Source organism: Rhyacophila brunnea, unplaced genomic scaffold (genome assembly GCF_057557595.1).
Source record: "Rhyacophila brunnea isolate RB1 unplaced genomic scaffold, BYU_Rbru_1.0 scaffold_11, whole genome shotgun sequence".
NCBI classification, from domain to species: Eukaryota; Metazoa; Arthropoda; class Insecta; order Trichoptera; family Rhyacophilidae; genus Rhyacophila; species Rhyacophila brunnea.
In genome coordinates, this window is record NW_028232763.1 from 34664062 (window position 1) to 34726683 (window position 62622).

At 33.9% G+C, this 62622-nt stretch overlaps 5 protein-coding genes across 6 annotated transcripts in view; 4 read left to right on the plus strand and 1 right to left on the minus strand.

Moving 5' to 3' along the window:
* Positions 1 to 1024: 1024 nt before the first annotated feature.
* Positions 1025 to 3903, plus strand: Atg10 (Autophagy-related 10). The gene is made up of 2 exons (XM_085960349.1): positions 1025 to 1478; positions 2603 to 3903. The coding sequence occupies exons 1-2, from the start codon at positions 1117 to 1119 to the stop codon at positions 2826 to 2828; spliced, it is 588 nt and encodes a 195-aa protein (XP_085816475.1). The 5' UTR covers positions 1025 to 1116; the 3' UTR covers positions 2829 to 3903.
* Positions 3904 to 11098: 7195 nt separating this feature from the next.
* On the minus strand, positions 11099 to 22730 carry SpdS (Spermidine Synthase). 2 transcript variants are annotated; one of them, XM_085960346.1, is made up of 4 exons: positions 22556 to 22730; positions 16326 to 16537; positions 12552 to 12677; positions 11099 to 11789 (listed from the first exon to the last, which is right to left on the minus strand). In XM_085960346.1, exons 2-4 carry the CDS (start codon positions 16527 to 16529, stop codon positions 11250 to 11252), a joined length of 870 nt encoding a protein of 289 aa, XP_085816472.1. In that variant the 5' UTR covers positions 16530 to 16537; positions 22556 to 22730; the 3' UTR covers positions 11099 to 11249. The 2 variants fall into 2 exon arrangements, with proteins under 2 accessions (XP_085816472.1, XP_085816473.1); XM_085960347.1 differs by lacking the exon at positions 22556 to 22730 and adding an exon at positions 18425 to 18544.
* A 570-nt stretch (positions 22731 to 23300) lies between these two features.
* On the plus strand, positions 23301 to 31096 carry wap (DDB1 and CUL4 associated factor wap). The gene is made up of 9 exons (XM_085960312.1): positions 23301 to 23637; positions 25863 to 25965; positions 26309 to 26358; positions 26497 to 26582; positions 26728 to 26915; positions 27200 to 27262; positions 27388 to 27513; positions 28578 to 28759; positions 29514 to 31096. Exons 1-9 carry the CDS (start codon positions 23573 to 23575, stop codon positions 29710 to 29712), a joined length of 1062 nt encoding a protein of 353 aa, XP_085816438.1. The 5' UTR covers positions 23301 to 23572; the 3' UTR covers positions 29713 to 31096.
* Positions 31097 to 34724: 3628 nt separating this feature from the next.
* On the plus strand, positions 34725 to 41735 carry RnrL (Ribonucleoside diphosphate reductase large subunit). The gene is made up of 4 exons (XM_085960313.1): positions 34725 to 35004; positions 36686 to 36774; positions 38220 to 38397; positions 39505 to 41735. Exons 1-4 carry the CDS (start codon positions 34965 to 34967, stop codon positions 41589 to 41591), a joined length of 2394 nt encoding a protein of 797 aa, XP_085816439.1. The 5' UTR covers positions 34725 to 34964; the 3' UTR covers positions 41592 to 41735.
* A 13175-nt stretch (positions 41736 to 54910) lies between these two features.
* The window catches only part of Alg7 (Alg7 dolichyl-phosphate N-acetylglucosaminephosphotransferase), a 7849-nt gene continuing 137 nt past the window's right edge, over positions 54911 to 62622 (plus strand). Inside the window, exons 1-5 of the mRNA XM_085960314.1 lie at positions 54911 to 55234; positions 58310 to 58424; positions 59383 to 59596; positions 59715 to 59946; positions 61171 to 62622. The exon at positions 61171 to 62622 is cut by the window's right edge and continues 137 nt beyond it. Coding sequence (XP_085816440.1) covers positions 55080 to 55234; positions 58310 to 58424; positions 59383 to 59596; positions 59715 to 59946; positions 61171 to 61657 — 1203 coding nt within the window. The 5' untranslated portion in view covers positions 54911 to 55079 and the 3' untranslated portion in view covers positions 61658 to 62622. The remainder of the gene's footprint in view (positions 55235 to 58309; positions 58425 to 59382; positions 59597 to 59714; positions 59947 to 61170) is intronic.

The window sequence follows — 62622 nt, forward strand, 5'->3', positions numbered from 1 at the left end:
GCTGTCCTATTCGACAGCTCAATCGAGGGCATTCAAGAGACATCGACAGGTTTCATAACAACTCCTCTCGCGTTGGTTTGAAAATCAACGCGAAGAAAACCAACGTCTTGTGCAATAGCACCTTTCCTGATCCAGATTTCCCTCTAATATGAGTAGATAGGGGAAAATGTTTCTGCAAAAATGTAATTCTTTGTACGGCATCACGATAATTCCTCAATATATAAGCATTATATAACGAGTACCTATGTATTATGTATTTGATTCGCCCGCAATGTAACTATTTAACAGTGTCATTGCGAGATATAAATATTAACAGCATTATTTCAATTTATTTGTCGGACTCTGGAGACCTTACTAATTCGGAAGCCCAAAAGCTATAACCCTTTAAGGGGGACCACATCAAAAGTTGTAATTTCATATAGACATCTATTACCCGAATTACGAAGCATATACGTAAAATTATAATAGAATCTAATTTCAATTAACATTAACCTTCGAGGCATCTAAACTAGATGTCACTGTAATTATATATTAATGAAAAATTAACCTGTAAATTCGGCCCTGGACATAGTGTTGCCAATTTTTCACGGGCCGCAGTGGGTAAAAATGTTGGTAAATAATGATGATTATATTTATTAGACGAGACATACTATTATATTAGTTCAAATTTAATATCAGCGATGTACTCTAATCACTCTCTACTCTGCATTACGTACATGTGTATTATTTACATTATAGAACTTGGTAAATAAATGGCAACTTAGAATTTTGTCGTATTCAGGGAAATTTTGTGATGAAGTAGGTACCTACCTACTTGTTATTTTGGGCCGCAACGCCTGCAAAATATAATGCCGTTTTGGGCCGCGGTTTATCCATCACTATTATAAACTTATAATATTTATAGTGACGTGCTATATTTTTTGTTTTTGCATTTGATTATTCTTCGTAAAATTCATAAAGATCAGGCATTTTGTTACAAAAAAAGTTTGTAATTTTATTGTCTATGATAATGTAAACAAACATTATGTTGACATTGCTGTCACCGTGACAGCTTGTTAACACAAATTTGAAAACTTTATCACCGAACGCTAGATAAGTGTTTTTAGATTTTCTACAATGTCATTTTCTTTATCGTGGGAATCGTTTTTGTATAACGCTGATCGTTTACTTAAAATATCTAATACAATTGACGATGGCTGGAGTTTAGAAGGCAATCGAGAGGAACCTGGTGGGGCATATTTAAAAAAGACTGTGACTCAAATGAACACATCAAATAATATCAATTCGGAAAATGAGCTGTGTATAGAAAATTGCCATCTTAACAGTACAGAAATAATCAAGACTATTTTGCGATGGGAATACCATGTTTACTATAGCATCAGTTACTGCGTTCCTGTCTTCTGCTTCAACGTGTGGAATGAAAATGGCAGCCTCCTCCCACTGCGTGACGTTTGGACATATTGCAGTAAATTTTTCAAGTGCGTAAACAATTTAATTATTTATTTTTACTCATCTAAGTATATAAACGAAGATTGTTGATAGATTGACTTTGTCATAAAAAATATAAATTACCATATTCACTCGTAACTGGAGCATATGAACCTCTTGAATGCCCTCATAGTCCAGTGTGTAAGGCACTGGCTTTTCATCCGTGGGCTCCGGGTTGGATTCCCAGTATGGTCACAATACATTTGTGATTTTCTCAATGTCTGGATGTCTATTACTAACTACACTATTGTCATTGGGTCTCATGGTCTATTGTAGTGTTAAAAAGAATATTGTATTGCTTTCTTTCTCCTCTGACTATTAGTTATATTCGGTCAAAACCATCAAACTCCTCGCTAATGTGGTATATTTATAGCCATTCAACCAACCCATTGCACTGGACCCAACATGTATTGGAAAACAATATAACATCTAAAAAAGCTATTTTTTCACAAGATTTGAAAATGTCACATCCTTTATTGAACACACATAATTTGGAACACCACAAAAACATACATATTAGAATAATCTTGGAAAAAATAGTTTATTAAATTATTAGAATATGCATGTACTTACATTAAGACAAAAATTTGAAGAGATCTTGGCGTTGGCTAGGAATCAAGGTAAGACCTTGATTTAAACCACAAAAGCCCGTCACCAATATTAGCGAAATTTGTAAAGCATTTATGACTATTGGTAAATCTCGTTGTAATTAGGTAGGCGCTAGTGGCTAAATTGGTAAGTAGTACATTGACCGGAATCCAATGGTAGCAGGTTCAAGTCCTGTCTGGCGGCATATTTTTTTCTAATAGTTATGTTTCTGAGGTGTTCTTAAATTATGGTTCAATAAATATTTGTATAGATCCACCAGTTTAAGTTGTCCGCTGAGTTAGGGCGCCACATGCTAACATTAGACATAATCATTCAATACTTTTATACTGTAATGGTCATAGATCTAAATTTGAAAAGCGGATGATTTATGATGGCATATCTATAGTATTATTTTTAAATGTTTATTTTATTGTGTATGTCCAGTATAATAAAATATAAAGGTTTCATATTAGTTGTAGCAACTAAAAAAGTCATTCAGTTTCAAACTTGATGTGTTTCATTTCAGAACTCAAACACTGGAAGAAATGTACGCCACATTAACACAACAAGATCATCCTGTCCTGCTCCGACCATTCTTCACAATACATCCGTGTAAAACAAATGAATTCTTATTCTCTTCTAATAGCGATAAAGAAAACCCTGTGATAAAATTTATCACAAGTGTTGGACCCATGGTAAACCTCTCGTTAGATCTTACCTATGGCTTACCAATGAAAGAGATGGATTTTTAAATGGTTACATACAGTGAAACCCCGATTTTACACTTTTGAAGGAACTGACAAAAAAATATAACTCGCATCCATCCAGTGTTTCAAAACATTAGAGGGACGGTGGAGAATGATGTTGGAGGCGGCCAGGGTCCACACCGGCCTATTATGCTATTACCTTATATATTTATCTTGATTTATCTGTAACGCATGAGAGAAAACATAATATTATGTAAATATGTGGGAGAGAGCGAGATATGGAGAAGATACATTAAATGGGGTAAAGTGAAAGAAAAGATACACGTAAATACAAATTCTAAATTTGAAAAATAAATTGACATGAAAATAAAGGAATCATTATTATTTTGATTTAGTCGCGAAAGAAAACAATTGATAGGGAACACGATTTTGAAAATGATATATCGTCGCTAATTTTCTACAAACACGTATCTCAAATTTTCTCAGTTTTGAGTTGTTTGATGTAATGAATTTGAATATGCACATATTCCACTAACACGTATCTCAAAATATACTTTACAACATAATAGATTTAAGCAATAACAAAAACTCGTTTCACAATAAAAGACTTTTATAAATATTATAAACTCGTATCTTGAGTTACGTGTTCGTAAGTATACAGAATACTGAACTCCGACAGATAATTGTACTGAAGCTCTTTCTCGTATGTCAAGATACGTGTTTGCTGCAGTAATATTCACAGTAAAGTTGCAACGCATTCTCGTGTCTCCGACAATATGACTGATCGGTCGAAAGTATAGTGCGATAAATTGAAGAAACATAACATTTTTTTCATGAAAATATGTGTAACTATACTAAATGGATATTTCATAGAAGAAATTTTATTTCTAAATTAAAAACTGATAGAATAAAGTTGTTATTTGCCTCTCCTGAAAAGTTGTGATTTTTGAGATACGTGTTTGTAGAAAATTACAGACGATATCTCTGAAAATGTAAATTTCTATAAGAATATTATGCTTGATTCAAATTGAAGAGATTTCTGGAGTGGATAAATCAAATTGAAATTGTTCAAAATCAACAAAGTGACGTTTAAGTAATAAATTAGTATGTTATCCAATACATAATCAAAAAATAAAAACCTGGATGAGGATGAACCATCAGCTAAATGTCGCCGCTTACAAATGAGGCAATGGCGTTCTCGACAAAGTCAGGAGATTCTACAAAAACTCCGATTGATTCTGAACACCGGAACAAGTGAGAACCGGAACGGTGAGAGAAAACACATATAAACGTATGAAAGCGAGAGAGAGAGACATGGAGAAAACGTAAGCCACATCCAAGAATTGACAGGGACCACTGCCATCTGGTAATTTCATAGTTAATAATAATAAAACACCTGGACATTAATAAAATATAATTTATTGGTCATAAACCTAATATAAGATAGATTCGAATCCATTTATGTGTAATGTAAAGAAAAATATCAAAACCATGTAGACAATATTAAATTCAATAACAGGATTTAACAACCATATTATAACTAGCATTAGTACAACATACATACATCAAACATGAGCAGCGTTCACAATCCCAAATCCATATAATGCATGCATGGACGGTCTTCATTTACATTTAATAGAATCTATTTTGTACCACGATTCGACTCTGAATTTATAGATAATGCGACATTAAACGGATAATCAGCATTGAAGTTATCTTTTCTTAAATATGTATATATCACATTGGCGCAATGTCAATCAATTCAACGTAAAGCACAAAACCCACTGGAAACGGCGTGCATTTCGTGGATAGTGGTTCCAGTGGGCTTTGCACCTAATGATTTTATTTAAAGTTTGTATTAACAATTCGTCAGCCTGTTCTAACTTCACCTAAATAAAAATTACCACCAGTTATCACAAATGTGAGTAGTTTTGGTGGCCACAATTGCCGATCAGTAATGTGTCGGCTTTTAATGTCGTAGGTCCCGGGTCTGGCAAATTCACACATTATTTTTCAATGTGTGTTTGGATCCAGAATATTATGGACCTAATAGGTTGAACAAGTGGCTAACATCTATTTCTCGTAAATACAAATATCTGTTAATACAACCTCCACTCTGCGGAGGCCTATATATTATGATCCTCTTAGGATCGAACATGGTGATTTGATTTTTCATATTATGCTTTTGGTGAGTTTTGGAAGTTTTATAGATTATAATAATTATATTTTATGAAATTATACAATATAGAATAATATGTACATATTATTGTTTTTATTATATTTTGACAATATGTGGAACTGTAAACAGACACATACCTACATTAATTAAAACTGGGGTGAAGAGTAATTAATTGTCATTCACAACCCATTCTTTTTATATGTCGCTCTATCTATAAATACATAAATAACATGGTACAATTAATTATAGAATGATTGGACTTCTTTAATACAAAATTGTAACTATATGTTTCCTATAATATAATTCCTCTATGGAATACTATGTAGCCATATTAAGCACAGATGAAGTATCACCAGATATGAAAAGATTCTGTAGTCTTTAGAATTGTTTAAAAAACAACTCACTACACCAATTTATTTTGCCTTTTTTGTGATGGCAACCCATTTCTACTGCATCTGTGAGAGCATACCAGATATCATCACTAAAATCATCCCCTTCAAACAAACGAGGAACATTGGTCATAATATGCATTACATTCAGACTTAGTGAATCTTATAGTTGTATTCTCAAATTGTATCCTTGTATTGTATGTCATTCCTTGTTGAAGTCACAGAAAAAGAATTAGATTCCAATGAGCCAACAGATAGCAGTGATTCCGTTAGTGACAGTGAAAGCAGTTCTACACGATAATTCATAAATTCAAAAAAAAAATATAAAATGGTATTTTGGAATGAATTATTTCAATCTCTTTTGGGGAAATTCGCTTTGATATACGAGTGCTTTGGATAACAAACACATTCTGGAAGTAATTATGCTTGTAATCCAAGGTCTGACTTTACTGTGGTCTTACTCAGTTCCACCATGACTCCTTTATTCGCACGGAGGACAACAGAAGGGTTTTTACTATGTATGTATTATTTTCGAGAAGAATATGTTTTAAGAATTACACATCTGCAGTTTAGTGTTTTCAATTATGATTTTAACCGGTTCTATGCCTTCAGCGAGTTATCTCGCTCTATGAGGCCGTGATCGACAGGCCGCACACACAAATTTCACGAGATATCCCACCTGACTTTAAACTCAAATTACTAGCCACTGTCGATTGATTTGCATAATCTAAAAAATTAAACATAGTAAGTGCTTTGCTCTACATTCAACGTGTGTCGTTAAAAATCTGCGGCCTGTCGGATACTGCCATAGTAATATCGTGAGGCATAGAAAAGGTTAAGTCAAAACCATAGTGAGCTGATTTCTCCTACTTACCTACAATGTAGATATGATCTCTGTGCTTAATAAGGCAATCGATATATATCGATGACTGTTTCCGGAAGCATTTTACATGAAAAGATTTTACAAAATATGTAATATTCTTTATGAAAATATACTACTCTGATTTACGACAGTCTAGTTTTATTTCATCTATTCATAGCAATAATGTCTATCCGCAGTGACAAACAAACATATTATAATCACCACCATAATGAAGTAACCTACAATAAAACATTACAGAAACAATAATTATGTAACAGTTTACATAGAAATCTGTATATTTTTAATATCATTTTACAACTATTGGACAACACTATGTTCTAACTCAAAATTATTTCTGACAATAATTATATTACAAATTATAAAAACATATTATTTTGTATATTCCACAATTTGGGTCATTGGCTAGAATAATAACGTTATCAGGATAATGCTGTTAGTACTCGTTATGTCGAGTAATATACTAGTGTTGTCTTGTATTCCATCAAGTTAAGTATACTACCTATTTGAATAAAAGCGTCTTTTGATGCTGTCTATTGAAAGTTGGCAACCAAATTGCTGTACAGATCCCCAATACCTTAGACATTGACCCACTCACTTATCTTTTTCTACCTACGCTTCTGCTGCCCTTCGATTTTCCCTGATTAAATCATACTTCTCATTGCGGAAAATATTGCCGAATTATGCAAATTTTCTCCGCATGATAGTAGCTATAAATTCTCTCGATTTATTGGCTAATCTTAAAACCTATCCTTTGATAATGTTCAAAAAAGAAATAAATCATTCTACATATTTGTTATGAATCGTGGGTTTGATTAGTCAAAATGACTTCATTACATTTTTTGTTTTTCTACATATGATTATAATAATATTTACAATACACAACTGAAATGTTCAACAACCATTATCTTGGAATAAAGATTTTGAGAGAACGCTGTTATTCCAAACAGGGACTCGATTACAATTAAATTATGAAGGAATGACTTTTAATTGTTGGCCAAACGCTATTGTTAGGTTTCTTCATAGTTTTTTTTTTTCAATTATAAATCTCATAAGGTTATCTAGTATAAATACTACTATTAGAAAGAACTGCCACCATTATAAAATTAAAATCATTTTAACAGTCTTAACAAAACATTTAATAAAAAGGTACAGCAGCTTACACACAGATAGAGAAATACATACATATAATATAGTAAGAAGCTCAGTAGCAATGGAATCATTAATTACTCAACACTGACTCACATAAAACATCCTCTTTTATAATATAATTCACAACAAATAAAGCAATATCCATTACACAATATTGCAAACAACGATACACACATTGTATAGTGATCCAAAAACACAGTGAAATTATTACATCAAGTAGTTATACCTGTGTCAAATTATTAATACGTAAGTGATATATTATGAGGCAACTACTTCCATTTACTAATATATATTATGTACAATTGAAAATGGGTCGTAAATGATGTTTTTGTTATTCAAGCTTAATGATTGCTGTTAAAATAAGTTTCTTTCAATAAGATTCACCGTCAATTCCAACAAATATAAGCAAAATAATATTAGATAAGTCAGCTTTTGTTATTTTGTTTTGTTTTGATATTTTCAAAAATTTACATTTTTCTCAGTTAATTTGTACCGTTATTTTATTTCACATAGGTTCAAAACGGACTTCACTTTAATACTGTATACATAATGGATAACATAATCGGATACTTTGATTTAATTAGTATAAACCAGACCTGTAATATTGGATAAGTCGTTATACGAGCTAACAAAAAAGTGAGTTATCTATGAGGGAACTTTCAAATTGTGTGATTATAGTAGAAAAATTCTAGTAAATACTTGATTCAACAAATTCTCTCAATGTAACAGTACACATTACTCGATTATCTCTTGAGAATGACCTCTGCAACGCACGGTGTTATTTTCGATGAGTCTTTATGACATATAATATCATTACCATGTAGAAGTGTTTAAAAAATAGCAGACTTCAACAGTAGATGAACTGGACGACGCTATGCATTTACAGGTCCAACAATGTATTCGCAAAACTGAGATATGGAAATCTCGATTATCCGACCCAAACGGAATTGCGGGATGGTCGGATAACTGAGAACAACAGATAGTCAAGTGTAAATAATAAAGTGAAAACATGTTGTTTTATTACATTAAAACGTGCTAACTAAATCGAAATATATTTCCATTTCTTTAAACATTGCGATTGTAGGCTTTAAATTATTTTAATTTTTTGGCAATGCCCATAAGTTGTTCATAAAGGTCAAATAATCAAAGGTCAGATAATATAGATACTATTATTGTAATTGGATTCATAAAACATTCTCAAAAAATGATATGTTTGTATATTTAAATTATTTTTTTAAATTAATTTAAGAGATGTATATTATGTCATTCACAACTCATTGTTTGTAACATGGAACTTGGTCTGTTAATGCATAATGCAGCCCAATAGATTAGTTTCTTTCAAAAATAAAGGCGGTGTCACTTATTATAATACACATACACTTATACAATATAAAGAGGTATATAGAGTTTAAATGCATAATATTGTAATATTATATTATAATACACATTATTTTCTAAAAAAATAGATTACATAAATAGAATAAAGGCACATTTTTAAGAAAATCAAAATCAACTGATGTACATAATATTATGTAATTAATTTATTTTAAAGCCAATTCAACAGTGTCGATACGTAGTTAATTTCCACTGTCAATGATTATTTTAGTGATTCATAAATAATGATTTCATGATATATTTTTTGTAGGTAACTAATAAATATAACAATCGTCGGCTTGCTTGGAAAAATCACGAAAAACATTTTTGTAGAATACGAGTAAGATATATATCCAAATTTGTGGAGATATCACAAAACTTCTTAAAAAAATAAATACGTTAGGTAGTTATTTTAATTTTAGATATATGACTAAGATTTAAAACACTCTGTATTATTTATAGGAATACTAAAAAGGTTACTTAATTTATTTTCATATAAATATTAGTACATATCATGTTAGTGGCAATTCTTGCATGATTTATTGAATCAATGCTAATATATTAATTTAAAAATATATACAGATATATTATAATAATGAAAATAATATATTATGCATATAATTTGGAACAATCTCAGAAAATAATTTACATCGAATGAGACTTAAATCCGCCGCATTCAAAGTGGTGAGTTTCACTGATCTACCTATACAATGACTACTCAGTTACATACTTGAAGGTTGTTTCAAATTCAACCGTCTTCTGTAAATTTAATTCAAATAATTACAAGATAAAAAGAACTTTTTATACACCATGTTTTTAAATTTTCTGTTGAATCATATAAACTTGACAATTCTATGTATTAATAAATACTTTTTTTTGTACTTGATAGAAATATTGAATAAATATTATAGAATACTGAAATGTCATTTTGACATTTCATATTGATTTCCATAGTAACATTAAATATTAATAATTTAGTTGCTAGGACCCACTTAGCAACCAATAATAGTGATTAGTAAATATTACTTTTAACGAATTTTTTCCGAAACATACTAAACAAAATTAACTGAAAATGAATTCAATTCTGCTTAAAGATGGCCAAAGGTATGGGAAGTTAAATCTGTACCGGACAAACAAGAATACGAGCTAATAAAAACGTGGTAAAATGAACAATACTAACTTTCCAGATTTCTCTAAATTTGAATTCTTATCCTTACAGCGCGAACGCCACAGCTGTTATGTCCTGATTAAGGGGGCCATTAGATATAATTAGCATGTTATTTAAATGTGGTATATAAAAAGTAATTAAATGCATTTTTCATTCAATGAATACACAAGATTCCACATTTTCATTTTGCACCACTGCTTTAAATGTTCTTTATTACTGTCTGACAACAAGAAATCGGCGATAACAGAAACAAAAGTTTACTAATAATAATTTTAACATTACCCCTGATCGTTTTAGACATATTTTTATTATAAAATGCTTCAAATTACGTAAATTGATAGATCCGTACACCACGAGAGCATAAAATGAAATGATAAATTTGGGGGTGTTCCTCATTTGAAAACGGAAGTGCGATTAGCTGCACTGGAGGGGATTGTTAGTTCACAGTTTTAACACGTGGACAAGAAGTTCTTGTTTGATAATACCTTGTTATTTGAAGTTGTGATTTTTTGCAGCAAGCCGACGAAATTCTTCAACGATTCTTATCATTTTCGAATAGATAACACCCAATAATGTAAAAATTTCAAAACCATGATCTCTATAATAATAATAATAAATATTTACAAAACAGCTGATATAAGGAGAGGCACTTTTGAGATAAGAATATGTGTAAAGAAATTTTGAAAATTGCCATTACGACAAAGAATATTAAATTACCATTTATTGTACTAGGTACTATGTTAATCTTGTATCAAAGCATGTTTCGACTGGTACAGAGGTCAGTCCTGTTTGGTTGTAACATTGCAACATTATTTGTATTTGTCTATTTACACACTTTATCATGTATTCATATGAAAATAGTCCATTAATGATATCTTTCTAATATTGCTAGCTAATTAAATAATATGCTTCTAATACATAATCTCTAAGAAATTTAATGGAATAGTATATACGAGTTATTATTATTGACAATAGAAAATTTGTTTAGTCCATAAATATTCGTATTTATCTACACTGAACCCCCCTGGGGGTAAATAATTTCATCAATCAGAGAGTTGTTATGAGTCAATATAATAATATGTAACAATTTGAGCATATTTAAATGCAAATTCCTCAAACAAAATAATATGTAAGGTCAGTAGAAATTACCAATGATTTATATATTAGGTAGATGACTGTCAACTGTACCAAACAAACAATACTTTTACGATAAATTCCATAACAATTATATTTTGTAAAATAATATAAAAAATATTCAATATAATATTTATTTTGTACCTTTTTAGCTGATTTTAAGCATCGTTTAACGTTTTGCGAAGGCACCTTACGCTGAGTTGAGATGCTTTTTTGCAAACCTCGGTAGGGCGAAAGAAGCTCTGTGCACCTCCTTGCAGTAGTATCTGAGCTTCATTTTATCGAGAGTCTCCTCGCTGAACACAATGTTGGGATCCTCGAACGATTGATTGGCGTCCAACGAGCCGATGATAAAGCCTATTTGTCCGGTAGGATACGTCGGCACGGAGGCCAGAGCGTAAGTAGCCGTGGAGAACTGCCTCTTGCAGTGGTCCAGGGTACTCTTGACGTGGTCCAAATCCGTCCAAACGGTGCTACCTTGCGAGCAGACTATTCCGTTCTCCTTGAGCGCTTGTTTCATCAGGGAGAAGTAGTTCTCTTGGAAGAGACTGACGGCGGGTCCAACAGGGTCGCTGCTGTCGGTGATTATGACATCGAACTCGTTCTTGTGATTCTTCATGAATTCGAATCCGTCGCCCACGTGCAGCGTCAACTTTTCACTTTTGAATCCTTCCGCCATGAAGGGTAAATATTTCTTGGAGACATCGATGACTCGGTCATCAATTTCAACCTGAAAATCACAAAAATAAATCTACAATCTGACGAGTGACATTTCAAAAGCTAATACAAATTGATTAACAACGTGTATTAGCTGACCTTTTCATCCGAATCAACAAAAATCTTGGTTTATCCAAATTGGTGGGTTATGACATAATAATTATTGCTGTTTTTCAAACAAAAAAATATTTATATAAAAAACGGCAAGCAATTTGCGAGGGCAGCAAATGTGAAGCTGTCGGATCACATGGCTTTGTTAAGAATGTTGTTTTTTCAATGTGTGCTTCAGTGGAAGAAGAACCTAAATGATTGGAGAATTGTAAGCAACCTCTTAGGAATGAGCATGGTAATAATTTACTTTATATTTTTTTTATTATATTTAACTTTTTTCGAAATTACACTAGTCTCGATTATCTCGATTGGGTGTAGATTATAAATTAATCATCATCAGCCGGGATCGATCCACTGCTAGATGAAGATCTTCCCGAGTTACTTCCACTCTTCTCGATCCCTAGTTCTTCGCTGCCACATACATCCACCAAACTTTATGAGTTTGTCGATTCAACGGGTTGGTTTGGGGTGTCCCTGTGGTTGTTTACTGCTCCTTGGGTACCGCTGAATGACTGCCGAGCAACATGTCATTTTATCTGTGATTTTTGTTTATCAATACCCATTCTCCCGGGGGTAATGACCCCATGTACTGTATTGATCGATTACGATGTACAATAGATATGAAGAGAAAGATACGTTGGTAGATCGAAGGTTGAAATCATACCTGGTGGACTTCCTCGACTTGTGGATGCTTAACCACCTCTCTGGCAACGCCACCATCACCGCCTCCGACAATCAAAACCTTTTTGGGATTCTTGTGACAGCACAATGGCAGGAATGCAATCATCTCCTGTAATAGAAAAAAAAATGGATTAATTAAAGACAGTGTTTGTTACTTTAACTTTTTTATATTTGTAATTTAATTATAATCAATGATTTATAGACGGTGTCAGGATTGCTAAAAAAAAATATTCCAATCTTTCAAAGCCGATTTGAAATAAATTATCAAAAACAAAGTACAGTAAACCCCCGATTATCCGTGTACGAATTATCCGGTTTGTGGATTATCCGCACACGATACGATTTATACAACGATATAATAGCTCTTAGGAAAATTCGAACTGATATTAGAAAATCATTAAAAGATTCCTGCAAACAAACGAAAATCACAGATTTTCTTAATAAATTTCCGACCATGTCCGATCCTAATAGAATCATATGGGCCTCCACAGAGTGAAGGTTTGTATTAACAGATTTTGTTTTTTTTTTTACGAGAAATGGATGTCAGCCACTTGCTCAACCTATTAGGTCCATACTTCTGGTGATACACAAATTGAAAAACAATATGTGTGCTTGCCAGACCCAGGATTCGAACCTGGGACCCATGACGCCAAAGGCCAACACTTAAGGCCTATGGGTTCATTCGTAAGAATCAAATTTGACGTAAGCGCCTCAACAATTAGCCATAAGCTTCAGCGCATATCAAAGTAAAAAAAACAAAAATCGCTTCGCTCAGCGTCTCCGGGAGTAGATACGAAATCAGAGGTTTTAAAAGTGTTGAATTAATAATATTTTTTTTTCTAACATATTTTATAAACATTTTTGTGGTAGGTAGAATAAATTATAATAATAAAAATAGTAGACCTCCAAATAAGAACCTCATATTATTGATATGCTGAATTTGTGAAGTGACACCTTTTCTTGAACCTATCATATTGTAGGTTCAAATTCAGTCCAAATATTTTTCAAAAAAAAATCTAATACTTATGTATGTTTCTGAGGTGTTTCAAATTGGTATATTATTTATATATATCGGTGTGTATGAATACAAAAGTTATTCATTTTTTCATGAGCTAACATTACAAATTATAAGTTTAAAACATTCACAAGATGGCATAAAAGATGTCTGTTATTATTGCGTTTTTATTGAATTATAAAAACATGACTCATAAAAGAAAGCAATTCAATGAATATTTGTCGAGGCACAATTTTTTTTAAATTTAGTACGCAACAATCAAGATTTAAGAAACCATTATTATAATAACGTGTATTTGACGGCAGTACGTTTTGGTCGCCGCGGAGGATTTCGGAACATTAGTGTATATAAAATTAATAATTGGTTCTTTAATCAGTGTACAGGCTTAACGGTATGTAATGTATTAGAATAACTATTATAAATTATTATTTTTTTAATTTTTTTTCTTCTCTATTGATAGCATCTAATATAATTATTATATTGAGGGTTTCTTATATCCATCAACCGTGTTAGTCTAGGATCAACGAGTTCAGGCAATATACAATTCATATACATCTTGTCAGTTGTGATGTAAAGAGTAATATTGTTTTTATTATTCAATGAACTAGGTTCTTACCTCAATATATTTTTTACTTGTGTTAAATAATTACTAATAAATGCCTAAGGTGATTCCATTCAATTCAACTCGGCATTAAATATATTAAATTCTAATGGATTTAAGTTTTGTACTATTTCATTTGAGTCGTTTTATGCGATCCTGGTTTCGCCTTTCGACATCGTCAGGCACTATGCGCACTCATCAAATACACACTGACAATGAAAGCAGCTAATTTTCACTTAACAATAAATTAATACAATAAAGTAAGGTAAAAACTTTATCACCTACCTATTAAGTCAAAGATCACTATGAAAAATTTAACAAACAATTAATTATGAATAGTTGAATTGTGGCAGTATGAAAAAAAAGATTTTACCACAAACCATCTGAAAAATACATATATCATAAAACATATACGTGATTTTGTGCCCCAAAAGACTTTTTTTATTATTATTTTAACGATTAATAAAATTGTGACACATGTTTCAGTGGCCATTACGATGACAGCATTCGAAAACGTATTTTACTTTAAATTTTCGGTACTGTTCGGTTAAAGCGGATACTACGCATTTTGATAATGCCAATAAACATACTCCTGGATACGTACGTCCCTTTGAAAATAACAAAACATGGCCACCCAGGTACATAAAAACTGTATTAAGTACATGCAAAGTTTTTCAAATCGCTTAAAGCCTAACCAAGTAGGTACATATTTATCAAAACAATTAAAGTCCACCTATATTTTATCTAAACTGCTCAAGACCAAAATATTTTTTTTTTATAAATGGGTCACCGAACGAATACCTTCAGTACTTCCTTGTAGCCATCGTGGTTATTAGATTCAATTATCTTACAATATCTCACATGCTGCAACCATTTCAATTACAAGATAATAAATAATATAATAAATATAATAAAACTACATTTTTTTCAGTTTGACATTCAGTGGTACTATATGATGTTTGATATTTTAGTCAACACAAATTATAGCACCTGGCATGCGTCCTGTGTTCGGAATAGAACGATACAAATAATTGCGACTTGCCAATTTGATTGTTACTGCAAAGAGAGTAGAGGTTATTTTTCCATGAGTCAAATAATATTGCTTCGGACTAAGTTTTGGGAAAAAAAAAGACGTCCTTACCCGTTGAAATTCCAGATCGTACTAACGTTAGAAATAAGAAATTAGAAAAACTGTATGGATTAATCGATCAAATGGTCTCTTTTTGTTAATTTTGCAAAATAATTATATTTCTAAATTGTCTGAAAACAGGATAAATACATGAAAATGTACGACGTGTTTTGGTAATATAGCGTCACTAATTGTACCGAATTTATGGGGTTTTATTTATTTTTTTATTATAAATTATTATTTATAGTATTACGGAAATGTTATATTATAATAAAAAAATATTTTTATTGTGCAGTATATATTATTTTGTGAGAAAAAATCATTCAAAATTGGCTGATGTATACTCAAACTAAAATGGCTTTATAATCTTTATTTTTCTGAAATTAAAAAAAGTACGTGGGTTAATCAATGAAATGTATTGTTCTACCCATTTCTCTCATACAATATATACCTGCAAAACTATTATTAAGTTCAACATTCATTGTGGCGTGACAGTCGTTTTGACCAATTTCGAAAACAGGACTTACTATTTGTCATTTATTTTAAAAAGTAAAGCGATTCGAAAAATTTTAATGACACAGAACGTTTTAGTTGAATACTATTTATTAGATTTTAAATAAATAAAGAGTTTATTGTGTATCAATTCGTTTTAAATATGCTTATCATTTCCGTGATTCCGAGAAGACAGGAAAAAACGGGTCCAATAGCCTTAAGCCGCGCGCCCATCTAATTATTAATAATGTTAAAATAATTGTCTACTTTAGAAATCTATATTATGTAGTAGGTATTTTAAAAAGAAAAAAACTAGTTCGGATCGTCCGTTATTTTCGTTTAACTGTGCCGCCTCTCGCCACCGTTAGCCCGGATAATCGGGAGTCTACTGTATAAGTTCACCAACTGCTAAATATATTTCTTTATTATGTTTTAATAAGATTATTGATGGGTTTATCCCAATTCCTAATTATCCTAATCCCATTCAAGAAACAATATTTATTATACGCCATGTATTTACTTGATATGCAAATTCATCTTTTTGGGAGCACTGTATGATGCCGTCCAAAATCAAAACCTTGCCGTAGCTCTTGGTGCTAACGACCAGGATATCTTGGAACTGTGATCGTTCTGAGTGCAAGACTTCCTCCACCTCGAGAGACATCGCCTGGCCGGGCCACAACTCGGACACCTCGCTAAACCAACCATTCTTGATTAGGTCCATTTCAAACGCTGAAAATAAAAACAAAAGAAATTATAAATATACAATGACAATCCGGCCTATCGATCCAAATTATTCAGATCTCAAAATATAATATAAACCAGTTGAAGAAAACCCTTCATAAATATTAAATGTAATATTGATGTGATGAATTCTGGTTAATTTCAATGACCAGCAAGAAGCTCTGGAGTTGAGATCTCATTGCAAGGGATAACGGATGGGTGGTAAATCATAACATTATGTCATTTTGCACATGTGATCAGTGTCTTGCCGATAGACTCAACCTACAAGGCAGTGACGAAGGGTGGAGGTAGGCTGTTAAGATCAGCCATAAATAGTGCACACTAAACTTTGTCAGTCATACGTACTTGTTTTCATTGAAATAAGACTACAATTTGCAGGCAGTGTTGGTTAGTTTTAAAAATTCATTTAAACCCTGCAAAACCAAGCCATAATATTAAATAATAGTCAAATAATACTCGTCCATCTATAAAAAATTTAAAATTATGCAAATAAATCATACATAACTGGATATTTTATAGATAGATTAATATTTTTTATCTATTATAGTTTGGATTAGGCAGGGCTTAATGAATAATTTGAAAAAAATGAACCAATAATATTTGTATGTAATATGTATTCTTAATCCAAAGAAAACAAATAAGTATGAAAGAATAAGTTTACACAATTTTGTTGTATCGCCCAACGTATACCAAAACTATTATGGTTTGGTTTAGGCAGGGTTTGGTTGATTTTTAAAAACTAACCAATACCATCTGTAAATAATTGTAGTCTTAGTTCAATAAAAACAAATACGTATGACATAAACGCATAAAGTATGTAAAGTTAAATGTGCACCATTTATGGCGGATCTTAACAGCCCACATCCACCCTTCACTACTGCTACAAGGACTCTAACATTATAACGAAACACAAGATACACTATAATTTAAACTAGAAGGCGGGAGGCTAGGAGTATAGCTAAATATTTCCCAACGCCACCCAACAATAAAAACAACATATTATAATACAAAACAACATATTAAAATAGTATATTCTATGTTCAAAGTTTCACCGTTATATCTTTAAAAACAAAAAAGTACAATTGAAAAATGTTATTTTTTTTGTCAAACAAAATCTTTGCGCGCCTGTCTCTTAGCATTATGACTTTGTGGACTGTCTCCCTTGACATCTACGGCGACGATATTTAGGTCAAATTGTCCCATTCATAATAATTCAACGACTTAAAAGACGGATGCATTATCGAAATGGTGAAAACGGCTTATTAATTAAATTAAATTAGATGCAAGTATCGTACACTTGTTTTCTGATTATTTTTTTAATATTAGAAGTACACATACTGATTAATTAAAAAATGATAATTTTGAATTTAAAAGTTATTATTTCTATCGATATTTGAATGCTTTATAATGATAAATTTTAAATTATATAATATAAAATCTGATTGCTGATGAATAGCTGATTTTAAGAGCATACTTCAGTGAAACGGCAAATAATTTTCAACAGTAGATGCGATGAAATTTCTCACTAGTCGCCAATCGGAGACCGACCGTCGATTTGTTTTATCATGGCGTCGGATGAAAATGTTCTTAAATCGTGTAAAGATGACTAAAAAACTTTATGTATGTACATAAAAAAGAAAACATGTCAATGAATATACTAATTTTATTAGTAATATAACAATAAACATAAAATTAATTGGACACATGTTGGATTTTTATGACAAATTATATTTCGTTCGGCACACGTCATTTGCACAATCCGCGCATCGCCTAGCCACGATCTTTTTAGACCATGCCTCAGCTGAAGTATAGCCTTAAGAGAAAACAAAATTTTAAGACATAAAACATTAACAATATTTCCTACATTCAACTTACCTAAATTTACGACAATATCAATTTAATATAACATAAATTTCAACATCTAACTTTACTTATCGCCTTGAAAATGTAATATTTTCTGGACAATTTAAATGAAACACAAGACATAAATCAAAACAATATAATGATAAAGAACGAGATAAGTCCTCTTTCATATCAGTGAAGTAGATTGTGGTTATTTGGAAATAAATAATAATTCATTACAAATATATTTTTCAGTAATGTGGTTATCACCATGTGTAATATTCTCATACTACCCTGATGTTTTGAGCTGTTTTTTGAGCAGTGTCTCTCAACCTTTTTACTAAAGCGACACACTTGACCCTCTGCCAAATTTCTATGATACGCCAAGCTTCTACATTATAATAATTAATCGGCAGAAATGATGTTTCAAATAAACAAAGTGAGACTCACACTGGTCGACTGGGACATGGTACGATTGCAACGAACCAATCACTGACGACACTCGAAATGTGAGAGTGGTCAGTATACTTGTCTTGTGGGTTAAGTGAACACATTGATTGCCAAGAAGTTTTATATAAAATGATTAGTAAAAAGTATATCCATAAATACTTGTAACCACAGGATTCACGCCAATGTGCTTTAACAAATAAGCTACTGACGTCCTACATAATTACGATGAAGTTAACTAGTAGTTTTTACAAATGCTGATCAAATTGTGTAAATGTTGACTATCGATTTTTGTGTTTCAAATCAAGTTATCAATTAAGTGCCCTAATTACTAACTGACGCTCGAATCACCCAAATTTTAATTTTCTTTAAATTTAAATATTTGCATTTGCTTTGCACGATGGCCGCTCGGCTTAAGCGTCGGCCGATGAGTCGTGGGTCCCAGGTTCGAATCCTGGGTCTTACAAGTACACATTTGTGATGTGTGTTTATCTTATTATCTGATCAAACTGCCACGCTGGGCCGCCCTAGAGCCCTGTCAACCCCTCCCAAGGCCTGAACAAAAACGATGCATAAGTGCGAGTGAGAAAGTATTCAGCACCCTTATAATCTATGCGACACGCGCTAGAGTAAGATAAAAGGTTTACAGATGTGTGAGATGATTTTCTGTGGTGTCGCCGCCAAATCTTAGTTTGTTGCTTAACTAAGAGTCGATAACCTGCGAGCGCATGTTGCTAAAATTGATATTTTTTTTGTTAAACATAAAGTCAGTGGTAAATATTTTTAATTAATTAAGTAGAAAAGATGGTTCTGTGTGTTGTATTAAAATGTGGTAGCCGTACTAATAAGCAAGAAGATGGTATTACGTTTCATAGGTAGTTGATACATGTTCGTGATAATTTATTTGTACATTATTATATATTTTAATATCAGTGGCCTAGTGTTTCTTTAAAATAACTTAAATTATGGATATCTTTACCTAATGGTTGCATTTTGACTGCTTAAAAATACTATATAACGTAAAAAAATAGAAAATTATATTTTAATTCTGAGCGTCTAGTGCCAGCACTTTGGGCGAGTACTAGCAAAATTGTCTATGGTCTCAAACATTTGTGTACGAATGCGTTCGTTTGCCCACAAACCAAACGCACGGCACGCAGCTTCATTTAGCAATGCAACGGGTGGCGTCTAGATGTATCTATAGTCTAAGGCCCCTCCCTTGTGGGGCCATGATTGTAACAGTTTACCTTCACCCTTTACCACTGACCAATACGTATCAGCCAGGTCCGCTTCAAGAGTAAATCCGGCACTGAATAGACTCATTATCAAATTCAACCCATTAATACTTTGGACGCGGAAGACGCACACGGTGCGTAATGACCAGGCGGCCGATCGATGTAATTAACGTGCATTTTAAAGGGGGCAATTAAAATCTCATTATCTATTCAGCAGCGAAAGCGTTAATATTAATGATGCATGTTTTGAAAGTCAGATAATGTGGAAAATTTGTAACAGCTACCACTGTTGGATAGTAATTAAAATGTATGAATACTTGACTATCTTATCTTTCAGAAAATTATCTGTGAGTAGACAACATATTATAGAACAAATTCTACAAATAATGTTTGTAAAGCTAATGACCAATTAATTATAAGATCCACAAGAACAGACTGTTCATAATTATAATATCACTTAGAGTTGACATAGGCACAACATAAAAAAATGCAAGAAGCCTTCTGATAAGATAACTACAGTCGAACCCCGTGAATTTTACGTGCCCAGAATTCATGTTTTTCCGCTATTTGCGTGTAGTTTCAGCAATCCCATTTAATTTTCGATTGAATGTTTTTACTTTCTGCAATTTACATCTAAAATATTCAAAACTTAATTTAAATTAAAAATACAATTTATTTCAAACCGATCATAGTGAACACCAACCCCCTCGCAAATTACCCCTCAACATTCACAAGTATTGCTATCACACATTTTTCAGTAGGATGTCGCTTTTAGGGCATTAGAATGAAGAGGGAAGGTGTAATTAGATGTCTATGACTTGAAACAGTTTTATTTAAAAAAAAATACTGTTCCGTTCTCTCACTGGGGTTATTCCAGGGCATGTCCGGAAATTTGTACGTATGCAGTTCGCCGTATCAAACATCACCATGAAATGTTGTATTAGAAATATATGGTTGTATATTAACGGCCCACATGCCCAACGAAGGTCAAAATGGAGATTTTATGGTATTTTCAAAGCATTAGCCTGAACATTCCTTAAACGTTGTAGATAATCTATTTAAGTAATTTTGAAGCCTTATTATCCTTTATATTTATTTTAAACATTTGACGACTGCATAAAGTATTTTTATTACATAAAATAGTATTCTTTTAAACCTCTCGATCAAATGTTTTAGAATATAGTCATATTTCAGTACATCCATGTGCTTAGAGAAAGTTTGTTAAGATTTTTTAGATTTATTAATTTTTAAACGCATTTATAAAACCATTAGTAAAATTTATGTTGACATTATTATAGTGAAATATTTACGATAAAAAATTATATTTATAATCTCTGTGATCCCAAATTTGACAAGAATTGGGCATTTTATTATTCAAAAAGTGGGCAAGATTACCACATTTGAAGATAATTTTAAAGATACTGATTATAAGCTATATTTTTGACCATTCAAATGTGATAAAACATCCTACGAATAATTATTGTTTTATAATAATTATTGACCTAAGAATAAGGTAGTATTTTTTTTAAATATGCTATTTCTATTGTCGTTTCCCAGTGGTTAGGCTACAACATATGGCCGTAGCCATAAATTAACAAACTATAAATGAAGTAGGGAGTAAGATCATGTTAACGCTCGTGTTTGCACATGAAATGAAGAAAAAGGTACTGCGTAGGATATATGCCCCCATACTAAGATAATGGCGTACACGACATAACCTGAAGTTTTACTACCTCTTCCAAGAAGAATGTTACATTCATTAAATTTGCTAGACTCCGATAATACAGTCATGTAGCAAGAATGGATAGTGCCCACCGCCAAGGGGCATCCTGAATAGTAGATCACACAGTCAAAAGACAGCTGGCAGGTTCAAAGTTCAGTGGCTGAATAGTGTCAACAAGGATGTTAGAGCGGCTGGTGAAGATACCTGGAGGACATTGGCCCAGAAATATGGAGAAAATTCTTGGAGGTTAAGCCCTGGGTTGTTAAGCCACAGATGATTGTATGATCGAGAGAGACTTGCGTGTGCTGGGAGTAAATAATTATAGAAGGAGAAAGGAATATTGAACAGAATAGATGCGTCTGCTTGAGATGGCAAAGATTCACCCCAGGTTGCAGTGTCAATTGCAATCTAATTATATATTATAATATTCGTATCAACGAACGTTAATAATTATAAAGGCAGTCTGTGATTTCAACTATGTTAGAAGAACTTAACAATTATTTCAATTGGCTATTAAAAATGGATAATGGTACATAATTTTATTAATTACCTATATCCATTAGCTATTGTTATGAATGAAACTGGTAAATAATAACACTGCCTAATATAACATATTGCATTAAATAAAACAAGGTACTTCATACGTGTAAGGTGGTAAATGGTAATACACGGTGCAATAATTACTACGCAATGATCAAAAAAGCTGCCTTGATAAGGTAGGTACGAAGTTAATTTTATTATTCAAAGACAGAGACTTACTTGCGATTTTGAGGGCAGCTGGAACTTTCAAAATGATCTGATGGATCAACACTCGACCGTGATAATGAACAGTCGGCAAATGAAATGAACCCTCAACTCATTGTCAAGTTCAAAGATTGCTGATCATGCTCATTTAAATGCCCCACCACGTTGACAGTTGACAAGCCAGTTGTTTATTTTTAATTTGTCTATTGTGCTAACTACCTGTAGACAACAAAATATAAATTAATTTATGTACTCACGTTCAATGATTTTACGTAAAACTAAAGGTACCATGTAAAGTCTAAAAAGTATAGCAGTAAAATATTCCTAACTATTCAAATCAAACGGCTCTAAAAAAAGAGTCCAATAAATAATTTTATTTTTATTTCAATAAACTTACGTACTTTTTAAACAAAAAAAATGATTACCACATAATATTTTTATCTTTAGAAATATTATTATGTTTATTTTATAGAAGAATTTAGATAAACGCTCTTTCAGTTTATTAAGTTGAGGCGCTAATGATTGGTTGTACATAAAACTGTGCAACATAAAACATTTGATGGGCTGTTAATAGGTAGATACATTTAATTTATACAATTAATAAAATTCTTTTATAAGAAATTATTTATACTGTGATAATAAATATAATTAAATTCCAATTTAGCCTGAAATGCAGTTATTTTGAAGAAAAATTGCCTTTTTGCAGTCATAGTAAACCATAGATTAATAGAAAGATAGTGTTTTTCGGAACGCACCGAGCATTGATTTCATGTTGTTGCTTTTTGACAATCGGCATATTTTATTTGTTCTGTCACTATTTATGGGATTTACGGATAGAAACTTAAATTCATGTTAATTTTTCATAATAGTGATAATACTTATATTATTTATGGATTACTTAAAGGATAAGATTATTGGAAATGCATGGCCGCGTCCATATTCAAGAGGTTTCTTCTGATTTTTTCCATTTCCAGCATGCATCTTCGATTGATACATTATTAGGCAGGTAATATTTGCAAAAGGGAATTTATCATGTCTGTCTCCCACGGAGGATCTGGGAGCTCTAGCACCAGTGGAAAAAGGAAAGAAATATACAAGTAAGTGACTACTTTCATTCCAAACACATAACATTCCTTACATAGCAAAACATATAAGAATAGTTGCCCATCATTGATTTGCATTGATCATATGGTTAAATCACATGGAAATGTATGCATAATGGTTCCATAGTATTTTCACAAATATTTTGTTACAAATATCAACGAAGACATAGCGTATAATCGTATAGCAGCAGGTTGTGAATGACTGAAGAAATAGAATTTCACTGACAAAAACGTAAACATAATAGTATACACATTATCGTTTTAGCTTAAAATATTATCACTTAGCATAATTATATTATTGATGAATATTTGTTTTTACATTGCTAGAACAATGAGATTTTGAAATCAATTGTCCCCTTCTCGTCTGTGTTTTTTAGTTTTTCTAGATGACCAATTTGAGGAGCAAACATTCAAAAAGTGATTTGTCACACATTTTGAAAAATGCCGTTTATTGTCAATTCTGATAGTCCATATTTAAATCTATGAAAGGAAACCAGAATCAGTGTTCAAAGAACCTTTTATCCTATAAAAAAAATATAATGCCTTGATTTTCATTCAAATAGTGTTTTGCCCACAAGTTTCATGCAAATCGTGTTTTGTCCAAATTTCAAATCAAAAATGAACCACTTCCGCGAATTTTGGATTATACAAAATACCAGGTTTAAAATTCTTTCCTTAAACAGTTTTATAATAAAAAAAAACCATTTTGAGTACAATATGTTTTTCTTGATTATCTCAGCTCAACATCTATGTGACAAATCACGTTTTGAATGTTTGCTCCTCATTTTATAGCCAATATCAAATCCGATAAATACACTGCAACATTGTTGACAAAGCCAGCATTGCCAGCAGCGTTTTTTGCCATAACTAATTCAAAAAACACTGTTTTTATATGGTAAAAAAACGCTAGAAACCTTCACCCATTCGCTGCATCCAACACAACTGGTGAATTGCCCATCAGATGGCCATTAGATATAATTAGCATGTTATATAAATGTGATAATATCTGAATTACCTGAACATTATTCCGCCGCTGAAAAGAATTTTTTGGCAGAGAGGTAAAAAAATAAAGGTCCAAGTCGGTTATGGGGAAGCCAGGTGGGAAACGCGCTAATTGTCATAGCCGATTTTGGCAAAATTCATGAATTAAAGAATGAAAACCTAACCTAATGTGACACCCCCGTATGGTCCCCATTTGGGGATGTCTTTGTGTATCTTGAGAGGCCCGAATCGGTATCGAAGCCAACAAATAATAATGGCTGATTGCGAAAATAATTAAATAATAATAACAGAGCCGAGCCGGCAATGCCGTAGAGTAGATTATAATATAACCGTTGAAGATTTGCAACGTCGCTTTTTTTTCGACGACGGCTTTCGTTGGAAAAAATCACAAGATGGCGCTCAGAACGCTGCAAGCAGCTAAATCGCCAACACGCCGATTTCGTCCTCCGCAAAATTAAATTATAAAAATGTAACGATTATAATATTAACGTAAATAAACTCGCCGCTTCTAGTCACAATTCCGGTGTCTTAATTATCCACCTTCCATCCCGAATCCAGACGAAAAAACCATAACAAAACACAAAGTGACAGTTGAAATTCACATACAAAATGGAGGGAAGTGATACTAACCTAAACTAACCCAACCTAATAAATAATCCAGTATATCGGCTATTTTCAAAATGTATTTGCCGCTGGCTTCCCCATAACCAACTTGTACCAAAATAAAACTCAATCCTCATTTTGAACGGAATTTTAAACGGAATTCATGTATTTTACCGAAATCGGCTATGAAAATTGCCTGGCTTCCCATAGACAGTCTTGTACCAAACTAGCATTTTTTCCTGCCATTTAGTTTATTTTTCAACAACATCTGGCAAATTTTCGTCATGGACAGTATAGCAATTTGTTGAAACACTACAACAGGCTATGAGGGCCAATGACAGTAATATAGTAGTAGTAGTAGAAGTGAAACAATCAAACACCTGGGCTTTGAGAAAATCACATAATTACCTCACCTTGAATCTAACTCAGAGCCCATAGATGAAAGGCCAGTGCTTTACGCACTCGACTACGAAGGCCAATAAAACCTCAATTACCTAGAAAATAATTGTAATGAAAGTAAAGTACTCCGGATAATGATAAAATGTGAAATTTGTTGTTTTAATTTTTAATCTGTAACGAAATACCCTATACACTAATGTGTGTGAATTCTTCAGGTATTTAGCACCATGGCCTTTGTACTCCATGAATTGGTCGGTGCGACCAGACAAGCGATTCCGACTGGCTCTCGGCAGCTTTGTTGAAGAATATAACAATAAGGTAATCATTCTCACATTACTATTGCGCAAATATTATCAATATTCTGAAGAAAAACCTTCCTATATGCGGATGGAACTTTTGTATGAAAATGAAGAAACTACTAATGCGACTGGACGACAGGATAACTGGGTGATGGACATCTGAGCGCCGCCGCTACTAATAAATGAAATACGTGAAGAAATCCACATAATATTATGTTTACATATGATAAACCTATAATAAAGCAAGTTTTATGTTTTTTGCTAAGATTCATGTCAATAATCTACTTTTGACATCCCTATTTTGTAATGTAGTGATATTACACAATAATCCGCAAATTAATAATCCTGTTGTTTCATTTCAGGTCCAAATTGTTTCACTCGATGAAGACACCAGTGAATTCAGTGCTAAAAGGTATCTTATTTTCTATATTTATTTATTTTAGACCATGTCCGATCCCAATAAGATCATATGGGCCTCCACAGAGTAGAGGTTTTGTATCAAATGATGTCATTTTAAATGTCATAAAACTAATTACTCTTTTATTCTTAGCACATTCGACCATCCATATCCGACCACAAAAATTATGTGGATTCCTGACAGCAAAGGGATATTGCCAGACCTTCTTGCCACAAGCGGTAAGAACTTGTTACGAATCATCTTTTTCAGTGTCAACAAATAAACTGACAATGCACAACTTAATAATACATAATTAATACAAGGCTTATATCAGAGACAGGGGGGATTTTTCTTTATTTTGAAAACTGTACTTTACTATATTAGGAGACTATCTGAGGGTGTGGCGGGCGGGCGAGCCGGACACCAGATTGGAGTGCGTTCTCAACAACAACAAGAATTCCGATTTCTGTGCACCCCTCACATCGTTCGATTGGAATGAAGTCGACCCCAATTTGATTGGTACGTCAAGTATTGACACGACATGTACCATCTGGGGACTGGAAACAGGACAGGTATACATGCAATACATACTCCTAACTATTCATTTTTAAGTATTGTAGTCCCTAAGGTGCAAATATTGATTGGACAAATAAACTAAATGTAAAAAAGCATTTTCTCGGTATATTCACTGAAATATATCTATCTTTCGAAAGAATCATATTTTGTTTTATTCATAAAATGATCGTTTTGAAAGATAGTGTCTCGAAACTCTGCATTTTTTTTGTGTTTCACTCAAGTTTTCTTTTAGGTCAAATTGAATGATATTGTATGGTAATGTTTCTTTGTTTATTTACAGCTTATTGGAAGAGTCAATCTGGTCACAGGTCATGTCAAAACCCAACTCATCGCTCATGACAAGGTAACACAACACGACTTACCTAATTCTATTAAGGTCTTAGTTTTCAAACATCTAAATTTAACAAACGACCCAACAAATTATAAATATCAATTATTTTCGATTGAACTATTTTATTTCCATTACAGGAAGTCTACGATATTGCCTTCTCACGTGCGGGCGGGGGCCGCGATATGTTTGCGTCGGTGGGAGCCGACGGTTCCGTTCGTATGTTCGACTTGCGTCATTTAGAACACTCCACCATCATTTATGAGGTTTGTAATGGGCTCTGCTTGCGAAGTATTCTGGAAAATAATTAATGATTATCGTTTTACTTGAGTCAGATGATTGAATAGTTTTACTATCAGACCTACATGGAGGACACGCAGTAATAAAATTTTAAGTAACTGGACAAAACAGAACATGACTAAACAGAACATGACAAAACATAAAGCATGACAAAACAGAACAACGTTATATAGGAATAAAAACATTTGAAGAAAAGTACTGATTAAGGTGATTCATAATGTTTAATGGATGTATAATAATATATTAAAGTCTGAACTCTATCATAACATTAGGGAAGTTAATGCATTTGTCATTAATAAAAACGTTATTTATTATCTCTCCATTTAAAATAATAACAATTGAAATTTGAAAATATGCCTGGGTATCTACCAAAATTAGATCCAGATCAAATGACGAAACACTTGATGCTTTGGTATTACTTCAGACATATTCAGAATAATGGGTTAATGACTTAAATCTTTAATTTTTTATATTGTATTTATTGTCAACAAAATAGGTTATTTTTTATTTTAATTGAACTTGTATTTGTTATCTTTTCATAAATAAATAAAACTGTTTTACTTTTACATTATTATTTATATTACAATATTATTTACTCCATGAAACCTATGTATTTCCAAGATTGAACATACACAATATTAACATAAATGTCTTAAGTAGTATAAATAATTATACTAGATTTATTTTTGACCGATTTTCAACATTATTTCTATATATAAAAATTAAATATATACTACTGAAAAAAATACCAATCCCGGGATCGTCAAATTGAAATCCCAGGATCCAGATTTTGGCTCGGGATTGGATTCCCTAACGGGGACTGCTTGTTCGATGCAGGTATGGTACAGCCATAATATAATGTTTGAATTCACTGTTTTTTGTTTTATTAAGTGAAATATTTTAAAATTCCGACTGTAAAAAAATATGTCAGATAATCAAAGACCTACTATCTTGTTTTTAACCATTTTTCAATTCGCGAACGTCCCATTTTGTCTACGAATCTACAAATTCTTTGTTTCTTTTTACTTAGGACCCTGCGCACACTCCTCTACTGCGATTAGCGTGGAACAAGCAGGATCCAAACTATCTGGCCACCGTCGCTATGGATGCCTGCGAAGTAATCATCCTGGATGTAAGGGTGCCGTGCACCCCCGTCGCTCGCCTCAACAATCACAGGGCTTGTGTCAATGGTATCGCATGGGCACCTCACAGGTTAAAATATTTCATATTGGACTTTGTAACATAGATCCATTCTAAAGATATATCACACATTGTAAAAAAGGTTTGATAGTTTAGATGGGTAACATATTGAACGGGAAGGGGGCCAGGTGAGACAACCTGATACAACAGGACCGTATTGCGATAGCGATTTTTTCTTGCTCTCGGGAAGAAATCGCACCGTGTTTAAACCAAGGCATCTGCAAATTTTTCAATTTCGAGATTAAATGCAAAACAACTGCAAAAGTCGTGAACTTGATAATGTAAAAGTGAAGTAACTGAAAGGTCATGCAATATAATGTAGACATAAACCAAATATGGTTTTTTTTTAGAAACTTTATTTGTCCTAACAAAACGAAGACTTCAAACCCTAATATATCCAAAATATATCTTTTGCAGATGCGTTGGTTTTACACTCACGGTGCGAAATGGTTCTGTGTTAATAAATAACTTGACATAGTTTATTGATCAAACTCATGGTGTATTTATGTATGTAGTATTGCAGCCTAACCATGTATGTGTATCGTTCGACTCTCGTGTAAATTTCAACAATAACAAAACAGAAATCAGCAGTTTAATTAATTCAATACCTTTGAAAACATCAAAGACAAGCCATAATATACATGACATACTTTGGCTATTGTTTCTTAGATGGTACAAGTACTATGTCACAAAGCCACAGGTTTTATTGTTCAGTTTTTGTAATCGTGTTTCTAGTGTACTGAAATCATTTTTCTGTCACATATAGCTCCTGTCACATCTGCACCGCAGGGGACGACCACCAGGCGCTGATTTGGGACATCCAGCAGATGCCTCGGGCCATTGAGGACCCCATCCTGGCGTACACGGCGGCTGAGGGAGAAGTGAACCAGATCCAGTGGGGCGCTACGCAGCCCGACTGGATAGCCATCTGCTACAATAAGCACACTGAGATACTAAGAGTCTAATAAAGAGATGGCGAACCTTATCGGCGTCTGACACTGCACCGGAAGAGGGATATAACCCATTAGCAGCGCTGCAAATACGGCCTCACGAAACATTGCCGCCTTGAATATTGATTTATATATAACACAAAATGGGTCTATATCAAAACAAATTAATCACTTCTTGAAAATCTACATAAATTGATTTTCTTTCATAATATTGTCTCGGTTTCGCTGTGCACTATTTTATTTCTCTATTTAAAAGCTGGTCTGACGATAACGTTTAAATGACAAATCACTATGGCCGAATGTTGAACCCATATCTACAGATAAACAACTCATATTTAATCCTTTGAACTCTAAGCTCCTCAATTTACTACTATAGTGTACCATGGTTTTCTGAATTAACCTTCTTGTTTTTGACATGTCAACTCTGTTACTAAGTCAAATTGTTTTCAGATGAAGAAAATGGTGATATATGGAATCCGTAAAATTAAATGATAATTATTTTAATACGTATGCAGCGGCTTGATAAAATGGTGTCACACATAAAAAAATTGAGTGAGAGCATGACACCAGTATTCCATTCCTCGTAACTTACAAGCCGTTACACTAGTCTGCACGGCAATAGCGGTAAATGGCGGACGGATCATACCTATTTTCCGGCCTGTAGAGTTCAAAGCATTAAATATAATATTATGTATACCCAATGAGGATCGCGTTTAAACACTGCTAGAAAGACAAAGTCTTAATATGTAATATCCTAATGCTTTGACATGCTGTGTATTACATATTATTATATAGATGGCAGTTGTATTTGGGATATTACCGTATATACTATGGTATTATTGAGCAGACATATCAAACCCATTCATTCATGGGAATAAATTAGAAACGTTGCTTAAACCACTAAAAGACAAATGGCGATTCCCTGATGACATTCATTAAGTATTACATATACAATTATATAATTCTTCAAATTGATTACTCATTTGTTTCACATCTCGTACTATTAATATAAAACCAAACAATATTGCTTTTATGCCACAAGCAATCGCAATATTTATTAATCTATTAAACCAATTTGAAAGTAGATCAACTTTATTGTCCACATAGTTATCGAAATTACTTAAATCATTATTGCTGTCACCAGCTTTTTTGTTACTTCACTGTAAACAAATTATTGATACATACATACAACAATATTTATGACTTATATTCAAAAAACAAATATCTTTGTACATAATAATATTATACAGACAATATTTTTTCATATTCATTTCTTCTCTAATAATTTATTTGTTTTTTTTTTTATTGTTCTACCGTTATGAATAATATGTAATTTTCTATTTATGTTGAGTTTATAATGGATATTTTCTATGTACGGAACGAGAAGGGATATTAATCTAAAATCATTAATTCTCAGGAAAGTCAAAACGTGACTGAGTTTTGAACTACTCTTGTGTGGAATTTTGTAATTCGAAGACGTTGATTTGACTCGTCTGTTTTCTCATATATGCATAATACCCCGTTTACACATGCATGGATTTACTGCTGACAGTACGTATTATCGCGGACATAACAAGAAAATGTATGTGTAGACATGTATTATCCTTCAGTTTCAAGATTGCATGTATGAATCAAAAAAGTTAGGAAACTTCTGAATTTTCATGCGACAGTTGAGAATTTTTCGATCTGCGCCTGCGCAGTAGAACGATAGTGGCGAACCTGCCGGCAAAAAAACAAACTACAAACGAATTTTGAGGTTAACCGATATTTACTAATATTACCATGAAATGACAACATCGCCTCTCTAGGAGAATGAGACATGACAGACTCGAAGAGAATGGCAGTCAGGACTTTTATGTGTAAACAGTTCAGTTATTGTCATGATATTTTAAAATACACTATTGCTGCTAGTAAATCCATGCACGTCTACAGGCGCTATTACAGTTAATTTAACATAATGTATATAATTAATTTTTAAGATTCATCTCCCTTTTCCTTTTGCACGCCGATTTCTTATTATATGTATATTATGTCTTCGATTTTTAATGATTTTTTTTATATTTCCAATTTTTGGATGTCAATTATCATTATTTTGTTTTTTACTGTATTCTATTTCTTTATTTCACAAATAATGTAAAATTTTATACAAAGTTATTTTCTTTCAACCGTGGAATTTGTTATATTTGTATGCATGATAATAAAATACCATGTCAAATGTACAAACATGGTCCTTGTGTTTTTGACTGTTTTTATCTTTTACAGTTACATCTGTACTATCCCTTTGTTATATTCGACCCAAAATATTGGTACAGTTCAATATTTCCCCCCTGTGTTTGATAAACGTTTATACCGTGTTTGATTTGTGTAAAAAGTGAATATTGCCCGATTTGTACATGCAATGGAGTTAATACATATCTCTGTCTTTGTCAGTGGTTCGCCTCAGTGGAAGAAGAGAAAATGGACTCTATAAACCTTTATCTTATTAATAAATAAATAAATAATAGTGTGATAATGTTTTTTGTGTGTGTGTGTTTGTGAATATTTAAGTTAAATCGAATTCGTGAGAAAACAAGACATTTTTCTCTAATTAATGGATTAAGTAGAGATATCAGAAATGACAAGTCATTAATTGTAAGTGTTAGTGAATATTAAACCGTCTCAAATAATGCCATAGAGTTAAGCAGTGTTTTATGATGTACTATGGATACTTGTCTTGTTTATAAAATTATTTTTGCAGCCAGGCAAGATACATTGTTGAATGAAGGTCAGTTACTTTCAATCCTGTCGATCCTTAACTTTCCATACAGGGACACCGCATCATTATGCGCAATGTGCGGCGACTAGAGGTGAGTTGGAAATACTGTCACCAGTTTGTGTACTCAAGTATCGGATGAAATTACCCATACTCAGTACATGTGGCCCAATAAACTTGTTCCAAAAAACTTTGTTATTTTAAAATTTTATAATAAATGGGACATTTCCTAAAGCCCAGCTTCGTGTATTTTTAGCGATTCTATTGAAGCCGATATTTCAAATACTAATATGGAGTTAAGTTTTAGTTCCAGTTGAGTATGAAACGTATTTTTTTATACCGGTAGTAAGTATACTTAAGTCTTCAAAATCGACTAGTTTTCCCACCTCTAGCGGCGACTGTAAGCCGTCTCTTGAATTATATATCTATATAAATTATATATGATGCCAGTCCGAATTTATTGAAGTGCATGACGTTGATGATTGCTAATTTATGTAAGAAAGGTATTTTGAATGTGGAACCTAATCAAATTTAAACCTTTTTTTTATTAGTACACTATTTCTAATGAAGTGCGGCACCCTCATGGCAACCATGCTTCCATATTGTGTGGAAGTTAACTGCGTCTTGCATTACTATATGACAATTTTATCCAGTCCAGTTTTGCTCACTGGGTGACATGTTCAAATATCTTCCACATACTGGTCTCTTCGCTTTCTTATTCCTTGGTTTCTTTTGTAGTCTTTCATATCATGCTGTGCTATTCGTGATTTCTGGTTTTCTTTTTGATTAGAAGTCGATGACAACTCACATTTGAAACTATAGTTTCGGCACAGCGGTCGATTTTGAAAATACCACATCAGCGTCTTAATGCCCTCCTCCATGCCAGTTTGGTTTCACAAACAATTTTGTCGCACTTATTGTTCGAGTTAGGTGTAGTTGTTCCACTCAATTTAACTTTGGATCAGTATCGCTTTTGGATCTGTAAAACTGTTAATCATTAGACTTGTCCTGGACACTTATGGCATGAAATATTTTTGTTCTAATATATTCACTAATCCAAACAATTGATGACTATAGTTTTCCCCTTGTATCCCGATGACGTAATGTAAATCTCATCAGTCCCATCCAGTCGGAAACATTTTGTAGTACATACTATGTGCAATCTTATAGACCGAATAAAATGAATCATTTTGTGTATGCACACAACTAAAATATAAGACTAGATTTATAAGGATTTTTGTATTGTTTTACTACAAGTATGTAATTTTATAAAGAAAAAATGTCACAAATTTTAGCTGTAGGAATAAAATGTATTTAAATCCATGAATTGTTATTATCTCTTTTCCTTCTACATAATACTTGAACAATCTGCATATTACTATTATGGGATTCTAAAAATGAAAATAAAAATATGATAGTATATTTATACACATACACCAGTTATTGGTTCCAAACTCTGGACCTCTGGACTGGCGACCAGGTTATTCATTCTGTGAACTCGATCAAAAAATATTAAAAGTTTCCAGATTCGGTACCTACTGTACACAGCAACACCAAAGTGTAATTTAATAAACGGTGACATTGTCAATACGTGGCTTTGTGACATACTTATACCTTCTATCATTGACAAGCTACATATTTTAATTAAATTGGGATACAAATTTTGTATGGCCGTTATTTGATATTATAATATCACAGATAAGTGTGAAAATATGACAAGAAACACAGTAATCATGCATGCATGTGAAACATGAATCCCCAGTAAGAAAGATCCAGAAACAGTGTGACAAAGGTGGGCATAAATAAACGAAATAATATAATTCATAAAAGCGAATGCAATGTAATAGAGTTTTCTAAAATTTATAAATAATGGCGGGAAGATGCATTGCTTGTTGCAAATCTAATCACTGGACAAATCTAGCCATCCAGAGCAACTAGTATATTAGTCTATGATCCAGAGGTACCCAAGAGATAAAAACACTTGGATGAAAATATAATATAGGTTCTTCAGAAGTCCTCAACACACTGGGATGGGGACTTCTTCAGAGAAAAAAATAATATGAGAATTACAAAGTAAAAACTACTTATTATCCACCTTCCGAAAATTCAAGCTTTGCGGGATAAATTATTAACCTAAGAGATTGGACGAGGATCTTTTTGATAATATTAACGAAAGATTATTAATTATTTTAAAAAGTATTTTTTTTTGGTATGTGAACACTTTAATATGACTTTAATTTTCAACTGGCATAAAAATGAAAGATTGAACGACCGCATATTAAAAAAAGAGTACAATTTTAAGCGGGAAATTATTGCGTGCCAGCAGCTGAGGGAACAAGATTAGCAAATCGTTTCAATTTGACCGACTCATTTGGTTCATTTCTGTTCATTTTTAAATAACGAAATACATCAAAGCGAGAGCTTTGGTGTTTGTTTTATGGTAATATCTCTCATATAGTGTAAAACATAAAACTACGCCAGATATATTCACCGGGGCATTTGCATAACCTGCAAGATGGTCGGAAAAGTCATTAAACTTTTCGTTATAAAACGCCGTAAGTATGCAATAACACTTCCTTTCCTAACTAATTGTATTTTTTTTTCAATTGTGACATTTTTGGATGATTTTAGAATACGTTGCTTACTCGTGCACCTGCCATTTTCCTAGCCAACTGCATCGACATTTCTAGCGATTTTCAGTTATAGGATGTTCGCCGGTATTATTTAATTTGTAACGAATCCATCACATTTTCTAGATTTTTAATGGCTTTCGACATATTTCCGCATGATGGTTATTGAAACAAATCGATTTCATTGTTTTGTCTTCTATGGATACAGTCGTAAATTAAAACAATACGTAGTAGGTACTATGTATGTATTTGCTTGTTTATAATGTATCGATGTTATTATTTTAGATTTTTATCTGTAGTATAAGTAGATAATAGTTACCTTTTAGATAACCTTTGCATGATGAAATGCAGCCATATGAAATGTTTGCATTGTGTTATCGTCTTTGTTATGGCATACAATAAATTATGAACATTTTACTGACAATTTGTCTTAAGCCTCAATTACATTGAGCTTCTTTACGAGCTGTTTATTGGCGAATTTACAATCTGCCTGTAAAGTCGCCCAGTGTAATCATCGAATAAGCTAATAAGCAGGTTGTAATCGCAGTAGCTGAATCGCCCGCTTTTAAATTCGCCAATAAACAGCTCGTAAAGAAGCTCAATGTAATTGAGGCTTTAGCAACTGAAAACAGAATATGTGTTATTTCGCCTGTACGCATGGATTTGCTGGCACTAATAGTGTGTAAATTAAACTATCGCGATAATAACTGTTCACATGTAAACATCCTGACTGTCCCGCCAATTTTATTCTTCAAGCGTAAGAGAGACGCGTTGTCTCTGTATGATACTATTTCACTGGTTTTGATAAACCCGAACAGATATCTAGCAACTTGCACAATAATACATGTTTACACATGCATTTTCTTGTTATGGCCTCGATAATGAATACTAAATGCATGTGTAAACAAGGTATTAGGTATAAAATTTACACCAGCCTGCACCTCTATTTTCTAACAGTGGACACCTTTGTAAAAGATGGCCAAACATTACTATAAAACATTGATGTTATACCTACCTATATTTACATAATACGATATCTGGACAGAAAAAAATGGTACATTTTCCAGAAAACATTAGAAGTAATAGACATCTAATTAAAATCTATAAGCATCACCCTCATTACAATGTATGCAGAGTTAGTTTTTTTTGTTGCTTTCATATTCATTATCATCTTATGAAAGAATAAAATTTTAACATTTTTTGTCATGCATTATTTCCATATAATACGACAATACGTCAACGTTTTGTAGGGGGGGATGAAGCCTCCTGTCTGGTGGTCGATGGAGGGTTCGGCTGCTGAAAGTGGCCAGGGAGGCATGGCTCCACTAGTAATTAATTGTATAGTGATTTGAAGATAGTTTATAGTACATAGATTACCAGAAAAATATGAAAGTCACTTAAAGGCAGCACTTGCTGGAGTATGTTAACGTCTCCCATTTCACATGTCCGTTTTGTAATTTACCCCACTGGGTCTTAAAACATTTTGTCAGCCAGGTTGGAACTCACCGGTCCAAGCACATGACACTTTGTATAGGTATCTGAACCAACAGCCTGTACACTTGACAGCGGGTCGCTCATTGGTTTTGTGTTTTTTAATCTTACACAGGTGGTCGCAAGGAGGAAGTCCACATTGACAAGATAACTTCGAGGATCCAGAAACTATGCTACGGCCTGAACATGGACTTTGTAGACCCAGTAAGTCGGCATCGTGTTATTGTACTTTTGAATTTTTATTTGTTTATTGAATTATCGGGTGTGGAATAGTTATGGAATGATTTGGGAAAGATACGGATTCAGTTGTAGATGGTTACAGTCGTATTCTATCTGAAATCGGCATAAAAATTTGCAGTTGTAATTTTATTTTTGAAAATGAGTAGAGTTTGGTAAAATGGCAACTGATTGTTCCCCGCAGAATCATTGCATCGTCCTAAACGTGTATTACAGTGAACGTAAAAACAACAGGAAAATTCAATTCAACAAAAATATTAACTTACAAAAATATTCCATAGTAGCCAAAAACAGTTGTCGTTTTGACGCATTCACATGGCTATGTCCAAAGTGTGTAAAAACGAAAGAGAGAAAAATTGTATTCATTGAATTTTAGTTGTAAGTGTTATTTATTAAACTTTGACCATATCGACACCTCCTATGTATAACAGTGGCGAAGGGTGGAGGTAGGCTGTTAAGATCCGCCATAAATAGTGCACATTAAACTTTTTCAGACATACATATTTGTTTTCATTGAAATAAGACTACAATTTACAGATAGTGTAGGTTAGATTTTAAAATTCAATTAAACCCTGAGAAACCAAGCCATAATAGATATTAGTCAAAAAATACATGTCTATCTATAAAATATCTAAAATTATGCAATTAAATCATACATAACTTTGAGTATTTTATAGATATAATAATATTTTTTATTTATTATAGTTTGGTTTACGCAGGGCTTAATGAATTAAAAAAATGAACCAAAAATATGTGTAATAATATGTAGTTTTAATCCAACGAAAACAAATAACTATGAATGAAAAATTGTGCACAATTTTGTCGTATTGCCCAAATTAGACCAAATCTATTATGGTTTCGTTTAGGCAGGGTTTAATTGATTTTTAAAAACTAACTAACACCATCTGTAAATTGTAGTCTTAGTTCAATAACAACAAATACATATGACTAACAAAGTTTAGTGTGCACTATTTATAGCGAATCTTAACAGCCTACCTCCACCCTTCGCCACTGATGTATAAGTCCATAACTGCAAAATGGTACTTTTCAGTAGTACAATTTTAATGACACCACAACGTTCATTTTTAATGCTGAAATCGTAATCATTTAAGTAGTTGATTGATATATTATTATATTGATTGAATTTTTGTTTTTTTTTCAATTACCATTTTTGTATTACCTTTAAAATTATTTAATAAAAGTCAAAATAGCCAAAAATGTAGTTACGGCCTTTTACGAAAGAGGTGCCGATATTAAACATAAGAGAGCCAAAAATAAGGATTTCGTGAAATTGTCGAATAATTTAATTAATTACTTGATATAATAGACGAGGAAAGAAATAGATAGCAACATACTGAGAGGTTGTTGATAATACATGAACACATATTAATGAAATGTTTATGTTTGCACAGGTGAGCATCACTCTTAAAGTAATCAACGGCATCTATTCGGGAGTGACAACAGTGGAGCTGGACAACCTGGCAGCAGAGACCGCCGCCACCATGACCACTGACCACGCCGATTACGCCATCTTGGCTGCGCGCCTCGTCGTCTCCAACTTACACAAAGAGACCAAGAAACAATTCTCAGGTTAAACCCAATTCATTTTATTCTCAGTCTGTTCACCATAGCTTTATTGACTTTCTTGATTTGACAATAGGATAGACTATTATAATATAAATGGAGTAGAAACTTGATTATTTGGATTAAATGGTTGTAATATAAGATTTGGAATCGAATGCAAGAGTCAGCTGTTGGAGATTTATGTGATATTTAATTTATTGCTGACTTGATTATGGATAATGAAATGCGCAAAGAAATATCAATACGTTACGATTTGAACAAACGATGGTAGCCGAGCAAGTCTAATATTATAAAGTATATACTAGTAATAAATCGAGGTTTATGTTTGTTGCAAAAACTCATGTTCATGGCGTGCTTTCACATTCCAATATTGTGCAATAACGCTTAGAAATTGGTTGATATTCCAGAAATTGCGAGATGTAAATGAAATCAACAGACTGTTGATTGGCACAATACATTGCACAAACCTGTAATATATCGATCGACTGGTAAATATCGTCAATCAAACATTACTTATTAAATATAAGATTTGGTCATTACATCGTAGTTTCGTGTAATATATTGTGTCAATCAACGGTTTGTTGACGAGTATTTTGTATTTGCATATTGTGCAATATCGATGTGGTTCAGTACAATATTGAAATGTGAAAGCACACCAATGACGTAAGTCTTCAAGGAAACAATCTTTGAAGATATTCCTTTATTTTAACCTTATTTATCATAATTGAACATATTATTGTAGATCGGCTTATGTCATACAAACGGCCGATTGAAGCAAAAGATTCACAACGCCTAATTATTTGTATCTTTGTCTCAATCGTATGAAGTTTACGAGTCCTTAATTTCTTTTTGTCCATATCAACATTGCAGTTTCTCAGTCATCTTTATAAATTTATAAGGGTGAAATATAAACAAATAAGGTGGCAAACGCACAATGCATCGGCATGCTGCGTCCTAACACAAGACTAAACTTGTTTACTTATTTGAGAAGGTGACAGGGAGTGGAGGAGAGATGAGCGGCTGGATGGAAGCATTTTTGCATTATCAACGATGTCTAAATATTTTGTCTCAATCGCGATAATTAATATGATATGTCATCTTTCACAATTGCAGAAGTCATGGATGATCTTTATAACATCGTCAACCCTTTCACCAAGAAGAAGTCACCAATGATATCCGATTTTCATCACAAAATCATCATGGAGAACGCTGATAGGCTGGACTCAAGCATCATCTACGACAGGGACTTTAATTACAATTACTTCGGTTTTAAAACATTGGAACGGTCATACTTGCTAAAGATCGATGGCAAAGTGGTGGAAAGACCCCAGCACATGCTGATGCGTGTCTCTGTCGGAATTCACGGAGAGAATATTGATTCAGCCATTGAAACTTACAACTTGCTCTCGGAGAAATACTTCACCCACGCCAGCCCCACTCTCTTCTCCGCCGCTACTCCCCGACCTCAACTGTCTTCCTGCTTTCTTCTGGCGATGCGCGATGACAGCATCGAAGGAATTTACGATACCCTCAAACAATGCTCGCTCGTATCTAAATCTGCCGGAGGCATCGGTCTGCACGTTCACTGCATCAGAGCCAAAGGAACCTACATCGCCGGAACAAATGGAATATCAAACGGACTTGTCCCAATGCTCAGAGTGTACAATAACACCGCTCGGTATGTCGATCAAGGTGGCAATAAACGTCCTGGAGCTTTCGCCATTTACGTCGAACCGTGGCACGCTGATATCTTCGACTTCTTAGACTTGAAGAAGAACACTGGAAAAGAAGAAGTCCGCGCCCGAGATCTGTTCTACGCTCTTTGGATTCCTGATCTGTTTATGAAGCGCGTCGAAAAAAATGAAGAGTGGAGTCTCATGTGTCCCCACGATTCTCCTGGACTGCACGAATGCTGGGGGGAGGAATTTGAAAAGCTCTACACTTCTTACGAAGCAGAAGGCAGATTCAAACGTAAAGTCCACGCGCAAACTCTTTGGATGGCAATCATTGAATCTCAAGTCGAAACCGGCACCCCTTACATGCTTTACAAAGACGCCTGCAATAGAAAAAGCAATCAACAAAACCTCGGAACGATCAAATGCAGCAATCTTTGTACGGAGATTGTGGAATACACATCGCCCGATGAAGTAGCAGTGTGCAATTTGGCTTCCATTGCCCTCAATATGTATGTCAAAGATGATAAAACTTACGACTTCCAAAAATTAAAAGCAGTCACCAAGACCGTTACGAGGAATCTGAATAAGATTATTGATGTCAACTTTTATCCCATTCCTGAAGCGAAGAAATCCAACTTCCGTCATCGCCCGATCGGTATCGGCGTTCAAGGACTTGCCGATGCGTTTATCCTGATGAGACTTCCATTTGAATCTGAAAAAGCACAATTACTCAATCAGCAGATATTTGAAACTCTCTACTATGCGTCTCTCGAAGCGAGTTGCGAACTGGCCGAAGAAGAAGGGCCTTACGAAACATATGAAGGATGCCCTGTCAGCAAAGGTATTCTACAGTACGACATGTGGAATAAAACCCCGACTGATCTGTGGGATTGGGCAGCGTTGAAAGCCAAAATAGCCAAGCACGGAATTAGAAATTCGCTTCTTCTCGCGCCCATGCCGACCGCGTCCACGGCTCAAATTTTAGGAAACAATGAATCGTTTGAACCGTTCACTTCAAATATTTACGCACGGCGTGTTCTCTCCGGCGAATTTCAAGTCGTCAACCATCACTTGCTTCGAGACCTCACAGAAGCTGACCTCTGGGATGACGACATGAAGAATTTAATAATTGCCAATAACGGATCCATTCAGCATTTAGAAAGAATACCAAAGAACATCAGAGATCTGTACAAGACCGTCTGGGAGATTTCTAATAAGGTCTTAATCCAAATGGCGGCCGACCGCGGAGCGTTCATCGATCAGAGTCAATCGTTTAATATTCATGTCGCGGAACCCAACTACGGTAAACTGACATCCATTCATTTCTACGGATGGAAAATAGGACTGAAGACCGGTATGTACTATTTGAGGACTAAGCCCGCTGCCAACGCTATTCAATTTACCGTCGACAAAGCGAAGGCTAAAGAGCAGATGACCAATGGGCACAACAAAGAAGAAGAGAAAATGGCTGCCATCGTTTGTTCCTTGGAGAATAAAGACGACTGTCTAAGTTGCGGCTCATAATTTAAATTTACATATTAGTCGTATGTGTGCTGCCAAATTTTACCATCAATTAATTATAAATAATTTTTCAATATATTGTGTGAAATTTAGTTGTAATAATAATAATTATAATATATTTACATAATAAATTGGCAAATATTAAAAGTTAAATAACGACTCGTGAAAATGATTCTCACTGTATGAAGTATTAATAATTTGATTGAAATATAGATAATATAAATAATCTGATGGCTTTACCTCCAATTATGTCATTTAGGTTTTCGAAGAAAGTTTTTTAAGCTAATAAGTAATAATCATAACATCTATTTATAAGCAAAGTAAACATAATTTTTTCCCATTGTAACTTTAAGGTTTTTTTTTTATAAATATTATTTTTATTTACTGATCCATACAAATAATTGGTCTATGATAAAACTTAATATTTTTCTATATGTAAGTAGTGTAATAATAAATTAATGTAATTTTATATAATTATACTGAATAAATATTTTTGTAATATGAGACTTTTTTTCTATTTTACTGAATGAAGCCTAGTCCAAATCAAGAGCATCTGCATCTGTACATGAACAATGTTTTCCATCCGCATCCGAAAAAAAAATATATGGGCATTTGTATCTGAACATATTGTCACCTCCGAAAGGGGGGGGGGTAGGTATTTGCGCTGGACCCCCCTGATGATGAATGTCAATCGTCAAGTCACGGTGGTATCGTCTGCTTCTTTCGGGGACATGTTTGTGTTGATTGACAACGCGGAAGTACAGGCGAAAACAGGGCGTTTATTGTTCGGAATATAAGTACAGCGTACAAAATATTTAACAAAAAAATATTTAAAAAAAAAATAATTAAATTTAAAATGGCAGTGACGCCGGGAGCGCGGCGCCACAGCCGACGTCCGCAGAGACCAAAACCCGAATGACCCTAATAGGGGCTGGTAGGGCAGAGTAGGTAGTAATAATACCCAACAAACAATTCACAATTATTCTATCTCTGAAAAATGACAAAAACAGCCTCTGGCATATGTACCTGGCTTGTAAGTAGGTACCTCAGGTCTCATATTTCAGACCTTTTCTAGGTACATGCTTTGGAAAGGGGCTGTGAATTTCTTGGAATTATTACTACCTTCTGCATTTCTTTGCTTGTTAGCTACATATTTTGAAATATTTGAACTAGGTACAAATACATATTTTTTCAAAGTAATCTCAAAACAGATATTCTAGGTGCTAGGTACATTGTATGGCTGGGAACTTTGCTTCCAATATTGGTCAAAATTGGATGAAATAATGTAGGTAATAATATTAAAAAAATGATATTAATAATTATTACTATTTGCTTACGGGCTAGAAATTTGCCTCGCAGTCGATCTGTTCATGTTTGCATGAATCAGCCCAATGATGATTCAGGCCTCATGGCCTTGGATCCTCTGAGGATGCCATGGTTTAGGCGGTATCAATATTACTTTGATACAATTGTGGGGATTTTCAATTTCTCGCTGATTGTGATGACGACGTATAGGCCAAAATACAGAAGTCAAATATTGAGTGAATGAAAGAAGGCAATAAGTCTTAAAAATTGGGAAATGAGAAAAGGGATGAGTCGAATCAACATCTCTGAATTACTAAATACCACAGACACATTGGAGTTCCCATACAAAATGATCTAATCAATCTTAGCTCTCTTCAAAAGTAGCTATTTTAGACTTTACGCTATCTTCCTTTTGTACACAACTATATGAGAATGTGCAGACTTCAATTATCAGAGTTTTTTACTAGGATTATAGGCATTCAAGGATGGAGATAATGGAAACTAAATCAGAGAACCCACAGCTTCTTAAAAATACCATTATAGTTACCAAATTTTACCCAGGGTTGAATTTAAGATATGACAGCCCCAAAAAACCCAACTTTATTTAAAAGAATATTCATAATTTTGTTTGCTGAATCGCAAAAACAAGGGTGTCTCCTGATCATAGCCCCCATAAGGGGAGGGGCTGACAGGGCTCTAGCCTAGGGGCCCGGTGTGGCATTTCGACCACATAATTGAGATAAACACATCGTACATTTGCTCTTATAGTAAAAAAGACGCCTGCGGCGCTATTTTACTTTGGGATTATTACCATTTTAAAATAGGTATAATTATGGTTGTGCGATGCAATTTTTGGTTATTGTGTGATGATACTCGATAACTCCATAATTAGATGTGTTAAAAATAGGTAAGTACACTGAATTTTTATTGACCTCCAACACCACTATGGAGCGTCAGACTGCCTTAGTAATAGGTAGGGGGGGCCGCCAAAGATCCTAGCCTTGGGGCCTGTTTCAGGATGTGAGGGCCATGCTTCTCATATAAGGTGAATCGGGGTAAGTGTAGCTACTAAGATACCTCAGTATCTACTACAAATTGGATGATGCCATCTATGGAATGGTGATAGCAAAGTCACTAATTTATAAAAATAATCAGAAATGGTGTCGATACCATGTTTTTCGAGGTGACTACATGGATTATTCTCCAGACGACATTTTGAAGTCGACGAGTGAGATGGTAGCTGTTACTAAACAATTTTTTAAAACACGGAAATCTGCACATTATGGTTGTAAAATTTTGTGGGTATATGTGTTTTGATACCCTGCTTCACGTGGTGTTATCGTTTTACTCAGTGGCGCACCCAGGATTTAATATTGGGGGGGGCCCAAAGAGGAGAATGTAAATTAGTCCCATAGGCTCTTTTTCTTCTTCACAGCCTAATTTCTCGTTTATCGGGCTTTTGTCTATTGCACTCACTGTACCTACACCATGGTCCCCACATCCTGAAACGGGCCCTCTGGCTAGGATATTTGGCGGGCCCCCTACCTACCGCTAAGATTAAAGGCACTGTGGAACACTGTGTGCTTAGTTCAAATTAAGGGTACTTATACAGTGAATTATTCGCGATATTTAATACATCTACTTTAATAATGGAGCTGTCGAGTATCGACACATAATAATCAAAAAATATATTGCACAATTGTATAAGTAATTGAAAGTGTTCGACTTTTTTACTATTAAAGCTAATTTATGATGTGTGCTTATCTCACTTATCTGGTCAACCCGACTAGCCGGGCCCCCAGGCTAGAGCCCTGTCAGCCCTCCCCAGCAATGACCTACACCACTCCGGAATTCGGGTGGACACCGAGAATTTTTTGACAGTTCCATTAGGGATTGGGTTTCTAAAAAAACCTGACATTAGTGTATCGAAATTGTTGTGTTAGAAATTAAGATCTAAGAAATTTTTCTAAAAAGGGTGCCGGAGAATTATTACAAATCATTTTTTTGCCGTGTTTTTATTTGTCTAAGCCCAAAGGTATAGCTTATTGGCTTTCAATTTCAATGTTTAAAATCATCCTGATAATTTTCATGTTTGGGTGGTGCCTTCTACAATTTTCACCTATTTATTACTACGCTTAAAATAATATTCATATCGCATATTTTGAAAAAAATGTATCAGGCTCGCATAGAAACCTGCAGGTAGATTGTTTTAAAAAAAATGGTAATGTCTTCTAGAATTTACACCTAGCTTAAGGGGGGACATGCTCGTCGAAGGTCAAAATTGAGTTTTTATTGTATTTTAAAACCATGATCCTGGACACTCCTTAAACGTTGTAGATGATCTATTTATATAATTTTGAAGCCTTATTATCCTTTATAGTTATTTTAAACATTTGATGACTGCATGAAGTATTTTTGTTACATAAAATAGTATTCTTTTAAACCTCTCGCTCTAATGTTTTAGAATATAGTCATATTTCGGTACATAACTGTGCAGTGGTGTTAAGATTTTTTACATTTATTAATTTTTAAACGCATTTATAAAACCATTAGCATAATTTATTACGAGATAATTTTTGTAAAATATTCACGATAAAAAATTATATTGATAATCTCTGTGATCCCAAATTTGACAAGAATTAGGCATTTTATTATTCAAAAAATCGGCAATATTAACACATTTGAAGATGATTCTAAAGATATTTATTATAAGCTATGTCTTTGACCATTCAAGTGTGATAAACATCTTATGAATAATGATTGCTTTATAATAATTATTGACCTAAGAATAAGGTAGTGTTTTTTTGAAATACGCCATTTCTTTTGTCATTCCCCAGTGGTTAAGCTACAACATACGGCCGTAGCCATAAATCGACAAATTATAATTGAAGTAGGGAGTAAAATGATATTGACGCGCGTGTTTGAACATGTACCGTTTAAAAAAAAATTAAAAAAAATTCGGTTAGGTACATGTTCAAACACGCGCGTTAACATAATTTTACTCCCTACTTTAATTATAGTTTGTCATTTTATGGCTACGGCCGTATGTTGTAGCTTAACCACTGGGAATGACAAAAGAAATGGCGTATTTCAAAAAAACACTACCTTATTCTTAGGTCAATAATTATTATAAAGCAGTCATTATTCATAAGATTTTTATGACACTTGAATGGTCAAAGACATAGTTTATAATAAATATCTTTAGAATCATCTTCAAATGTGTTAATCTTGCCGATTTTTTGAATAATAAAATAAATGCCTAATTCTTGTCAAATTTGGGATCACAGAGATTATCAAAATAATTTTTTATCGTGAATATTTTACAAAAATTATCTCGTAATAAATTATACTAATGGTTTTATAAATGCGTTTAAAAATTAATAAATGTAAAAAATTTTAACACCACTGCACAGTTATGTACCGAAATATGACTATATTCTAAAACATTAGAGCGAGAGGTTTAAAAGAATACTATTTTATGTATCAAAAATACTTCATGCAGTCATCAAATGTTTAAAATAACTATAAAGGATAATAAGGCTTCAAAATTATATAAATAGATTATCTACAACGTTTAAGGAGTGTCCAGGATCATGGTTTGAAAATACAATAAAAACTCAATTTTGACCTTCGACGAGCATGTCCCCCCTTAAAATAATATTCATATCGCATGTTTTAAAAAAATGTATTAGGCTCGCATAAGATCCTGCAGGTAGATTGTTTATGAAGAAATGGCAATGTCTTCTAAAATTTTCACCTATCTTAAAATAATATTCATATCGCATATTTTGAAAAAAATGTATCAGGCTCGCATAGAACCCTGCAGGTAGATTGTTTTAAAAAAATAACAATTTCTTCTAGAATTTTCACCTAGCTTAAAATAATATACATATCGCATTTAAAAAAAAAATGTATTAGGCTCGCATAAGATCCTGCAGGTAGATTGTTTATGAAGAAATGACAATGCCTTCTACAATTTTCACCTATTTATTACTACGCTAAAAATAATATTGATATTCCATATTTTTTAAAAATGTATTAGGCTTTCATAATATAGATAAGGTAGATTGTTTGTGGACAAAATATAAAATCATCATAATGTTCTATTTTTCAAATATTATCGATGCACTGGAAAAAATGTATTAGGCACTCATAAACTTATGTAGGTATATATTGCTTTATAATCAATTAAAGACAATTCGTTTTTGATTATTGTTTAATAGTTACCATGGTAATTTCTTTTAGAATTTTCGCATTCTTACTAAATTCAAATAATGAATAAAGATATTTTCATACTAGGCGAATGTATTAGGTTCTTATAAAATCCCTGTATAGTGTAGGTAGTAGATGATGGTTTATGAAATACAAAAGTAGGTGTCATGATACTATTTACTTTAGAGGCCATCCATGGACTAAAATCGTATGCGGTATAAATCCGTGTGCCATACTAAGCTTATGATTTTTGTTCATGAGAATATATTTTCACTAAATTTGTAAGTGTATGGTATAAACGGATACGATCAGATGCTTATAATATAGTCTAATATGAAAATATATTTCCAAGAACAGAAACGGTAAGCTTAGTATGGCACATGGTTCCAAACCGCATACGGTTTCAGTCCATGGATGGCCTATTAGTCTACATTCTTATAAAAGCACTGAAAAATGTCTAGGCACTCATACAACCCAGGCGATGCTTTTTTTTGAAGTTATACTTATATTGGCGCGTTTAGGAAAACAGATCAGAGTGTATTTTTCGCGTGTGATCGACCAGCCGCGATGCAACACATAATTTTTATAATCATTTATATTGCATTCTGGTTGCGTAATACTTTGAAATATTTATCGCTGTCTTAGGCGGAATAAAATAATTTTAAACCAGCGGCACTCCAATTCAACTTCTTACCAATAAGAAAAACAAATAATTTGGATAGTTCGATGAACCAAAGAAACACTTTTATTTATTTTGTGAACCTGATTCTAAATCACCAACCAGAGCTAGCCGAAGAATCTAGGTTATTACAAGTTTTGTTTTTGTTTAGACGCCAAAGAAGAATAACTTCTAACGTGCGTACATAAGTACACACACCGATTTTTGCAATATTTTTGTTTGTTTGAAACTAAATACTGTAATCTAAGCTCAAATTTTGTGGTGTGAATACGCAAAATAGATGCGATATGGTTGTCTGTTAATTTTGACCTTAAGTTTGATTTATTAATGCTCATTGTAGAAAATGTTTTTTCACAATTATAGGTACTTTCAAATAAAGAAGCGTTTTTAACTATATTTGGATATTTTTTTTTTTTTTTTTTCGACCATGTCCGATCCTAATAGGATCATATGGGCCTCCACAGAGTAGAGGTTTTGTATTAACAGATTTTTTTTTACGAGAAATGGATGTCAGCCACTTGCTCAACCTATAAGGTCCATACCCTGACTCACACACATATTGAAAAACAATATGTGTACTTGCCAGACCCAGGATTCGAACCTGGGACCCACGGCATGATAGTCCAACGCTTATGCCGCGCGGCCACCGTGGGTGTACCTCAAGTAAAAGTCCTTTGTAGAATTCAATTAAAATCTTATCATGATAAGATGTTTTTTTACTTCCACGTTCTCTTGCAAATCTATTTATTAAAACTGCATATTTACGGAAACAGCGTCTGTTTTACATAAAAAGGGATCTTGAAAAATAGATCCTTAGCAACCAAGGAAATTCCAGACGCTACATAAACATATTGAACACTGAACAGTATATACAGTGATGCCACAGCATGCGTGAAACTCCATAAACGTTCGTGTAAATACTACCTACGCACATAATTTCAGTTTAAGAAATTTGGCTCTCAAAAGAAATCTCAATCGTTGTACTGTTGATATTTGGCTCTATTGACTAATGAGTTTGCCGACCACTGGGCTAGGGTATTTGACGGGCCCCCTATCCACCGCTTAGATTAAAGACAGTGTAAAACACTACATTAACGTTTTTTAAATTGTGTTTTACTTCAAATTGAGGGTACTTATACAGTGAATTATTGGCGATTTTCAATACATCTACTTTAATAATGGAGCTGTCGAGTATCGACACATAATAATCTGAAAATATATTGGACAATTATATAATTTAAAATGTTCATAGTCATGAAGTGTAATAGCGCCGCAGGCGACTTTTTTTACTATTAAAGATAATTTATGATCTGTGTTTATCTCACTTATCTGGTCAACCCGACACGCCGGCCCCCCACAGCCCGGGCCCCCAGGCTAGAGCCCTGTCAACCCTCCCCAGCCATCACCTATACCACTCCAGAATTCGGGTGGACACCGAGAATTTCATTAGGGAACGGGTTTCTAAAAAAACCTGACATCAGTGTTTCGAAATTTTTGTGTTAGAAATTAAAATCTAAGAAATTTTACTTAAAAGGGTGCTGGAGAATTACAAATCATTTTTTGCCGTGTTGTTTGTCTAAGCCCAAGGTATAGTTTATTGGCTTTTGATTTCAATGTGTAAAATCATTCTGATGATTTTCATATTTTGGGGGGGCCAAGGCCCCCTGCCCCCCCCCCCCTGGGTGCGCCACTGACCGTGTGGAACCACAGGCACAATTCATAGGTATTTCAACCATATTAGGGAAAGGACATCAGAATGTATAATTGATTGTTTGACCGAATATTTTTTTGAATAACGGGCTCCAGAATGAGAATGATTACCAAATATAATAATATATTACAAAATAATGGTACCTAACCTTTTAAAGAGTGTTCTGGTTTTGGATCCGGTTTTAACATGATTAAGAGGTTTTCAGAGTAGTTTGGCTCTGAGTGGAACACTATCTTAATTAATAATGGTTCGGACTAAAGAAGGTAAACCTTTTTAGAGTTCCTTGCATATTTTAGATGTGTGCGTAATGCGCCGGGCCGGTTAGACGGCAGCGACTTGCTTGCGCGGTATAGTTTGTGCAAACTACTTTTACAGTGCTTTTTGGTTTGCGCGAGCTACAGTTTTCCCATCAATACACACGGGCTTCCCGATAGAAACCGGTTTGCGCAGATAAGCTTGTGGTAAAGCATGAGCGTCTAACCTCGACCGCCTACCTACCTACACGGAATATCTATATATAAATTATCATTACATTAGCTTATAGAAGTAAAGTTATATTTGAACATTAATTAGCAACTATTTACTAGCTAATAGATTTAATCAATTTACGTTGACAACTATTTCGGGCTAGAAAGATTATAACATTACTAGCTGATCCGACAAACGTTGTTCTGCCATATAAATTATTTCTAGTGAATATTTTGGTTGTTAAATAAAAAATAACGAATGTATCGTAAGTGTGTGGGGGTGGGATCTATGACAGAGAGAGGAATGGAGCGCTGTAGACGATGGCCGCCGATAAAAACAAAATAACACCAACCATTCATTTTCTCAATTCAAAATGAGTAATGATGTTCATAATGAATGAATTACCTGTGACAGGATCTCGTTGTTTAATGTTTATGCAATATCCGTCTTGTCCCTTCCAGAAAATTAGAGGATATTGGAGAGCGTCGTATGAACGGCGTGTGTCAGCGATGAACTCCAGATTATTGTTTCTTCTTTGAATCACGATTTCTCGCGTTGATGTGCGGTCGCCAACCATGATTCCAGCAATGTCGTCAACAACAGGCGCATTGAATCGACGCACGTGCTCTCCAGGTGGTGTTTTATCAGGATTGATGACAATAGCGTGATTGTCACTTTGCAATTCGTGCATGTGTGCTTTGAAGAATTTCAATATGTCATTGTGCTCATTAAACAGGGCGTCCAGTTCGCCGACGATGCGCCTGGCATTAGGCGAATTGAGGCTATTGTAGCCGCAACGTGCATCCACGCGATTGATGTCCTCACCGCCCATGAAGTAGATTTGTAAAAATTTATGTGGTTCGTTTGGTATTGGCAGCAATGAGCCTACTTTGTAGTATACTTGGCCTTTGATTTTGAACGTAGAATGGAATTGTTGACCATTTGCCGCAGTATTGTGAACTATTTCTGTTGCTCCGAATGAAGTCATTTGGAAGCATGAATTGAATGTGCGAATGGACTTCAGGAACAGGTTTGAATCTGGAACCGTGCCGATGAGCAAGCCGTTCAATGGTTCTGGTGGTGTCTCAATTTCTGGTAGTTGCACTTTTCCTGATGCGCAACACATCCCGGCTGACTCATGTTTGAATTTGAGCGCATGACAATGGGGACATTCTTTGTCCATAGCACCAATCAGCACTTTTGGATGAACGGAATATTCAATATCTGGCTCGTAATCGAATGCGAGACGAAGGAACGAAGCGGATGTAAATGTTCGATGTACTTGTTGGCGTTGTCGGCCATTTTCTCTGCGTGTGTTAACTACGAACCGGCGCGCTTGGCTCCGTTCCAATTGTCGTTGTTGATTTCGTTCAGCTCGTGCCTCTTGTGATTGGGATGCACGCAATTGCGACATGCTTACACGCACGTTTTCGTTATCTTGTTGGATTTGTTCGTCTGTTCTTTCTGCTTTACTATTTCGCATGTTTGTTGCTTTATTTGTTCGACGGCCCAAATGGCCTCCCTTGCGTCTTGCTGGCATTGTGCACTGTAATACACGCACATAAAAATAGATAAATTAAAATAAATCGTACAAAATTTTGCACGCACTGCATTGTGATATGCCGAATGAAATGTCAAAATGACGCGACGCTTCTCTTGAATTCTACTCGGACGTAGCGCCATCTGTCATTCAACAACATAAATAATTTCGTTCTGTCTGAAATACGAACGACAGTTAAATTTGTTCATACAAAAATAATAAAATCGCGATTAAAAAATGGGAGGGTGGGGGTAGGAGGGTGAAAATTTGGTGTTATAGGTATTTTTTATGCCAAATAATAAAAAAAAATACAAAAAAAAATGTTAAAAAAAGAAAAGAAAATTTTTCTGGATAGAGATACCCTAATCACCTAGCGGTATGAAATATACTTGTTGACCTATTCTCATACCTAAAAAATATACATAAAAAAATTCATAAAAATCGGTCGAGCCCATAGACTATAGATACAAATATAGACGCCACCCGTTGCATTGCTAAATGAAGCTACGTGCCGTGCGTTTGGTTTCTGGGCGAGCGAACGCATTCGCCTATAAATGTTCGAGACCATAGACCATTTCGCTAGTGCTCGCACTAGACGCTCAGAATTAAAATATAATTTTCTGTTTTTTTACGTTATATAGTATTTTTAAGCGGTCAAAATGCAACCAATATATCCATAATTTAAGTTATTTTAAAGAAACTGAGATCCCCGGGGTTCCAGCGGCTAGCTCAGGAGTCCATCGAACCCCGGATTCACAAAAAAAAGATGTTCAAACGGTTGGAGTGTAAATAAAACACGGTCTTTCGTGCTCGTAACGTGGTCTTCTTATATTTTACATTTTCTTTAAACGTTTACATATTTTGTTTTAACAATAAGTTTCGCAGGTCCTATCCTATCGGAAAGGGGACGCTTACTAATTACTTTTTTCTTTTTCAAACTTCGCGTACCCACGCCATTCCAGCAAAAAGGACTCTCGTGATTGGCCAAATTTTATCGCGTGATCTTTGATTCGGCGAATCACGAGCCTGACCCTGGCGCAGGCGCGTCGAAATTTGGACGTTGCCGACAAGCGCGGCAAAATTTATTATATTTAAATACTTATATTTAGTCTTAAAATTATCGCTTTCATCCATCATCATTTATACTTTTTAAATTAAAAAAAATACTTACGTTGTTGAGCAAGGAATCAGATTAGATGTTTTATGAAGCCGTTTCTAGAGGTCAGGGTTACGTTTCGACTTGAGCTACTAAATGATTATTTTACACCGGGAGAAGCCCGCCTGTAACAGGGGTGTATCAAAACACTAGGTCACTGAATGATATTAAAATAAATAATAATATACAAATAAATTGTCACGAACATGTATCAACTTACCTATGAAACGTAATACCATCTTACGGCTACCATATTTTAATACAACATGCAGAACCACCTTTCCTACTTAATTAACTAAAAATATTTACCACTGACTTTATGTTTAACACAAAAAGTAGCAAATTTAGCAACACGAACAACACGCTACGTGAAGCGATTCAGCACGATTTGCCGGCGATATTTTTGGAAACCAACTTAAAAATATGTAGACCTTTTATCTTACTCTAGCGCGTGTCGCAGAGATTATAAGGGTGCCGAATACTTTCTCACTCGCACTCATGCATCGTTTTTGTTCAGGCCTTGGTCGAGCCATTTCGGAGGAGTTCGACCACAAACATCGTGACACGAGATTTTTATATATGTGTCGCTGAGTTTCAAAACCCGCTATAACACCTTTTTGAAATAATTGAGATATATATATCATTGGATTCGTAATTAAAATCTCTACATGAAAATTTTATTGTCTCTTTCAAAGTCCGCTATGATTGACTGTCATTTATGAAAGAAAATCAATGTGTCAATCAATTCACGCTATAACACTATGTGTTACTTTCAAAATCCCCTATAACACAACTGACCAATAAGAAGCGAGAATCAGACGAAATGCAACATGGCCGCCAGTACATTTATGTCATGAGTTGCGGTAAGAGTGCTGTTTTGTTGATTTGTTATTCTTACGATTTATAGTCTTAAAATGTGTGACGAACTTGTAAATATGGTTAAATCTCCAGTTAATAAAGCTAGGAAGAGGTTGAGCCATCCAAAATCTTGGAAATTTAACGAAATACGCCGTAAACGGTAAGTTAAATTAGACATAAATGTGTTAAAAATGCGCGAGTCATCATCAGTCTGAATTTCCAGTGGCGTGTAACTCAATTATGAACTGTTTAAAACTATTCTTTTCTCTAATATATTTTTATAATTTATAATAATAATTTTATTTTTATAATCATTTTTCAATGGCACCATTCACAAACTGCACTTATATATTATCAATGTGTAGGTACTGTGAAATGTTTTATAATTTATCATTATTATTATTACATATAATAACTTAGTTACTTCTTATAAGTATAACAAATACCTTTCACATTCAAGTTCAAGTGGTGATGCTCTGGCTCAGCGCGGTGACAGATTATTTGACTCACTTATTTATATGTATCGTCTTATAAAAAATGTTATGAAAAATAAAGAAGGTAAACAATTAATTTACTCAAGTGAAATATAAAATAAATGAATGAAACATGTTTGCAGTCAAATTATGAGAGTACCGCGTCACTCATATTTTTTAAAACCAATGTACCTATATATTTTATTTCCTATTGTTTTTGTGAGAACGATAAAATATGCTATACATACAGTGTTTTTATGTAAATTGCATTGTATTATTAATAGAATTCTTTTTACTGAACAATGAAAAATTGTAACATTTTTTAATAATTTTTAATGATTCCTAATTTTTATTTACCTATGTCTTTATATTAAAGATTTCCTTAAATTTTTGTTTATGTAATATAGGAACAAAATGAAAATGTTTTTTTTCATTTTAAACTGCTATTTTCCTAACAAAATACGCTATAACCTTCAATGGGTATTTCAAAAACCGCTATAACACTATGTTACTTACAAAACCCGCTATAACCAAACATTTAAGTCTTTTATTTAATCAGTGGACTAGAATATAACATAAATAGGTATGCAAAATATTTCCAAAAATGATCTATCTTTGGGCAAAAAAAGAAAAACATCGATAATCCCTTTATCCATAAATAGAGATTATTCAACATCACCTTGGAGAATGCATGAACACTAATATGATAATGTCAGTTCAATCAAAATTGGTTATGTTAGTAATGTACTAATTATAATTAATTAAGTATTCTGCCTAGAAAATATTTTTAAATATATTAATTATTATTGTGTGTAATTAATTTGTAAAAATAGAGGTTTAAAGTCCAATATCTCACCATAATTTTTGGTGATAGCAATAACTAGTGTTTTTTTGACATTTCGGATAACGCATGGCAACACACATCTGAAGTGACACGATTGAATTTGACATTGACGTGACTCTCGAAGATTTTTAAAACAAATAATTAAACAGTAACTTGACATGGACGTGGTGACATGTACAAATCCGGAAGTTAGAGGATGAAATTTATTATAATAATACAGTGAGAGAAGAATTTATCATACCGCAATGGCCGTAGAATCGCTGTTGCCGGCTACCATTTCTCTATTTATGTCGATAGTGTCATATTTCGTAACTTACGATGTCATTTCGAGGATTAAACCGATGTTCTTGAAGGCGAACCTCTTTGGCATTGATCTGTGCAAGAAAGAAAAACAACAAATGTAAGTAGAATATCGTATATACGTTGGAGTTTGATAAATATGACGACGTCAGGCTTATCAGAGAACTTTGAGAGCTCTTCATTATAGCGACGTCGCCAGATGCAATCCTCGCAGACTGGGCCAAAGATCTTTTGAAAGATTCTACACTCAAACACGTGTAATTTTTGGGAAACACTTACAGCTACTTTCCACGTCTCTGTACCATAGCACAATACTGGTCTCTTAAGTTTGGTTTTTTAGAGGATTTAATCTAGACTAGCTGAGCCAGCTGGCTCTCGCCAGTCTGTCTCGCTAGGTCTTGCAGACAGCTTTTCGTCATAGTGACTTGGTGTTGGATTTTAATAAAATGATAATGGAAATATAAATAGATATAATATGAATACGTGTATTAATTAAGGCGCTAAGTACCAAAAACATAAAAACTGACATTTTTATAGAAAAATGTTCTACATACCAAGGCCAATAATTTCAACTATAGTCCAAGTGCCTCAAGTAAGTCAAAAAAATACAGCAAAATAATTAAACCTGTCGACGTTGTAAGTCCGTTGGCGGGTTTTATTTATAATGGTGTAAGTAGCACTGCAGTGGTCAACGGCATTCAATATAAAATAGCTGACGATGGTGTGTTGACACTTGCGAGTTCTTAATACTTAAAATTATAGAAGCTGCCGTGATTGATTTACACTGTAAAACTACATTTTTCAAAAGGTGTGCTTCATGAAATTTTACTGCAATGACTCGGTATTTTGTAACTACAGGCAATACAACTTTTTGGTACTTAGAGCCTTATTTAATACACGTATTCATATAATATCACCGATTTTGATAAATACAGGGATTCATATGACAGAACGGAGTAAAATCAGGCTTGGGAGGTCTTTATTAAACAGTGTATTGGTTCAGGTCGATGTGATGATGATGATGATGACGATATGAATATGTAGATAAATGTAATATAACCGATTTTGATAAATACATAAATTCATATGACAAAAAAGAGTAGAATCAGTCTATGGAGGTCTTTATTAAGCAGAGGATTGGGTGTGTAAGAAAATATCGGATATAAACGTCACGTACATGTAAAATCATGGAAAATTTCTGAAATGTGTTTAATTCAATCGGTAGATGAATCGGTAGCGCACATTTCGAAGTGAAGATGTAAAAATAGCAATAAAATGTCGCTTAAATGAGCTGTTGGTGTATTTTCCAAAATCTCTTAGGACAATAATATATAGGAGATGCCTATACAGATAATTATAGCTCCTGTTGGCTCTTAATATCCTCATTTTAATTTAGTCACTCATATTGTTATGAACCAATGATGTGATCCGAGGTAAACAAATTTGTTGACAGTCTAGATGCTCTAGATCAGTGCTCCGCAACCGGTATGCCGCGGCACACTGGTGTGCCGCGAGACAATGCTAGGTGTGCCGCGGAGCATTGCTTATAAAACACAAATGATTTTGTATATTATACAATAATTACTTGATAGCCAAAATTGTGTACATGGCTGGTAATAAATAAATTTGAGCACCTGCATAAACTTAATAAAACAATGCAAGGTCAGAATGAAAATATATTGACGTGATCTGACAAATTAGAAGGATTTAAAACAAGGATCTCTACAAATGTACCAAAGGACCTTTCAGACCATCAATGAAATTAATTTTGGATCTGTCTCCAAAACATTTAACTTTGCTTTAAAAGAGATTTCATCATTACTTTCATCCAATCAAATTCGAAACCCCATTGCAACCAATGCCGAAAATTCTATAGAAGCGCTTATACTATTTTCTGGATTTCGGTTAATAAAGAATATCCTCGTATTTTTGACAAGGCTACCAAACTAAGTAAGTAAGGCTAAAAACTTAGTTATTCTATTGCTAATACAAATACATGGAAATATGTAGGTATTGCGGGGCCCAAGCTCAGGGGGGGCGGCGTGGCAGGTCAAGCAGATAAGTGAGATAAACACAAATTACATGTTTGCTCTAATAGCAAAAAAGTCGCCTGCGGCGCTGTTTTACTTCGCTAGCGTTAGTGTTTTAGCACATACAATTGTGGGATACAATTTATTATTATTGTGTCAATACTCGACATATAATTATTGTTAAAACAACTAACCGTAATTCAAGTGGATGTATTAAAAATACAAAAAGTCGCTAAACATAGAATCAATACGATTAATTTTACATCAAACATCATTTGAAAAAACGCTATTTTAAAGTATCACACTGTCTTTAACCCTAGCGATAGGTAGGGGGGGGCGCCGAATATTCTGGCCTGGGGTCAATGTTTTGGTGTATAAATTGTTTTACATGTGTGCCGCGGAATTCTGGGAAGACCTGTAGTGTGCCGTGGCTGAGAAAAGGTTGCGGAGCACTGCTCTAGATCATCTCAAACTTATTTCGACCACCGCCCACTTTGAGATTTAAAAAAAATCTAGTGCCCCCCACATTTTTTAACTTACCTTTTTACATAACCATCCGTTGCGTATCTTAAAAACAGTTATTGCAAATATTATTTTTAAACATGCATTATTATATGGATAGGATAGATAGGGTGTGACCCATATCCTATTTCTGAGAACAAATAATAATGTTTCAATAAGAGGAAATAAAACTCATACTTAATCATATTTAGAAGTATTTTTATTAACATTAAAAGAAGGCTTTGAATTTAAAACTTCGGCACTTCGGACTTTACTGCGGCAAATACAAACTTACACGATTCAGATGGCTTTCAGAGGTTAGTCACGCTTTGGATCCGACTGAAATTTGAAGAGTGATACTTACCAACAGTGATTTAACTTTAAGAATTGTGTCGCCATATTATACATATTTAACCAACTATTCAAGCTACCCTAGTAGCACCTGCAGTGGAGTAATTGTCAGAACATCTACTAGCAAATTCTACATGGTACAATGTTTAATGTCTAGTCAGATCTGAGCATGGATTTTATAGGTTGAGTGAATTGATAACAACTTCCACTCTGTGGACCCATATGCTCCATCATGGAGCCGAAAGTAATGATATACCCTTTTTTATTTTAGTCTGATTGTTTTATAATTTCAGACCTGAGGCAATAGGAGTCGTTTCAGGATGTATTTTCCTCATCACTGTATTTTTATTTATTCCGTTCCCATTCGGAAACACAATACTAAATGTAGAAAGTTTTCCACACAATGAGGTAAGTCAATTAACCACACTCTTTGTTGTTTAATATCTATGGCAAATCTGGCCGCTGGCTAATGGAAAAAAATCTCCTAAACTCACTTACGCCTTGAACAGTTAACTCTGGAAGCTAACTGAAACTCTATGCCATGTGATTAAAATGTCGTGTATTTTTATCAAAATCCAGATCATAGTGTGTAACATTGACTAATGCTCTGTTGGGAATGGGAGGATTCGGCGCTGTACCAATGAATGAATTGTACAAAGGAATAGAAGTACCTTACGGCTTAAACAAATAAGTCTAATACAATGATCTACCTATAATAAAGCAAGACTTATGATTGCTGTAAAGACTCCTGTCAATGGTGTGCTTTCACATTCCAATATTGCAACGATATTGTACCATAATCATTGGAAACGAATCAATAATCCGCAAATTGCAGGATGTGTTTCAACATATTTTTGATTGGGAGAAATTATTAATACAGTATTACACATACATTCAATAATATAACAATCAAGAATATTACGCAGTATACAATGTTTGAACAATTACAGGGCCCACTATAGTCAGGCCATGACACACGATGGTAGTGCTAGTTACTGCTCGTACTTCGAATGCAATATGGTAAACTGTTTGTAGAAAATTTGTTGCATATTGAAATAAATGGTATAATTTGAATGAAATATTCAATCGAAAATCTTCATTTATTGCGAACATGACGTATTCATCCGCATTACATTCGAAGATAATCAATAATTATTAGCACTACCGTCACTATTCGCGATTAATGCCACAGCGTGAATGTCATCGGCCTTCGAACAATTATTAAGTGTTCCGCAGTGTTCATGATTGTTTGGTCACTATATTGAAGTTTTGTAATTAATTTTTGGTGGAATCAGTCATCAAAAATTAACTGACTGATATTTTCAATGTTTCATTTTAATTAATCAATACCTATTATTGTTTTCAGTTTGTGGAATTGCTAGCGGCATTGTTGTCTATATGCTGCATGCTTCTGTTGGGCTTTGCCGACGATGTTCTGGACCTGAGATGGCGCCACAAGTTGCTTCTGCCAACAATCGCCTCACTGCCATTGCTTGTCGTGTACTATGTGAATTTCAATTCGACGACTATTGTCGTGCCGTTGCCATTGAGAGAACTTTTTGGCAATTTTGTAGACATAGGTAATTATAATATAAATAAACGATTGGTCTTACTTTACCCATTCAAGGGTTCAGATTTTTCTTAGGTACTCAAAGATCTAGACCTAGACTATAATAATTGGACTTCTTTTTATTCTAGGGTTCCTATACTACATTTATATGGGAATGTTGGCAGTATTTTGCACCAACGCTATAAACATACTGGCTGGTATCAATGGCCTCGAAGTCGGTCAGTCAGTTGTCATAGCATTGTCTATAGTTTTGTTCAATCTGTTTGAACTGTCAGGAGAAATGCGTAAAGCGCATATGTTTTCACTATACATCATTCTACCATACCTCGGAACATCGCTGGCCCTCATGAAACACAATTGGTGAGTTGAATTCGTTAGCAATCTATTAATCTCGAAAAGTTTAACATTCATTTAACTCATTCGCTGCTGAGTAGATAATGATTTTTTAATTAGCACCTTTAAAATGCACGTTAATTCCATCGATCGGGCGCCTGGCCATTACGCGCCGGGTGCGTCTTCCGCGTCCAAAGTATTAATAAAAATTGTAGAATTTCTTTAAAAATGACCGCCATCTCATTTACTACACCTCTCACCAGAGAGCCATTCCTTAAAGCCCGTTTACATGATTCACTTTTGACAATCATCGCGGAGGAATCATCCCTAGTGATCCGTGTAAACGTAAACGCACATTCATCAACGAATTATCGAAAGTGATCATCCGGAATCAAAGTGAATGCAGTTCAACTGGTTCTATGCGCACTGCGCCTCTGATTACTGTCATCATTTTCCTCATTATATTACGTCGCATTACCCATGTAACAAATAATCACAAATTGTTTGAATTCCAACCTGCACCGTAATTTAATTTGACGCCATTTTGGAATGAATCGAGTATTTCACTTTCGGTGACACGTGTAAACAAAATGTGAATGCCCCTATTCAATTCCCTGTGGATAATCATCCGCAGTGACTCGTCTAAATGAGTCTTTACTTAAAATATTGTAAGACTGTCATAAAATGTCAGCTGTAAAATAATTAAAAAAAAAAAACAATTTTTCTTTATTTTGGATATCTCATCCTATGGACATCCAACGACATATTAGAATCTTTTTTTTTAAATTCAGTATCCCCGACATAATATAATTTGATACCTAACTACTATACTTAATATAATTATGATTTTATGGGGTGCAATTTGGGAAACATGATCGCCATTTTGTGAGAGGGATGATTTTCAGGGGGCTCCCCTTCCTAAATGTCGAGGTTGGGTGTTGACATGATGTATTCCAAGTTTGGTGCTCTCCTCAAAAAATGCAGTTTTCCACTAAAAAATGTTGCTTGCACGAACGAGTGACTAAAAGCGAATTTTTAGACCTGGATAAATAGAGGATCTTTACTAAACCTACAATCCTCTTTAGTTGATCGATCAGGATATAGCAATGCCTACTGAAGAGACCAAAAGTAGACACATTTGTGATTACTCCTCTCCCAATTGGGTTGAAGGAATGACTTAGTAATATTGTGTAGCATAAGATTTTCAATTGTTACCCCGAGTCACATAATATTATATTCGTTTGATTTCAGGTATCCAGCACAAGTTTTCGTCGGCGATACCTTCTGCTATTTGTCAGGAATGACATTCGCCGTCGTCGGAATCCTCGGACACTTCAGCAAAACAACAATCCTCTTCTTCATTCCGCAAATCTTCAACTTCCTGTATTCATTGCCTCAGCTGTTCCACTTTGTGCCGTGCCCGCGGCACCGCCTGCCTACCTACAACTCCAAACTCGATAAGCTCGAGGCCAGCACCTTCAAAGTTGTGCCGAGTGAATTGGGCTTCATTGGACGCTCAGTTATATACGTATTCAAGACCTTCAGATTGGTTGAGTGCAACGAGAAAGATGATATTGTGATTTTTAACAATTTGACTTTAATCAGTTTTGTTCTCATTAAGTTAGGACCTACCCACGAAAGAAAATTAACGATTATTTTACTAATGATTCAATTTTTTGGTTCCTTCCTGGCGTTCATAATTAGGTATCCGCTGGCGTCATACTTTTATGATACGTAACATATGTTTTATGAATCATTTGTCTGTCGCCCATCATTCCAGTGATTTCTAGTGAATGTTTTAAAAGTATTTTTTTAGGACCCGTTCACACTGCGGATGGTGGATGGTCTGTTTTGAATGATTTCTTTTTGATACAAAAAAGGTAAATACTGATAATTATTTTTCAATGTGACAATGCATTACGCAACACAGAAATTATCAATAATTGATAAAACAATGACCATAACACAGTCTCCTGCAGATAAATACAGATGTAGTGGTTGAAAAAATAACTCTCCTACATTGTAATAAGGGGCAATATGTGTTAATTTTTATATCATTATTTTGCTACCACGTCTACAGCTGTTTATTGTAAAATTAAAAATTAATTCTATCTACATATTCCAATTTCAGATTTCATCAAATGCTTTTGATCTATTCTGCAAAACTTGTCCATTCTAGTGTAGAGATTTTGTATGGAGAGTGTGTCAATGTTGACCAGCCTTTCTTTTAATGAGGGTCGAATTCAGAGAACAGATTAATAAATAGAATTCCGATAGACTATTCCCCAATACACTACATTTTGACGCAGGGTTTTGAATGTGTGAGTGTCCTACGAAAATGAACCACACATTATAGACTTGCAATAGTTTGTGTTGCAACCTTCAAATACACCAATATTTAATGAGTGTCAATGCATAAACCTAGACCAGTTACAAAGGACAAGTGTATTCTTAACACATGTTTAAGTTTATCCCATATTCTTCAACACTCAAAATTGGTTGCCTGTTACTCCACACCCGTTAGGTCAGTTTCCTGATCAAATTAAATATTATATACATACTATGTATACTAATTAGGTATTGAAACTAATTATTTTGCAAACATCACTGATTTAGACCATTTTTTTTTATTCAATACTGTAAAGCAGGTATGTCTAGAGTTGGGTATTTCCCGAGAAAATCTCAATCTCGAAATTCGGGATT

Coding starts and splice junctions, on each gene's coding strand:
- SpdS (XM_085960346.1), bottom strand. CDS start 16,529: ATGGACCTAATCAAGAATGGTTGGTTTAGCGAGGTGTCCGAGTTGTGG. Junction 12,678..16,325: donor AAGATGAATTTGCATATCAA/GTAAATACATGG, acceptor TTTCTATTACAG/GAGATGATTGCATTCCTGCC. Junction 11,790..12,551: donor AAGTCGAGGAAGTCCACCAG/GTATGATTTCAA, acceptor TGTGATTTTCAG/GTTGAAATTGATGACCGAGT.
- RnrL (XM_085960313.1), top strand. CDS start 34,965: ATGGTCGGAAAAGTCATTAAACTTTTCGTTATAAAACGCC. Junction 35,005..36,685: donor ACTTTTCGTTATAAAACGCC/GTAAGTATGCAA, acceptor AATCTTACACAG/GTGGTCGCAAGGAGGAAGTC. Junction 38,398..39,504: donor GACCAAGAAACAATTCTCAG/GTTAAACCCAAT, acceptor TCACAATTGCAG/AAGTCATGGATGATCTTTAT.
- Atg10 (XM_085960349.1), top strand. CDS start 1,117: ATGTCATTTTCTTTATCGTGGGAATCGTTTTTGTATAACGCTGATCGT. Junction 1,479..2,602: donor TATTGCAGTAAATTTTTCAA/GTGCGTAAACAA, acceptor GTTTCATTTCAG/AACTCAAACACTGGAAGAAA.
- wap (XM_085960312.1), top strand. CDS start 23,573: ATGTCTGTCTCCCACGGAGGATCTGGGAGCTCTAGCACCAGTGGAAAA. Junction 23,638..25,862: donor AAAAGGAAAGAAATATACAA/GTAAGTGACTAC, acceptor TGAATTCTTCAG/GTATTTAGCACCATGGCCTT. Junction 25,966..26,308: donor TTGAAGAATATAACAATAAG/GTAATCATTCTC, acceptor GTTTCATTTCAG/GTCCAAATTGTTTCACTCGA.